Source organism: Galleria mellonella, unplaced genomic scaffold (genome assembly GCF_026898425.1).
Source record: "Galleria mellonella isolate WM207_F2 unplaced genomic scaffold, CSIRO_AGI_GalMel_v1 utg63, whole genome shotgun sequence".
Classification (NCBI taxonomy): Eukaryota; Metazoa; Arthropoda; class Insecta; order Lepidoptera; family Pyralidae; genus Galleria; species Galleria mellonella.
The window spans coordinates 13118146-13190234 of NW_026442130.1; the positions used below are offsets into that span (position 1 = coordinate 13118146).

At 34.6% G+C, this 72089-nt stretch overlaps 1 protein-coding gene across 4 annotated transcripts; it reads left to right on the top strand.

Annotated features, from left to right (window-relative positions):
- Positions 1 to 5888: 5888 nt before the first annotated feature.
- LOC113521656 (RNA polymerase II-associated protein 3-like) lies at positions 5889 to 16830 on the top strand. 4 transcript variants are annotated; one of them, XM_031909921.2, is made up of 10 exons: positions 5942 to 6033; positions 6144 to 6208; positions 6475 to 6588; positions 7248 to 7367; positions 9691 to 9818; positions 10918 to 11128; positions 12319 to 12528; positions 12960 to 13295; positions 13770 to 13965; positions 14534 to 16830. In XM_031909921.2, the coding sequence occupies exons 2-10, from the start codon at positions 6167 to 6169 to the stop codon at positions 14620 to 14622; spliced, it is 1446 nt and encodes a 481-aa protein (XP_031765781.1). In that variant the 5' UTR covers positions 5942 to 6033; positions 6144 to 6166; the 3' UTR covers positions 14623 to 16830. The 4 variants fall into 4 exon arrangements, with proteins under 4 accessions (XP_052755860.1, XP_052755861.1, XP_031765781.1 ...); XM_052899900.1 differs by lacking the exon at positions 6144 to 6208 and having other exon boundaries at positions 5889 to 6033; XM_052899901.1 differs by lacking the exon at positions 6144 to 6208 and having other exon boundaries at positions 5933 to 6033; positions 6470 to 6588.
- Positions 16831 to 72089: the final 55259 nt, after the last annotated feature.

Genomic DNA, 72089 nt, shown 5'->3' on the forward strand with positions numbered 1-72089 from the left:
AGAAAAGCGGACAACTTCCAGCAGCAGTATTCCCGAACCGATACGACAACATAATCTTCAAGAAAAGAGTATATTCCTTTTTAAAAGGCCGGCAGCACACCTGCAATGCCGCTGGTGTTGTGGGTGATCATGGGCGGCGGTAGTCACTTACCATCAGGTGAGCCGCATGCTCGTTTGCCCCCCTGTGTTGTAACAAAAAAAAATACATATAGTACAATAGTTTTTCATACAATTTTGCGTGATAAATAGTTCTTAGTGATTCCTTTATAACATCTATATTTATTTTGTCATATAATTTCTGCATCTTTTTAACACGTGAACAGTAATACATGTAATATATATAAAATAACAAAAAACAGAGCAATAAAATAAATTTTTATTACTGTATTATTTTATACTGTGATAAAAGTAAATCCGAATAATAATACTTCTTAATGTTTATATTGAAACTTCTTTGTGGCCATGATGTAAATTTAAGTCTGGCCACATATATATGTTGATATTATTTTTCTATACGGTTTTTGTTTCTATTCAAATGGTTGTCTTGTCTTGTATCTACACGTATTATATATATTGTTGTTCTAAAGAATATTATCTTTCACTGTGACCCTCCACAGTTTACACATTACATTTGGGTTGTCAAGTCTGTGAAGTTATAAAGTATTTACTTCTGACGTGAAGAATTACGTCTAATATTTTTTATATTACTAATAGCACAGATAATATAATACTATGCTAATAGTGATAAACAAGCTGACGGCCCACCTGATGAAGAGAGGTAACCGTCTCCTATAAACATGAACAGTGTCGTGGACATAGTATAATCAATCTATATAATAAAATCGTAACTGGTCGTTGTCTATATATGGAAGATATTTACAAAAGTCGATTGCTTGGGTACCTTTGTCCCATTCGTGTTTCAACCGTGAAGCAGTTGTGTTTGCATGGCTGTGTTTCGATTTGAAGTGTGCGATACGGCGTAAATTTACTGGGTACAGAGGAATAACACCTGAGTCCTCAGGAATGGCAACGCATGGGGGGTATCATGGGCGAAACAGTATACTCTGTTATGTCCATGGTACTGCTCGTGTCTATAGGCGACGGTTACCGCTTTCCATCAGGTGGGCCGTCAGATCGTTTGCCATTCTAAGTTGTACTCGTATAAGAAAAAATATATAAGAAAAAGTATTATAGGGGGCTTTATGAACACAATAGAGTGCAAAACAATAATTATTAGAACTTTTATCTGTTTATCTATACGTTGCACGCTAATCTCAGAAACGGCTTAACCGATTTAAGTGTGGTTTTCACTATTGCGTTACGGTTTGCTCAACTTAACATTTAGTGTTTGTTTTATTTCAATCGATTTATGAATAAATAAAGTTATATCAATCTAAAGAATCACATATAAAATACTAAATATATTTACTTTATTGCTCTGCTTTCAAATAAGCGATCAATTGCATTGGCTGAAACTTTTTATTATATACCTATACCATATATTGTTTTTCGAAAATTCTGTCTAGAAGTACGAAGTCGAGTAGGGTTGCTAGTATAAAATAGATTCATACGGTCATTAACGATATTTTTTCATTTTGATTAAATAAATGTACGGAACCATTTATAATTAATTCAATTTAGTATTGATATTCTGTCTGTCGATTCAATCTCGTGTATTCAGTTAAAATGCTTCTAATTATGTGCCTTCTACAGTGTTTTTACACATTTCTGTATAAACATCCGGATTTGCTGATATCATTCATCATTGCGATGATTTGACCGTTTTTATTGATTGTAATCGAAAATCAAAATTTAAAACGCAAATAATAGGCACAAATTATAATATAATATTATAAATTATAGAATATATTGTCAAATCGACACCATGTGGAGGTCCACATGGTTTCCCCTGGAAACCATCATGTTGAATTCCAGGTGTATTATTTTTTTTATCGATGAAAATAGAATGGTAACCCCGCCTGCGCTAACGGGATACGCTGGCGGAGCACCAGTGTAGGGTGATAGATGAGAATGAAAACAGGCCAGTTAGCCCATCATGATGAATTCATCAGGAATTAACCATGATAGTTTCCAGGGGGAACCGCGAGGAGATCGACCTGGTTGGGTATATTACTCAGGTGTTATTCTTCTGTACCCAGTAAATTCACGCCATATCCCACCCTTCAAACCGAATCACAGCCATGCAAACACAACTGCTTCACGGTTAAAACACGAATGGGACAAAGGTATCCAAGCAATCGTCTTTTGTACAAAGTATCCCTCTGGTTTTCATCCTACTTAATGGATGAAATGTCCTTCAGGTGAGGTACCTACTTGAGGAAACAATAATTAGTTTCCTTGACAGAACACAACCTTAAGATGATGTTAATCCATTCAGTATTCGGATGACGTCAGGATATTAAAAACCAAGTACCCAAATTAACTGCCTAAATCACATAAAATTAAGTTATTAAAATTGACAATTACACAACCCGACCGTGACCCGAAAAATAATAGAATCGAACTAAAAATACACGCAAACATTGAAATAACGTTACCAGATATGATTTCTCGTTTTCCCCAAATTAAAATTTTTTTTTCTTCAAATTAATACGATTTATTTCAGTTTTATCCAATCACAGATTTGTACTCATTTTGTCTACGTTACATTATGAAGTTACCTAACTACTAAGCAAGGGGGGAAAGGGATTGTTAGTAATGGGGCTATTAGACCCCATTACTAACAATCCCAGCAGTATACCCTCTCAGGTTGACCTCCACGCGGTTCCCCCTGGAAACCATTATGTTTAATTCTGGTCGAATTCATCATGGTGTGCCAACTGATCTGCATTCATTCTCATCTACCATCTTCCACTGGTGCCTCGTCGGTGTATACCGATAGCGCGGGCGGGGTTACCATTTTCACCCATTAAAAAAAAAACACTAAGCGATGCGAGTATGGAATTGTTAGAAATGCGGACTACCAGTGCCATTTCTAGCAATATACTGTCTATCAGGTCGACCTTCAACTGATACCCCCTGGAAAGCATCGTGCTGAATTCAGGTGTATTCATCACGATGGGCTAACTGACCTGCCTTTTCATTCCCATCTATCATCCCTTACAGGTGTCCAGTCAGCGTATATCGTCAACGCAGGCAGGGATATCATTTCATCATCATCCTATAATAAAAAAAAAACAAAGAAAAGGATTGTTAGTAATAAAGACAAGCGTCTCCAAGCTACTACTAACTAGCAGTATATCTTATCAGGTCGACTTACACTTTGTTCCTTTTGGATATCATCGTGATTAATTCTTGTAAAATTCATTACGATGCCCCAATTGACCTTCATCCTTATCTGGGATATGAAGATCTGAGATCGATTAATCAAAGAACCGAATTATTTATCAAAGAAAAAAAATATATAATTGATATAGAAAATTGAATCGATGCAGCGAATTGATATTTGGCTCTAGAAAATCGAGATTCTATTTTTTGTATTTATAAAAATCATAAAATTATTTAAAATTACTTATATGTACCTAAATATATACTAGAATAAATTTGAAAAAAAAATGTAAAAAAATAATATGATGTAGTTGTAAAAAAAAACTAAAATATGATAAAATATCAATTGGTATGGTACCCGTTTCATTTTTCACAATTAAATTATATTCATACAAACTCGAAAAAAAAATCGATTCTGAGAAATCGATCGTTCAAACACAAAATTAATTATAAAATCTATTTACCAGATTTTGGTCAGGATGATTCAGAAATCGATCTTTTTTGGAAAGAATCGTCAATGTACCTTACTCGCTCGCGTGGTCATCAAATCATTTTCATCTATTCAAAAAAAAAATACTCAAAATTTTGCCGTCACGATAATTTTTTACCTAAAATTGCGAAAAAATTACCCGATCTGGCAATGTTGCATCGGAAAGACATTAGCCTCAGAGTTTCTCACACACCAATGGCTAAATTGGCGCATTATACCCAAATTAACTGCTTATTATGGTTTGCTATAGCGTGATCTAGGAGTACATTAGTGATATATGGTATTATAATGAACAGTTTAGTTAATATAAATAGAATAAACCTGTAATTTCAACCTGTTTTGAAGCCCTTAAATTAATTTGTTTTTTTTTTTATTCTATTTTTATTGAAATAAATTGCAACACAGTCGTATGTAATTATCGGATTACGTTCCTGATTTGACCTTATGTACCTACTCTTAAGAAATATTAACTTTAGAAGTTTTTTTTTTAATGGTGCTATGCACCTACCTATGTTAATAATACATAATAATGGAACACCAGTTGAGGATGTAGCGATGAGGTTCAAGTCAATTAGTCCGTCGTGGAAAGTTTAAAAAGAATTAATTAACCAATACCGTTTCCAAGGTAACTGCAAAGAGGTTTTGTCAGGGTACAATCCTTCATAAATCGCAAATACTACCTTTAATCTTTTTCCAGTGGATTCTCCTTCCTGATGTATGGGCATGCGCCCCTCGAAAGTATGGCTGTCACTATCGTATCCCACATCGTCTCGCTTAAACATTTTATCCCTTCCCTAAACTCCTTTAAAAATCCTTAGAAAAATTCCAGTCACCACCCCGCTTGCTTAGTGTGACTTCTAGACATAGACTCTCCAATGAAAAGGACCAATAATATGTGATCCCCAGTACGAAAATGGAAAGGTCACACATGTTAAAAAACATTGGAGAAAGCCTATATCGTATTTTATAAGTGTATCGTAGTTTACATCTACTCATAAGTACATTGATATACTTCATAATCTAACCAAAACTTTATTTTTAAAACAATTTTTGTTATAAAAACCTGGTTATGTGTGATAAATACCTTTCCAACTAAATTGGGTATTTAACAGCACAATTTGTATAAAAAATTATAAACTTATTTTGGGAATGACAACGACATCGTATGCATGAAGTTGGAAGGAGGAGAATCAGTTAAATAGACTATTTCTAGATACACACTAAGATATTTTTTTTATTATTTATTCCTTATTGCATAATAAAAATTTATACAAGTAGCGAACTTAATGCCATTCTAGATTTTAAGTTAGATACTCAGGAACAAAATATGAAAAATAAATCCAATTTTTTTTTCTTAATAATACCTCCCTATCTACTACTGGAAAATATTTTTTAATTAATAAAAATAAGATTAGCATCTGAGCTATCAGTGCTGCTATGCAGTGATATATGCTGGTGGGCTATCAATAAATGATGACAAATGAGAATGAAACCAGTACAAATGACCCATTATGATGAATTTATCAAAAATTAAAAACGAAGGTTTTCACATGAGACTACGTGGAGCAATCTTTACGCAGTCTCGACACCTATATTGCTTTATATTGCTGACAACGGGAATTCTAGTCTTCGTTACTAATAATTCTTCCCTCCTACTTTGGGGAGAAAGAACATAAAGGAAAGCCAAATTTAAAATCGCTCGAGACTGAGGTGAATGGTTGCTTTTAAAATTATTTTCTTAGCATGGCATAATAGCACTATTCGTGTAAAAATTATACAATAATTTAAATGTTAAATTCAAGTTTTACATTTTAATATTCTTTAATACAAATCAGACAAAGCTGAATGATCGTTAGTCCTTTGCGTACAAGTAGTATTAAAAATGTATAGAGTGCAGTGTTGCTAGATTAAATATTTTTTCATAAATGTGATCAAAAAATTCTTACATAAAGAAACTAACTTAATTTTTTAACTTGAGCTAGGGTAAGGTTGTCTGTAACAATTTTTTTAGTAAACTATTCATTTATATTAGCTATTTGTTATAACATAAAATTTGGTTTCTGGATAAAATCTAAAGAAAATGGCACTGCAATTTCGGAGGAGAATGCTTTCTAATTTCGGGAGAAATAAAAAGTTTTATCTGGCAGTCCTGGTTAGAGCTATGGAACGTACAGGAAAATAATAAGAATTTTGACAAGTTTGACAACTGATATAATAAAATATTTCAAAATATCTCTAGGCTATCGATCTAACAGGTAAAGAAACTTATTATTCCTTCGAGAATACTGTGTTATAATGGATAAAGCTTTCGAAATACAAAAACAAGTGCGGGATAATGTTAAGACATTGGAAACATACTTGACAGATTTGCAAAATTGGGAAGCGGAGATGAAACGCAAAGAAGCCGCCCTCAACGGCGAATTTGAGCAGGTTTATCATATTTGCTCGTAATGCTATATCTATTATAATATACATTATCACTTACATTACTAGTTGTTGTGTATATTCTATGTAATTCCTTTGTCTATGTACCGTCTACGTAAAATAAAAAAAATTATCTATAGTCGATGTATTATATTAGATACTAAATTTTACGTTCATTTTGTATAAATACAAGAAATTGCTTACATATTTAAAATGGTAGAATGTTCTAGTAAATATATATATAAGTATGTTTTTGATTTGTTTGAGGTTAGGATCTACCACCTGTAAGAAGCAAGATAAAGAGAGACAAGCCAGTTGTAGTTAGCAAAAAGCCAGAGAAGAGGATATCATCATCTGATTATCAGTCTTGGGAGAAATTTGACGTAGTATGTATATTGCTATTAAGTTTTCTTAAACAATTTGGAATAGCAAGTTAACGGCTGATAGAAATTTGCAACCATCAACCAATGGTATCCACTATGTATTTTCATCCCTGAGGCCTGTGATGTTATAATTCTACACTCTATAACTTCACTGCTACATCCCATTCTTTAGACCAAACCAACTACACTAGCAAGCTGTTTAAGTCTCTTTAATTAATAAAAATAACTATTTTAATATTAATTAACTAGATCTTCATTGCTTGATTGAACATGCTTGATACTGTGTAACTTATGTTTTTTGTGTTGTATGTAAATTATGAGGTCTATGTAACTACCCTCATTGTTAAAAAAAGTCTTATATGTTGAACCCCATCTTTAGGTTAGGATAAGGTACACTGTGCTGTCAGAAACCAGATGTTAAACTGGTATACTATACTATAACTTATATACTAGTACACTCTGTTATGTCCACGATACTGCTCATGTCTATAGGCGACGGTTACCACTTTCCATCAGGTGGGCCGTCAGCTTGTTTGCCGTTCTAAGTTGTATAAAAAAAATATCTGACTGTAGACTTGGCCACTTATTTTGGTCTATTATTAGATAAACTTCTTTAATAACACAATTGGATGGTTATTTATTTTTTAAATTTTTATTTTAAGGATAAAGCATGTGAAGAGATAGATATGGCAGAGGTGGGTCCAGTGTCGCTCGATAGCAAAAAGAGTCAGGCAGCAAAACAGGAGAAGTTGAGAGAGGAAGCTCAGTATGAGAAGGAGAGGGTAAGTGATTATTTCATTATCTGTAGCATAGTTTTCTCACGTTTTTCTAGAATATATTTCGTGTATAGGATTTCATTTAAGGTTATTCAACTGTTGTGAATGTGATTATGTACCAACTTAGAAAAGGTGTCTAAAAATATATTTGAATTTAGAACAATCTCTAAATTCAAATATATTTTTAGACAGCTTCCAAATGAAGATTTGGAAAGGAAACCGTACCATAACTGTTAAATTTCTAGCTTTGACTTCCACGAGACTGGATTTGCCTAGTGTGGGGTCATAGTTATATTGTACTACAGGCTAATTTTGTTTAAGTAAATAAAGTTATTATATATATTCTTTTCAGTTCAACTGTTTTTTTTTACTGTACTACGCGATAACATCACTAATTCTAAACTGATTTTCATAATTCTTTATAGAATAAATAGGGTTTACTCCAGTATCCTTCACATTATCATTATGACGTGTAAAGCTGCCATTAATTGTCTACTGTTGGACATAAGCCTTCCCCATAAGGGGAGTTTGCCAGTAGTTCTCTCCGTGTATTCCCCCGGCATAGAATGGACCACATCTTCCTTTCTCGTGGGTGTCATAAGAGGCTATTTAGGGAACTTATGTTCGATGGATGGACATCAGCATCCCGCTTAAAACATCTCTAAAAGTCTAACTGCGGCTGCCAACCTGTCTACTAAGCGTGGCATTCTTCCTTGTGTAGCAAACAATTGTTACAAATCATGTCTAATTGTAAATGTGCACATAAAAATTCTGTATAATAGGGTTTTAAAAACAAACAATAAGCAAACCTTGAGTATGTATGTTGTTTACATAGCAACATTGATTAAACAGAATGCAGGTAACTCTTGATGTATGCCCCTTTGCCTCTAACGGACAAATTAAGCTGATCCATTGACTGTCGCAAGAGGCATGGAGTTCTTGAAAAGGGGGGTAAAGAGGTTTCTTCAGGGTCGGCAACGCACGCGTAATACCTCTGGTATTGCAGGTGTTCATAGGCTACGGTAACCACTTACCATCAGGTGGGCCGTATGCTTGTTTGCCACCACAGTGGTATAAAAAAAAGTTATTTAGTATTAGTAGTATTCGAGGGCCTCGAGGCTTTCTCTTAAAAGCCCTACCATTCTTTTACATAACAACCATTCTTTTCGGTCCTTTTAATTGACTAAAAGGAGAAAATTTTCAACTTGGTTATATATTTTTTTATGTTTATTAATTACCTCATAACTCTGTCATTTATAAATAAATTTGGAAAAATCGCTTTTTATCTGAAAAGTCATACTTTCTAATTGGTCTCGTAGATTTTTTTTTATCAAAATCGAGGGCGAGGGATGGGCAGCAGCATCTCTCTTAAAACGTCTCCAAAGCCTAACTGCGGTTGCCAATTCGCCTGCCAAGCGTGGCAACTACTAGCACAATCACTCAAGCGGGAGACTTACAGCAGTGGACAGTTAAAAGCTGGTTTGATGATAATGATGATATCTCCTTTTATGCAATTTGGAATAACACAAGCTGATAGCCCACTTTATGGAAACTTTATGGTAACACTCGCCTATACGCACGACCATTGCCATGGTCATTACAGAATATACTGTTTTACCTATACTCTTCATTCGTTGCCATTCCGATCACTAGAATTTATGTACCCGTTTCCTGTAATTTCACTACTATATCCCACACTTCAAACCGAAGCAAGCACAATTGTTTAGCAGTAGAAACAGGAGTGTGACAATGGTTTTTTTTATGTGTGACGAAGGAATGGAACTCCGTCTACGCTATCAGTATACGCTGGTAGGACACTAGTGAGTAATGATAGGGGAGGATGAAGTTAGGGCAGTTAGCTCATCATGACGAATTCATGAATTGACCAGAATGATTTCCAGGAGGAACCACGAGTAGGTCGATCTGACAGAGTATATAGTTAGGAATGTGGCTGATGCTCCCCAATGACAGATCTTTACAACCTGAGACAGAGGGGGGGAAAAGGATTGTTAGTAATGGAGACTGAAAATCCCATTGCTAGCAATATACCCAACCAGGTCGACCTCCTCACGGTTCTCTCTGGAAACTATCATGGTTAATTCCTGATGAATTCATCATGATGGGCTAACTGGCCTGTTTTCATTCTCATCTATCACCCTTCACTGGTGCTCCGCCAGCGTATCCCGTTAGCGCAGGCGGGGTTACCATACCATTTTCACCCATCAAAAAAAAAAACCTGGGACAGAGGAGAAGCAGATAAATTATGTAAAGTACATGTATAAAATCTTTTTCAAAATTTTACTGACATCCCAAATCTTACCTTTTCCAGGGCAATGCATTTGTGAGGCAGGATAAATTGGATGAAGCCATATCGTGTTACAGTAGAGCCATCGAATTAGTCAAAGATGATGCTATCTATTTTGCTAACAGAGGCTTGTGCTACCTCAAAAAAGACAGGTAATTTTTTTTACTATATTTATTTTATTTACTAACTATATCTCGCGGATCCTAATGCCTGAATTAGTACATACAGCACCCAGTGTGTTAACTTATGAATGTTTACAAATTTAATTCAAATCTGTTTAGTAGTTTTTTTTTATACAAGTTAGAATGGCAAACAAGCTGGCGGCCCACCTGATGGTAAGTGGTAACCGGCGTCTATAGACATGAGCAGTACCATGGACATAACAGAGTATACTGTTTCGCCCATGATACCCTCCATGAGTTGCAATTCCTGAGGACTCAGCTGTTATTCCTCTGTACCCAGTAAATTCACGCCATATTCCAGCCTTCAAACCGAAATACAGCCATGCAAACACAACTGCTTTACGGTTGAAACACGAATAGGACAGAGGTAACCAAGCAATCGACTTTTGTACAATGTCTCCCTCTGGTGTTTTCGCGTGAAATGGATGGTAGCAGTAGTGGCAACTACTGGCAAATGGCCCCAAGGGGAAAGTCTGTGTTCAGTAATGGACAGTTAATGACTGATATGATGATGATGATGATGATATCCAGTCAAGTCAGATTTGAAACGGTCACTGCTGGGAACCAGCATGGTTTTTTTTTAATAGATGATAATGGAATGGTAACCCCTCCTGCCCTATTGGTCTGCACTGGTGGAGCACCAGTAAGGGATGAAAGGTGAGGACGAAGGCAGGTCAAATTTAACAAGAACTAATCATGATGGTTTCCAGGGGGAACCACGTGGAAGTCGACTTAATAAAGTGTTATTGCTGGCAATGGGATAGCTGGATCTACCTGACCATTTCCATTTGCATTACTAACAATATTCTTTATTGCACATGTAAAATGCAATGCATTTATAAATATTGTGAGCAAGAGTGGACTTATCTCTGCCAGAGATCACTTTCAGTCAATCCGAATTTTTTATCAGTTCTTCACGATGAACTAACTAATCTGCTTTCATTATCACCTATTTTCTCTCACTGGTTGGGGTACCTATACCAATATCGTAGGCGTGTTTATAATTTCTATTAATTAATTTAATAAAATGTAGTTTTAATCTAAAAAAAAAATCTGCCCTTATTTGCAGTTTACACCAAGCTGAAACAGATTGTTCAGAGGCGATCCGCCTTGATCCGACATACGTGAAGGCATTCCAACGTCGCGCTACCGCCCGAGAGCGTCTCGGCTCTCTCAGAGCGGCGTCACAGGATCTGAACGAGGTGTTGAAGTTGGAACCACATAATCTAGCGGCCAAGAGACAGCTGGAGACGATCAAAATCAGGATGGGGACTAAAGGCGTAAGTATTTTAATCATTTATTATCAGGTGGGCCGTATGCTTGTTTACTTCCTTAGCGGTATAAAAAAAAAAGTATAATTGCATTTTCCACTAGCTCTATGCCCGCTACTTCGTACCCGTGGATTTCAGAAGTAGAAAAATATAACACTTCTAGATAGGGTACTGAGATGAAAAATACACCAGACTTGTAATTTCTTTAGAAAAGGAGTAAATAGCTATATTCAAAGTCGGTAACGCGTGCGTAATACCCCTGAAATTGTGGACGTTAGGGTACGGTAACTGCTTACCATCAAGTAGGTCGTATTCTTTGCCACCTCAGTAATATAAAAAAAAGTTAGACCAGAAACACAACTGTGAATACACATCCGATTCTGAAATGAAATGAATAAATTTTTTTAGAAAGTAGGTGATTTTAGGTGATAGATACATTCTGTCTCTGTGTCTACGTGCAAATTTTGAACAATATAAAAAATTTACAAATTTTTTAGTTATTTTATTTGGGATAACAACAGCTTTTTACAAAATCTGAATACGTATTACATTACATATACTACATGCTAGCCAAGTACTACATTATATTATATTTCCTTTCTATAGTCATATAATATATACATAATTTATTACAGTAAACAGAAGTGTGACCTCGTCTATGTGGCCTGAATATGTTTGTTTTATTTATTTATTTATTCTATATTGACTACATTACAAAAAAACAAATGTCTGGTACAAAAGGCGGACTTAATACTAAATATATATATACTATACCTGATCAATACATTAATATACTTGTATGTTTTAATTTAAGTTTGTATTTGTAAACTTCTGTTATGTGCGCCTAATAAATAAAATAAAATAAAATATTGCATTCTCTCCCAATCAGCCTTTTTTTTTTTTTTTTTTTACAACACAGGGGGCAAACGAGCATGCGGCTCACCTGATGGTAAGTGACTACCGCCGCCCATGGTCACCCACAACACCTACGGCATTGCAGGAGTGCTGCCGGCCTTTGGCAAATTGACTTTAATTGACTGGAATTAAAAGTATCCTATACCCTTCTCCACCCCATATAGTATGTGCCCCACCCCATATACATTTCATAGTGACTGGTTAAGCTGTTAAGGTGCTAAGAGGTCATAAATAAACTCCCTTCCAGAATTATAACATTACTAAGAGTTTTATTTTAATTTCAGTTAAAATCTAAATGCTCTCCATCATCAACGCCAACGATAGAGAACAATCCCATGATAAAACCCAAACCAAAGCTGCAGCCAAAAATAATTGAACTGCCTGACGAACCAGCCAAGACAGAACTGTCACCGTTGGACAAATGGAGGGAGGGAATCGGTGAAAGAATCACTGTTATTACACCAGTGAACAAACCACCCCATCTAAGATCTAAGGTAAACTTTGACGACCACTGTCCAGCAATGGTGAGCATGTTGCTTTGTGTAAATGAGGTCTCAGATTTAAAAATTATTTTTAAAGGTCAAATAAAAAAATTCTTCCCCATCAGTTGTCAGTTCTTCAAGCTAAGTGACTAAAAACCGAAGGGAAGAAAGGTTGAATGGCGACCCTGTACAAGCAAACGTAGTGTAGGACGACCCCCCCCCCCCAGTAGATAGAGCGAAGGCCTCAAATGCATTACAGGCAGTCAGTGGTTGCTGGTGGTTGGGGACCACTCTTAATGAAAGCCTATAGGGGAGGCCTATGTTCAGCAGTGGACGTTAATATCTAATATATAATAAATAAACAAATTAATACAGGATAATAATTATACTAAAGTGAAATAATATTATTTTCAAATGCAATAACCACCAGTTTTTTTTTACAGAGACCACTAAAATCTATCGCCATTCAAGAAATACCATTAAGCGAGTTATCTCCCAAAAGGCCAGCCACTCGAATGAAGATAATTGAAATAGAAAACAATTTAGAACGCGGGGATACAAATAATAATGATTCGAACAAAACTGGTGATGCGGAAATGGTGGATAATAAAGGTAAAGGAGATTCGAGTCCGGAATCTGTGAAGTTGATAACAGATATACGTGTCAACGAGAAACGGGACTGTGTAAAAAATATGACGCCGCCGCTGACCAGTGTCCAGTTCATGGCGGAATGGAAATATCTGAAAGGGAATGACGCCGCTAGAAGTGATTACTTGAGTGTAAGTATTTATTTATTTCATCATATTAGCCTTTAACTGTCCACTGCTGGACATAAGCCAGGGGAACTTCACCAGTAGTTGCCACGCTTGGCAGGCGGATTAGCAATTGCAGTTAGGCTTTGGAGATGTTTTAAGAGGGATGCTGCTGCCCATCCCTTGCTCTCCCTTAGTCGCCTCTTACGACACTCATGGGAAAGGAAGGGGTGGCCTATTCTATATCGGGATTAAACGGCATTTATTTATTTGATAGTCTTTAATATAGTAATAGTGCGATATTATTTATTCGATGAAAATGGAATGGTATAATCCCCATAGGGAACGGTCCTGAACCACCTGTGTCTATTATCTCCCTACAACACATTTAAGGTCATCATTCCTAGCTGGAGGTCGCCTGCACTGCATTTGCCCATACAGAGTTCACAAGTTATTCCTTATTGTATCAGACCCAATATAAAACAACCTTTTCTTTCACAGGTGATAGACCCATCAAAAATTCCTACGATCTTCGAGAACGCTCTAGAAAGCGACGTGCTGTCTGACGTGTTACGTATCCTGCATCAGTACACGGACAAGTTCAAAGAGAAGACAGTGTCTGCCTACCTCCGGGGGCTCTGCACCGTGAAGAGGTTCTCAGCGTTAGCCATGTTCCTATCCAGCAGTGACAAGCAAGGTGATTATCTGTTCTTTGTGATTTTTTTATGATTATTTTGTTTAGGCTACTATGCCATAGTGATATGTAATATATAGTATATATATATATATATATATATATATATATATATATATATATATATATATATATATATATATATATATATATATCATCATTATGAAATTTTCAGGTACTGGTACATAACTAATTTGATGTTTTGACATCAAATTATAATTAATATAATATGAATCTTTATTTAAAAAGAATTGAGAAATTATCTTAAAATTTGTCGTTTTTCTTATAAAAATATAATATTTTCACATTCTTATATCTTAACAGCTGTTAACTGTCCATTGCTGAACATAGGCCTTCCCATAAGGGGGGTATTGCCAGTATTTACCGTGCTTGGCAAGTGAATTGGCAACAGCAGTTAGGTTTTGGTGATATTTTTTGAGGGACACTGCTGCTTACCACTTGACTATTAAGTAAGACCTTAGTCGCCTCTGCTGACATCCACGGGAAAAGAAGGGATAGCTCATTCTATGCAAGGACCACACGGCAACTATATATATATTTTTTATTTCAGTCCTGACAAACCTGCTCCAACACTGCAAGACGGCTGAGAATGCCAGTGACGACGAAATACAAGATCTGAAAAACAAATATGAAATTTAAAGACTACTAGTGTTAGAATAGGTATGAAAATTGTAATTCCGTTACTACCTTCACATGGATGGTGATAGACACATATCCTTCACTAGTCACTAGTCCCAACTACTTACACTCCACTCCACAGGGGTAAATGGATTGTTAGGAATAGAGGTCTAACAGCCCAGTGCGTGAAATGTATCTAGGACCTGTCAAATCGACTTCCATGTGTGTACCCCTGGAAACCGTCGAAGTATATATAATTTTTTTATGAATTCGTCAGTGTGGATCCACTGATCTGCTTTCATCCTCACCTATCATCTCTCACTGGTGTCTCACCAGCGTATACCGGTGGCGCAGGCGGGGTCCCATTCCATTTCCTCTAATTCCCATTTTTATTCTCCTTAATTCTCCCCGTCGTATTCTTTTTAAGGGATTATTATGAAATGGTAATCCCGTCAGTTCTATCGGTATATCCTGTGGCACCAGCGAAGGATGATAGATGAAGTTTCACGAACGTCATGATGGTTTCCAGGGGGTACTGCGTGGCGGTTATCTTCACAGAGTTGCTAGTAGTTCGAATTACTAACAATCCCTTCCCCCCCCCCCCCACTCCCTTCGTGTTGCAAGTGTTCATGAGAGATTATGATCTAACTGAGCCTCCACAACAGTAAAACAATCTATGTTAATGTAATAATGGCCATAGGTTTACTAATTACTAGGTAGGTATAGGCGTGAATTTACTGGGCACAGAGGAATAACAACACATGGGGGGTATCATGGGCGAAACAGTATAGTCTGTTATGTCCATGGTACTGCTCATGTCTATAGGATAGGCGACGGTTACCACTTTTCATCAGGTGGGCCGTCAGCTTATTTGCCATTCTAAGTTATATAAAAAAAAACTAATTGTCTTCATAGAGCCACCAGAGATACGCTCCCAAAATATAGTATTATGTATTTTTAATAAATTCAAAATATGAACAACAATCTTATTAAAAGAAATATATCAAACGTTACTTACGACAAGTATTTGTTTTAATTCGCCATTATAATGGCGGATTTATACAAATCAGATTACTAGATATAATGAATGAATTTTCAGTTTTTTATTTTTTTTATTTTATTATAATTTAAATTTGTAATGTAACAAACAAAATTAATTTTATTATTTCATGAAAGACAAAACATTAAATGTTTGTTTATGTTTATAAGGCTTCAATACGAATAATTGTTATAATTTTATTACAGTAGAATCTCGATTATACGAATCGAATAAAACTAGGGCTATTCCGTATAATCGAAAATCCGGATAATCGATTTCAAAGTGAAGTCAAACAATAATTATATTTTAATATTTATTTTTAATTATGTAAAGGCCTTTACATAAGTCGTTTAGACAATACGATATAAAAAAAAATTACGAACTAATAAGATAATTTACCCTATTAATATATGATTCCATTTTCAAATCGAAAATTAGTGCCGTAGGAATAAGTCCGGATAATCGAATATTCGGATAATCGAGATTCAACTATATTACAGGGAAACTCATAATGTAGGCAAAAAATCACATGCATAACTATCTTATATATAAAAATCACGTGTCATCATGTTTATGATCGAACTCCTCCGAAACGGCTCGACCGATTTTTATGAAAATTTTATGTATAATTAGTAGGTATGAGAATAAGTCGTAAAGTATATTTCATACCGCTAGGTGATTAGGGTGTCCCTATCCGGAAAAAAATATGTGGCAGAACAACGTTTGCCAGGTCAACTAGTTATTTATATAAATGACAATCCAAATGGCTTATATAAACAGTAAGCTATTAGCTCAATTTTATTAAAAATGGCGGAATACAATAAATGAATTAATTTCACAGACTATTGCAATAGTAGGATATTTGAATTCACTCATTTGAGTCGATTAGTTTTCTTAAGTTGGCAATAGGGTCGATTCTGAGGCGCATTTTCTGAATTTGATTGTAAAATTAAAATTTACAATTTGTTATAACAATGATATGTTTATTCGAAGGATTGAAGTAAATGTTATTATAAATTTATTTTATAGTGATCGAATAAAACTGTTACATCTAATAAACTATCAAATTAAAATGTTCGTAACAGACTCGGCCCTATTGTAAAGTTTAGTGTAATTTTTTTATTGGTGCAAATTGAATTTCGTGTTTCTGTGATTATTTCTTTAAGTGTCAATAAATATTTTTTAATGAATATGGTTTGTTTTTTTACTATACGTAAATTAGTTTACTTCTCAAAGTGTAATATCTAAGGTAATGGTAATTTTTTTATGGGACCAGTCTATAAGTATATCCTTTCAGATAAAATAATATTTTTTCAAATCGGTTTGCAACTGACGGAGTTTTGAAGTGGCAAACATAAAAAATAACCTAAGATTCTCAAATCTTCTTTTTTAAGTTGCTTAAAAATAAAAATAATATTTATCTATTCCTCTTTTAAAAGAAAGTTATACAAAAAGTAATAGAAAGAGAGAGAGAAAAAAGTTCAGTTTTTACTACTCATGTAAAGTTGCACGCTGTATAATAATGATAACCTGTGGGTAGCATTTTATTGCTTTCTCTTTGTTTTACTAGGAGACTTTGTATAAAAGTCGATTGCTTGGGTACCTCTGTTCCATTCGTGTTTCTACCGTGAAGCAATTTTGTTTGCATGGCTGTGTTTCGGTTTGAAGGGAGGGATATGGCGTGAATTTACAGGGTACAGAGGAATAACACATGAGTCCTCAGAAATGGCAACGTATGGGCGAAACAGTATATTCTGTTATGTCCATAGTATTACTTATGTCTATAGGCGACGGTTACCACTTTCCATCAGGTGGGCCGTCAGCTTGTTTGCCATTCTAAGTTATATAAAAAAAACTGGTTGTTATCTTGCTGAAGTCCATATCAATGGTTATTTGCTTAGAATTATTTTGTTTAATTCCGCTACCATTAGTATGTGTGTGACTGCCAACACTCAAAGATTGACCACCATTATTACTACCAGAAGTTCTACAATCTTCCATATTAGCCCTCACTCTCCGACTGTTATTTCGTCCGCGCACGTTTGCGACACATGTTTCACATTTGGACGAAGCATTTTCAGGCAAATTATCAGATTGCTGCTCGAAGTCTAGTGTTAACCGTTCGGTATTCAAACTGCGAAATTTATTTTATACCTTTCTCTTTCTAACACATTAAATTTATATTTACATAATAAAATTGCAAAGTTAAATAATTTAAAATAGTTGGTCCCTAAACAAAAACAGACACGAAATACTATACTACTAATTTATATTTGTAAATCACCGTGTCTTGGTAATCTCTTATGGACTCCCGCGATACAGGTTCGCCTAGTCCGGGGTCCAATGTACTCGCTGTTGTAAATTTCTTGTATTTAATAAATAAATAAATAAAAATAAATACTAGATGAAGATAGAATCGAGTTTTGTATAGTTTTTATTGATTATTTTATAATTAAAGATAATTTGAAGTAAAATTTCTAAATCTTCGGACGGTTATATTTATATTTTACCTATATAGTTGTTTATAAAATATGCTGGTACTTGTTGTATATTTATATTATTTATTTATTTATTTATTTATTTAACTCTTTATTGCACCATAAATAAAAATATACAATGACAAGTGAATAATTCAAATGAAATACAGTAACATAAATACAGATTGAAATATACACATAAAGGTACAAAAGGCGGTCTTATCGCTAGGGCAATCTCTTACAGACAACCTTTAGTTAAGGGAGAACAGATAGAAAAGGGCAGGTGGCGCAAGAGTGAATCAACAATTTTCGTGCACAAAATACAAAACATGTAATGCACAAAAATATCAAATACATATAATTTATTACATATTATTATTCATTAATTATATTTAATTGTAAGTAAAAATCTTCTTTATCTTTTTTATTCTTATTCTCTTATTTTTTGTTAAAGATAGATTAATAATTTAAAAAAATATTGTATATATATACCTACTCTATGCTGACAGCTATCTTTTATGTTACTTTTACTCTGTGTTAAAAAAAGAAAATACCTAAAAATAAAACCAATGTGTTGTGCTTGTTTGCCATTCAATAATTATTGGATGATAATTATTAAACAATGTTTGCTACTCGGTACAAAAATTCTAAAAAACATTAAAAATATAAAATTCCAGACAATTTATCATATTGAAGACTAGGCAGCATGGTCTCCGACCTTAGCCTGTTTCACAACGGAACAAACGTACTAAAAAAAAAACTAATGTGTTGTACCACATTTAAATTAAAAAAAATATAGTAAAATCATAAATAATAGTAATAAAAGAACTGATAAAATTATAAAACATTTAATTCCACCCCTCAACATTTCTAACAGAGTAATTTGCAACAAAAAACGATACGCGACGAGTGAAAGAGGTTATTCACAAAATAAAATGGTTCACTCTCGACCACAAACGATTTCTCACGAGGGCCTTTCCTTTTAATATATAGGCCATTTTTGTGTGTACGTAATGAGATAGGATAAATTTGTTTAGGAGAATGTGAAGTTACATAGGTTTTTAATGCCCTCTTTTTAGCCACCGAATAGAAGACATTTATACAAAATGTAAGGCGTAAAAATTTATTTTCCCACGAAACTAGTTAAATTGAACATTTTTCTCAAAGAATAGGACGCGAAACGACGAATTGAGATTATTCGTACGTACGTCTGTCAGATGGTGATAGTATTTTAGCAACATGGGGTTCTTTAAAAGCGTATTAAGGCAACGCCAGCGTAACATCTATGGTGTTACAGACGTCCATAGGCTACGGTAACCCCGTTTATCATCAGACGGGCCGTATGCTTGTTAGCCACCATAATTGTATAAAAAATATTAATGCTATCGATTTAAAATTTGGCAGTGTTTGATAAATATTCGTAGCTCCCATATCATCATATCTGTCCACTGTTGAATGTAGGTCTCCCTATAGACTGCCATAAGGAACGGTTTTCTGCAATGTATTTGAGGTCGTCACTCCAAATAGTAGGGTTTTTTTTAATGGATGATAATGGAATGGTAACCCCACCTGCGCTTTCGGTATACACCGGCGGGGCACCAGTGAAGAATGATAGGTAAGGATGAAGCAGACCAGTTAGCCCATCGTGACGAATTCAACAAGAATTGTTCACGATGGTTTCCAGGGGGAACCACGTGGAAGTCGACCTAATAGGGCATATTGCTGGCAATGGGGTTGTCAAACTCCATTGCCAACAATCCCTTTCCTCCCAATAGTAGGGTGTTATCCTGTACTGCGTTTGCCTGTACGGGCTCGCCACTCGAGAACATTTCCCCACCGGTTGTCGGTTCTTCGAGCTACATGACCAGTCAACACATATTTCAATGGAAATAGATAATTGAAAAATATATATTTATTTTCTTCTTCATATAACCCATTTATTTGCTCTGCTAAAAATCTAGATGTCTTTTTGTAAATATGAAAATAGAATGGTAACCCCTCCTGCGCCTGACGGGGCACCAGTGAATGTTGATAGGTGAGGGTGACACCAGGTCAGTTATCTCGTTGTGACGGATTCAATCGGAATTAATCACGATGGTTTCCAGGGGGAGCCGCGTGGAGGTCGAATGGCGGCGCTAAAAGCAATCTCTTACAGACTACTTGGTATTGTATATTGCTATTAATTGCTATTATTATTTGCTTGCTATTATTATTATTATTTGCTATTATTATTAATATTGCTAGTAATTATTTACTAACAAATCCTCTTCTTCAGCGGGGCACCAATGTGAGGTGATAGGTGAGGATGAAGTCAGCTCATTTGGCCGATCGTGACGGATATACCAGGAAATAGGTATATTGCTATCGGGGAAGTTAGACTAATAACCCCTTTTTTTCCAAGGGAAAACGATATTTTATTAATAGGCGAAGAGGAATTGAATCCCCACCTACACTATCGGTATTACACTGATGGGGTACTAGTGAATAATGATAATAACTTCCCAGAACTTTTTTTATTATTATTACGGAGGCAAACAAGCAGACGGCCCACCTGATGAAAAACAGTTACCGTCGCTCATTAACACCTGCAACACGAGAGGAGTTGCTTGTGCGAAAAAAAAAATTACCTTATAGAAAGTATTTACTAAACAAGTTACCACGAAATAAAAAAAAAATACCTAACACTATGATTTACTTTTGCCATATGGTCCTGGCATAGATTAGACCACTCCTTCCTTTCCCGTAGGTGTCGTAAGAGGCGACTAAGACAAGGCCAGGGATGGGCAGCATCCCTCTTAAAACATCGTCAAAACCTAACTACGGTTACCAATCCGCCTGCCAAGCGTGGCAACTACTGGCAAAACCCCCATTAAGAGAAAGCTTATAATTCTTTACTCTTTATTGTACACAAAATATAATGTTAACCACAATTCATTTGAAACATAATGTACAAAGGCGAGCTTGTCTCTAATAAGAGATTTCTTATGTTCAGCAATGGATAGTTAAAGGCTGATTTGATGACAATGATGTTGTTTTTCTTTTATTTTTAAAGAGATAGGTACACAAATAGCATGGCACCTAATAAACTAAGTTCCAACAAATTACCAAATATATTCAATTCCTCGAGCAATCCATTAGAGAGCCTCGCTGTTAGCCTAAAAACTGGTAATTAAAGAAATCGTAAGCACCAATCAATTAGAGGAGTGTCGCTTTTGTGAGTCGTATCGGGGAATTGTCGGTTTTATTAGTTGGCCGTTTCAAATTAATGAGGTCACACTCCAATAGAAATGGTTGCCTATATATATTTTTTTTTTACAAGCAATTAAAAATCCAACTAATCTTGTAGGTAGGGGGGAAGGGATTGTTAGTAATGGGAGTTTAAGTCCCCATTGCTATCAATATACCCTATCAGGTCGACCTCCACGCGGTTCCCCCTGGAAACTATCGTGACCAATTTTATCGTTGAATTCGTCACAATAGGCTAACTGACCTGCTTTCTCATCCTCACTTATCACCGCTCACTGGTACCTAGTGTATACCGATAGCGCAGGCGGGGTAACCATGCCATTTTCACACATAAAAAAAGATCTTGTAGGTATTTAGGACTGTCGATTGCAGCTGCCCTGCGAGAAGCTGAAGACCGTGTAAAATGGAATAACATCATAAGAGAGGCAACAGACATCTTTCAAGGACACGACCTTCAGTAATGAAGAGGACGAAGAGAGAGGTATTTACACTGGTAGAAATCCGCAACTTTACTCGTAGGACTATAATAGAAAAAGCTGGGGGAAAAGGATTGTTAGCAATGGAGTTTGACAGCCCCATTGCTAGCAATATACCTTATTAAGTCGTCCTCCACGTGGTTCCCCCTAGAAACCATCGTGAACAATTCTTGTTGAATTCGTCACGATGGGCTAACTGACCTACTTCATCCTCACCTATCATTCTTTACTGGTACCTGGTCGGTGTATACCGATAGCGCGGGTGGGTCCATTATCATCCATTAAAAAAATATAATAAGCTGCGACAAAATCGCAGTTACCTGGTCTTCAAATTAGAATATCCTGTGGTACGAAGAATTAGGCAATGAACATGTAAAGAACTTTGTAAATTTAAAATTCAATTTAGTAGTATATAGTACCGGGCCTTGTTCAATGACAGTATTAATTTATAATGAACTACTATCGTACATAAAAAAGGCGGTTAAGTAAGCAACGTTTTCGGGTTCAACGGGTTTCGTACAAAATCATTTATTAAATCATTTAGTTATTTTTTTAGGTGAAATAACAATAAATTTACGGTTTTCGGATTTTTCTTTTACTTATGGTACATGGTCTTGCTTCTTGCCAAACTTCATGATTCTAGGTCAACGGGAAGTACCCTATAGGTTTTGATTCCCTTTGCTAATATCAAAATGTGAACATAAACGGCCATATCTTTTGATTGCGTCTATTTAGGAGCTTGATTTTTTTACTGCTTTAAGAGATTGCAGATCAGATCTGCAATCTCTATATGTGATATTAATTTCAACTTGATACCTCCTCGTTTTCCTAAGAAAAAGGGTCTTGACAGACGGACGGACGGACGTTCAACGAAGATTTCAATTCAACAACACTAGTTCAGTAAAATATTAAAAAAAGAACCCACTAAATGTTTTATGAACACGATAAATTCATAAAAGAAACGCAACAAAAACAGCAAATTCTACTTGACGGTCTGTAGCAAACAAAAAACGAGGCAATATTGCCTTAGAATTGCACAAATTAATCTGCGAAAGCGACAGAAAACAGACGAGCCTTATAATGAGAACATTAACTGGACACTTGCCTTTAAAATATCTGCTACACAAAATGGGACTCTTATTGTCTACCTTGCAGAGCTAGGAACAAAATGTTTCAAGGCAATTCACTAACGAGTACGCAGTGGAATCTTTTACGTACAAATGGCTTTTATCTGCGACTTTATTCGGATGATCGAAATATGTTCATTGGCGGGGATAAAAACTATTCTAAGTCCTTCATTATCCTATACAGTTTCGTAAGACCCAATATATATTAAATTTGTTTAAAACTCGCCATTCCAGCTTAGACTTAAAACGTCTCCTAAACTGGATCTAACAGCACCATTGCTAACAATATACCCTATCAGAATGATCTCCATGCAGTTCCCTTTAGAAACCATCGTGATTAATTATTGTGGATTTAATTTTTTTTTTTGATGGGTGAAAATGGTATGGTAACGGTAACCCCGCCTGCGCTAACGTGTAATCAGTGGACGGATAATGGCTAAAATGATGGTGACGATAAAGATTTTTTGCATTGAAATTTTCCTAAGCCATATTTTATACCACTCTAATGGTGAAAAACAAATAGCAACTTAATATTAGATTAATGTATTAGATACATCTATAACCTTCGAAAGTATGACCACATATCTAGTTATCGCAGTCAACTCAAATGGCTTCCTATCAGGCTACGGAGAAATGTCCACATTCTTACTGTTCTTTTCAATATCCTTTTTAATCCAACATGTCCACATTACCTTCAGGAAAGATTCAAATTTCGCGAAATTGATGTTCGCCTGAGATGCAGTAATGACTTCATTATAGATTTGCCTTGTTTTAATACTCAAAGCTATGCCATGTCATTTACTGTACATGCTGCACGTCTCTGGAATTCACTTCCTAATAACTTAAAGATGGCACAGTCGCTGAAATCTTTTAAAGCAGGTATCATAAAATTTTATTTTGAAAATCCCACTTCATTGAGCCAATTGTGAATATATGTATTTATTATGTATACATGTATGTGTATGTAGGAGTGTATATATGTATGTGTATGTATGTATATATATGTATATATATATATGTATATGTATGTGTGTATATATGTATGTGTATGTGTATAAATTTTTATTTATTAATGTTATATTATCATTAATTTACTTTTATTATTTACATATGTAGGTATATAGAGCTGTTTTTATTGTGTTATATATTCAATTTTTTTTTTTTACTGGGTATTATTTAGTTTATCTTTAATTGTACGGTTATTACCCTTATACATTCTACAGTTTTCTTTCAGCTTCTCAAAGGTTGACTGTAAGAGATCCCTTTATGGGATAAGTCCGCCATTGTATACTAAATCATTTACTAGTATTTAATCTGAGTTATGTACAATAAAGATTTTTACAATACAATACAATAATATATTTTTTTTTCGGGCAAAATTATTTAGTCTATTACTAGTCTAATACATATTCTTAGATACAAGTAACTAAACACGAGTAAAGGAAACATTACTAGAGAAACATAATTCTTGCGTCTCACATCGATAAATGGAGGAGACATCTTTTCAACGGATGTTTTCGGCCGTCTAATTGATTTTGTCCCTTCATTAACTTAAGTATGGCTTTGCGAGCTACGTTATAACTGTCTTTCAGGAAAAACTCTATTCTATTAAGGGAAGGGAGAGGAGCGTTCTGGCAGAATTGTGTGGTTTACGGATAATGCGGTGGGAGGGGAGTGTGAAGTGTTGGTAATTTAATATGACTAGGCATTATCACAGTGCCTCCTTTGTAATTCGACGGAAGCACTATATTGAATATGTAGATTACTAAATTATTTATTATTATCTCTAAAGGCAGGCAATTTATATCTTCAAATTTAGGTTGTAGGTTCATTGCCAATTTGGAGTTTAATATCCTCGATGACATGTGAGTACGTTGAGTGTTATTTTCACCACGATAAGTGTACGGTAACAATCAGCAATGTATATATGGTAAACCAGATGGTAAACCAGACAGGCTTTAACCTAGAGCTCAATAGATTATATAAAACATTAACGGTTACGTCTTTCCATTAATCTTGTCGTCAGATTATTTAGTATTGCAATTAGCATAAAAGATTATAAACTAAATCAATCAGTTATTTATTCACATACCTACAATGTTTGCATATATATATATAGTATACTCTATTATGTTCATGGTACTGCTCATGTCTATAGGCAACGGTTACCACTTTACATCAGGTGGGCCGTCAGCTTGTTTGCCATTCTTTCCATTTAAAATTATCAGTTTTTCTACAATATTATGTATGTATTATACATATAAACCTTCCTGTTGAATCATTCAATCTATTAAAAAAACCGCTTTAAAATCCGTTGCGTAGTTTTAACGATTTAAGCATACATAGGGACGGACAGACAGCGACAGAGGTGAAAATGGTATGGTAACCCCGCCTGCGCCAACGGGATACGCTGGCGGAGCGCCAGTGAAGGGTGATAGATGAGAATGAAAACAGGCCAGTTAGCCCATCATGATGAATTCATCAGGAATTAACCATTATAGTTTCCAGGGAGAACCGCGAAGAGGTCGACCTCGTTGGGTATATTGCTAGCAATGGGATTCTCAGTCTCCATTACTAACAATCACTGTCCCCCCGATCACTATATGTTACCCACCTCTAGTGAGTAAGTACCTAATGATTGCGATGTTTATTTTACCTATTTTCTCTTTAACAATTGTCGACTACCATAATCTGCAGAATTTAATTTAGGAAAACCCTGTTATTGGCCATCCTACTCTGTTACAAAATATTTATTAATTTTATTTGTAAAGCGCTGTTGTTGGTTTTTTTTTTAAATAAATAAACGTGAATCAAACAGCACTATTATACTGTGTCTTAACTGTATTATAGAAAACAATGGATTGGAGCGGGAAAAATAAGACAACATTATCTGATAGGTCACCATTGTAAGGGAATCAATTAAGGCTCGACACGGACGGTCAATAATGAATGCTGCAAGAATGTGCCGCCGAGATGAGAATTTCATTTATTAACGAACCAAGAATGTTTATTATACTGGTTTATCAAAGACGCCATTCAAGATGCGAATGGAAAACAAGCCGACGGCCCACTCGGTGACGAGTGGTATCCGACGGCTGTAAACAAACCAGAATTATTATTATGATCTCCATGATGTTTGCCCTTGTTGAATTTATTTTCCAACGTTTTCACATTTTGTGCATTACTCAGTAATTAGTGTATAATAATAGCTCTTGTCACGCCATCTAGTGGGGAGTCGTAGTACAATGTGTTTGCACGTACAGGTTTACTAATCAAGAACCTTTCTTAAATGCATTATAGATAGTTAATGGATGTAGGTTACTCAGGACTGTTCTCTATGACAGTCTATGAGCGAGGCCTATGTTCAGCAGTGGACGGATAACGGCTTAATGCAAGCTTTAAACTTCAAGTACTTTAATGAACGAAATATTATGCAATCCCATGCACACACTCGCACACATGCATTTATCTAAATACACACGCATGCACTCGGACACGCGCGCGTATGCGCGAGCCACACACACACACACACACACACACACACATGCGCGCGCGCCCGCGCGCGCGCTTAAATACACACACACACACGCACACACGCACGCACGCATGCACGCACGCACGTACGCACATGCACACGCACACGCACACGCACACTCACACGCACACGCACACTCACACGCACACATGCACACACGCATAACATAAATCCACAAATCGTTTACACAAAAAAATCTGTAAAAAAATCTAGGTTATTCATTTCTTGTATTCATAATTTTCATTATTAAATATCTCGCCCGTAAATAATACTCGAAACTACGAACAAGTCTTATCGTAAAGTCCCAAGAGAAAAACGACAAATCAAAATATTTTTTAATAAATCAAACGCTATTCCCGTAGCGGTAAGAATACCTGTTTATTCATTTGGAAAATGAAAATGCTCCGCGGGACGGTTCGCCGTAAACTTTACTAATTAATAATTCGTTACCGCCAATGGTAATGGCACTTTAATGGCTCTAGGTGTTCAGTTATAGAGTTTAAATAATATGTACAGATAATTTATAGATGAACAATTGATAGGAAAATAAAGTATACCTATATAATTAGCAAAGGGAGTGGGTATACCCTACCTCTGACCCAATTGTGTTTTAGTTGTGCTTGTGTGCAGTATTTGTTTGTTTGTGTAAGCTCATATTCATATTTGAAGCGAACGGTGTTGCCAGTCGAGATTTTTTGTTTTTGTACAAAAATGTCAAAAAATTCCCCAGACTGACTTCGTGCAATTTTTTATTTTTATAAAAACGTCAGTAAAATGTAACTCGAAACTGACAAGACTGTTAATTTTTACTGTGTTAGTTCTCATTATGTTTTGTTTCGTACTATGTGAATAGCAAAAAAAGAAAAAGGAAAATTGACTGCCAAAATTATTCGAATTTCTCCACGTTTATTTCAGTTTCCCCCAAAAATTTCTCGAACAAACTCATTTTTCCAAAATTTAAACTGCTCTCACTGAACACAGGCCTCGCCCACAAGAGGTGTTTTGTCAGTAGCTGCCACGCTTGGCAGCCGACTTAGAAACCGCAGTTAGGCTTTGATGATTTTCTTGACAGAACTTGAAAAGTTTGAAAAAGTTTTTTGACAATATTTAGCATGTTTTGTTGGTAATTTAAACACACGAGGGGCTCTGCGGGCGACACACTACAATTTGTGGTATTTATTTATTTATTTATAGGATCACCCACATAAGATACAGATCAAACTTCAAAGTTCTCTTCTCAATCTTTTACCATCTCAATTATCAACCTTTGGAATGCATGGTTTGCATGGCTGTGTTTCGGTTTGAAGGGTAGGATATGGCAGTGAATTTACAGGGCACATAGGAATAACACCTGAGTTTTCAGGAATGGCAACGTATGGGGGATATCATGGGTGAAACAGTATACTCTGTTATGTCCATGGTACTGTTTATGTCTATAGGCGACGGTTACCACTTTCCATCAGGTGGGCCGTCAGCTCGTTTGCCATTCTAAGTTATATAAAAAAATAAGTTTCATTGCCGACATTTCGACGGCAATTACGCCATGTCGTGGTACAATTTGTTTGCATTTTTCCGACGCATTAAATCCCGATAGTGTATTTAAAATATGTGTCAACATATTTACAATTTTAAATGAACTACTGCAGGGATTGAACCTTCGAATTCCCAGATCAAAGCTAAAAGTTTAACTGTGAGAACTGTTATTCCAAAGGTACATTAGGGCTGGCATGTCTATTAGACACAAAAGTACCTTAATCCCTAAAGATATTAATAAATAATATAATAAAGAGGAAAAACCTGGTAACTACCATTTTTTCGTATTTTAAATAAACCGCAATTGCAGCGTTCATTATTGAAACTCACGTCCGTTCAACGACTGAATTTGTCATATCCAATATTGTGGAATAAAGCCGACCGAAATAATTATAACCAATTTTATTTAAACGTCGACCAAAAAGATTAATATTTGATCAATATAAAAGCCACGTAACTAGCTTTTACACGTGAAACTGTCCGCTTAATTGGAATATTTTCATTAATCGGGATATAAAGTTACCAATGTTCATCTCCATCCCATATAGAATATGTATACCAAATTTCATAGAAATTGATTAAGCCGTTGAGGCGCTATGAGGTAAATAATCAAATATATGTGTGTAGGTTTATTTATATTTATTTATGTTTTAATGTTATTTTATTATTTATGTATTATTACTTATAATATTTCTTTTTTCACATTTACCTATAATATGAATGTACTGGCATCTGCCAGTACATTCATATTATAGGTAAATGTGTATAGGTATTATAGCTTTATACTTTTAATGAATATTATTTTTCAATTATATTCTTGTCACATTTCATTTTCAATAAACTTTCAAAAAGAATATTTGATTATAAATGATTATTTATTGGTAATCATTATACTGGTAGAAAACAAAATATACATAGTTGAAAATAGAACATACTTATTTGTTTAAGTCAATTAAAAACCGTGTTCTAAATTCAAATTTTTTCATGGTACGAAACATTTCATTATTTTTCCGCGTATGTGTACTTCACGATCGAAGTAGCTTTTTTGCGGAGTAAAATGATGAATGAATGAATGATTTATGAATGAATGAAGATTTAAATTTGTCTGCGGAGAAAATGTACTTTACTCAGACGCCGAATACTAAAATGTAGTGGAATGGTTACTGTGAGAAAAACAAATCCTTGGATAGATTGATGACGTATGAATTGTACGTGGTAAGTATCCATTCTGTTGACAATGAGAGGGATTTACCATAATTACTCCCGCCATGACACGTGATAATTTTCAAGTGGAGCCATAAATCCCCTTTAAAACTTATGAGATGTAGATACTATGTTATGGAAAGAGCTATGCAATATCATTTTTATGCTTTATTTTTTATTAATTTTTATTAACGTAACGCGAACAATTTGCGAACGATTACTAATTGTCAAAACATTTTATTACCACTATTGCTCCCTAATCGCTACTAGGGTATATAAATTTTTCATTGTTATGAAATATAGTAGCAAAAAAATATAACTAAACTAAACCAATGAATTAGACTACCTTAGAGTAACTTTATACTAGTTACATCCTGCAGCTTCGCTTAATTGAATCAGTATATAAAGTATTCCACGTTTACGTTACTTCATCTCAGTGTGAATCAAATTTAAGCCAAATATATTCAATAGTTTTTACGTGAGAGAGTAACAATAATTCATTTACCCAAAATGAGGACTATGAATTAGTTATGCTTTATTCTAGATTAAATAATATATATATATATATATATATATATATATATATATATATATATATATATATATATATATATATATATATATATATATATATATATATATATATATATATATATATATATAAAATCCTATTAGCGAAGCAACCGTGGTAATAAAGTTTTTTGACAGCAATCGTCCGCAAATTGTTCGCGTAATGTTTGTTACAGGGAATCAACCTCTCGCAGCAATCTACTCTGTGTCCAGTGTATGTAAGTCAATAGCCAAGCTCCATAAATTGTGAGATAGAATTGTTTTTCTAATATTATGTTACCGTACAGATAAGATGTGTTCAGAGATAAAAAAATTGTTCCAACACTTACATTTTGTTTCGAAGTCACGGCGCGAAACAAAGTCTGGTGATATTATGAAACGGTGATTGTTTTTAATGTAGTAAGTATCAGTTTCGTGATCCTTAATCATGAGCGGCTCTGATGCGGTTTACTGCGCGCCTAAGTCGTTGAGCGTGAGCTGTAGATGCTCACGGCGTTGTCACAGATAAGAAAAACAGCGTTCGGAACTCTTTTGGGTATAAACGGCTGGGTTTCGTAGTTTACCTCTACGTTTGCCGTTTGCCGTATTCATTGACTGTGTTTGTAAGCCGTCGTATTCATACAATGCAGTGATTTTTTATTTGATACTGTTGATAGGGATGAGATGACGATATTGTTAGTAACAGAGGTGGGTTTATTGCTAGCAATGGGCATGCTTTGTCAGGTCGACCTTTTCCTCCTTAAAAGTTTCCTCGAAATTTTAAGCTCATATAAACTAATGAACGATCTTTTATTAGAGCGTCTGAACCGATTTTGATAATTCTTTTCAGAATTTCTCATGCTAATTACGTCGTTGATTGTGTGTTGATGTTAAACGAACATTTTATATCTAAATCAAATTTAATTTGATGATGATGGTATCAACTATTAACTGACCACTGCTGAACACAGGACTCTCCTTGGGGGGTTTTGCCAGTGGTTGCCAGACTTGGCAGGTGGATCAGCAAACAATAATGAACTGAGAGGAAAAGGAAGGGGTGCCCATTCTATGCCGGGACCACATGGTCTAACAGGTAGTCAATATAAAATATATTTTATATTTTGTTATTGGGTTAATATTTTTTTATAACACTGTAAAGCTAGCGAGTAAACTTTGGAGATTTCATTTTTAAATCCGCTTGCGCCAGACTCAATCGCGTCTCTCGACGATTGTTGTGGTTAAGGATATGGTAACTACCAATAAAATCTTTTTACGTAATAACTTCTTTTTTTTATTTAAGCAAACAAACAAGCATACAGCCTGTCTAATGGTAAACGGCAGGCATCCCTAGGCTACAGTAACCATTTACCATCAGACGGGCTATATGCATGTTTGTTTGTTTAAGTAATATAATACTATACTAGTACAGATACATCATCTTGAATAAACAAGTGAATAGCTCTAAGTCGGTTTATTCTTAGGCTTAATTTTTAGTTGTTCATATATGCGTTAGACGACGCTACTTTCTTAGCCGCTCGCCAGCTCAAGCTAATAAATTAATTTACCGATGTCTACTAATTGCGTAAGCAACTTATAGATGACGTAAATCTCTGTGGCGTCTGTGCGACTGAGTGTCAAGTGACTGAGAGTCTAGTTTCTGAGTGTCTAGTGACAGTGTTTCTGGTGTCTGAGTGTCAGATACTAGACACTCAGACACTAGACACTCAGACACTAGACACTCAGACACTAGACACTCAGACACTAGACACTCAGACACTAGACACTCAGACACTAGACACTCAGACACTAGACACTCAGACACTAGACACTCAGATACTAGACACTCAGACACTTAGACACTAGACACTCGGACACTAGACACTCAGACACTAGACACTAGACACTAGACACTAGGCACTAGACACTCAGACACTAGATACTAGACACTCAGACACTTAGACACTCAGACACTAGACACTCAGACACTAGACACTCAGACACTAGACACTCAGACACTAGACACTCAGACACTAGACACTCAGACACTAGACACTCAGACACTAGACATTCAGACCCTGTACCCTAGACACTAGACACTCAGACACTAGACACTCAGACAGTAGACACTCAGACACTAGACACTCAGACACTTACACACTAGACACTCAGACACTAGACACTCAGACACTAGACACTCAGACACTAGACACTAGACACTAGACACTCAGACACTAGACGCTCAGACACTAGACACTCAGACACTTAGACACTAAACACTCGGACATAGACACTAGACACTAGACACTAGACACTAGACACTAGACACTCAGATACTAGACACTCAGACACTAGACACTAGACACTAGACACTCAGACACTAGACGCTCAGACACTAGACACTCAGACACTTAGACACTAAACACTCGGACATAGACACTAGACACTAGACACTAGACACTAGACACTAGACACTAGACACTAGACACTCAGATACTAGACACTCAGATACTAGACACTCAGATACTAGACACTCAGATACTAGACACTCAGACACTAGACACTAGACACTAGACACTAGACACTAGACACTAGACACTCAGATACTAGACACTCAGACACTAGACACTAGACACTAGACACTCAGACACTAGACGCTCAGACACTAGACACTCAGACACTTAGACACTAAACACTCGGACATAGACACTAGACACTAGACACTAGACACTAGACACTAGACACTAGACACTAGACACTCAGATACTAGACACTCAGATACTAGACACTCAGATACTAGACACTCAGACACTAGACACTCGGACACTAGACACTAGATACTCAGACACTAAACACTAGACACTAGACACTCATACACTAGACACTCGGACACTAGACACTCGGACACTAGACACTCGGACACTAGACACTCAGACACTCAGGCTCTAGACACTGAGACATTAGACACTCAGAAACTAGACACTAGACACTAGACACTCGGACACTAGACACTAGACACTCAGACACTAGACACTCAGATACTGTACACTCAGTCACACAGACACTAGACACTCAGATTATCGATCAGAATCAGAGTGGAACGTCCATTCTGATTCGATTGACCAACCGACGATCTGAGAACTACCTTGTTTTTTTTCTTCGGCTTTTCAAAGAAATGCTCAATACTGTTGTTAGCCCGCTTCAATGAAAAATTTTTCTTGCTTTTCAACAGAGTATTATCTTGCCGCTCATCATCACTTATGTTGGGATAATAATAATTTTTCAATGTATATTCCACTGTGTCTTTGTTTATAGAAAGCTGAAACAAATGAGAATGAGATGAACACACAACACAACACGTTATTGAATGATATAATTATTGCAGAGTGAGAACAAATTAGACTACATCATAAGACAATGCTTTTAAAGATTATTTGGCAACTAAAATTAAATTGATCTAAATTACAAAACATCGCAACTTTAAGTGTTCAAAATTAACCGTTTTACATTGACAATTGTAGTTTTTTTATAAAAAAGAAAATTTATAAACAATTGAAATAAAATAAAAAATACATACAATACATCAAGTCAACAGACGTCAATTTTAATTTACAATTAATATAATTAATAAATAATACCTATATACAACAAGAACCAGATTAGTAAGTTTTACATGAAAGAGTAACAAACATTTATTCATCCATCCATCATTACAAACCTACAAATTTATTATATTAACAGGATTCTTATGCCAGATACCAAGTTATACTTCACGGCACTGCCTTTCACTGGCTTTTATTCAATTTCAGGGCTCAATAGTGCGCGTTGGGCCGTTTATTTGCTTAAATTATCATTTTAAACAAATGGTATTTTTATATAGAGTATAGTATAGTATAATAGTATAATATCCAAATACACATTGGATGTGGATGGAACCGTAGATAAAGCCGTCCCATCCTTGTCGTTCAACCCTACTGGAGATTTCGAATTGAAATATAAAAATATGAAGTGTTAACTTAGAAAAATAGTTTCACGATTACCACAACTTCTTTTATGCTGGATAGGAACATGGCTAACGCTGAGAACCTCTTCACGGTGCAGATATATCTGTTTATCTGATCAAATATTTTTATACAAAATTATAAATAATCTTATTGATTCACCTTTTCTGTTGAATAATGTTAATATAAGGTGTCCCCGGGTAAATTCTAGAAATAATAAATTATTTTGCACACCTATTTCACACACGAATTACATGATTAATACTTATCTTATAAGAGCTTGCAATTGTTATAATCAGCAGTTCCTCTCTTTAGATGTATTCAGAGAAGATTTAAATTTATATAAAAAACACGTTAGAGAGGAGCTTCTGGCAAACTCCGTTTGATTGGATAGGAAAAAAATCATGTTAAAATTGTTATTGATATATTTGTTTTCTTTTTTTTTATTGTTAAGTATATGTATGTGTATGTGTGTATGTGTGTGAGTGTGTATGTGTGTGTGTGTCTGTGTGTGTGTGTGTGTGTGTATGTACATACTATTATATATATTTTTATGTTCATCAATATCATATATAATATCAATAATCATCTGCTCTCGATTATTTGGTTTAGTTTATTGTGGAAACTTTACTGATTTGTGTTATGGTTATGTATACTATTTTATATGTTTTAGATATTGTATGTTTCCCTTTCAAAGTAAAATAAAATAAAATAAAATATATATTTATTGGTTATTTTTTTGTTTATTTATACCTATCGGTGTTTTTAATTGTATAGAATTCAATTCAATTCCAGGAAATTGAATTGAATTCAATAAAATATCCTATGAAATTATTGTTGGCAACGGAGACTACTATTTCTATTAGTTTTCCTTGCATAAATAATATTTATGAAAGTGCATTAAACAGAATATGTATGTATAGATTTTTATATAAAAAACTAACTTTGCTAGGTGGCTATTGTCACTTATTGGTTTCACAGAATAACTAGTGTACTTTTTTATTTTTTCTGGTCTGATCTTAAGATTTCATATGTTCTAGTTGTTAAGCCGTCACATAATGTGTAAGATCTATGTGTATACTTGAATCGTGCTATATGTATCGAATCAGAATAAATAAATTACATATAAAAAAAAAAATACAAATCTGAGAAACCAAAGTGAGGTTTCTCTGCCTACCTCGTGAAGGACATTAAGACAGATAGTTGTTGAAAACTTCTCTCTCATTATAGCACCGTAATAAGGAAGTGCTAAGCTTGTTCGTGTACTGATACAACAATGAACTTATTTATCATTCGACTACAATGCAATGTCATGACAGTGTTAAAGTATAATTTACATTAAGAAACTGATTAAGATTTAAAGCTTTAAAAAGAGCAACAGCTGATTGACTCGACCGTTCTTCTTAGCTAAAGTTGCATTCCGAATAGGTGGTAGAATCATTAAACCAGATTTATGAATGTATTTTCAACACATTAAATTTATCCACAGTTTTATATGTAAACATGCATTATTTGTACGGAACTAAAGTTACTTAGCGATCGAGTTTAGATATTTTTTTAAAAGAATATTTATTTATTTATAGGATCACCAACAGCGAAAGATTACAATACAATACAATACACAAGTGGATTATGGCTAACTGTTCATACATTTAGAAGCAATCACAGCGTGTTTTGTGTTTAAGAAACATTAAAATAAAATAAAATAATTAAATGTTATATAATGAATAAAAATATTAGTAATATACACATATGATTACATTATTTTAATTAAATTTAAATTAAATTATAAATAAATGAAACACAGTGGCGAGGTACATCAACTTTTTAATTTAGACATGAACACAGAGTCAAAGTAAATATTAATTTCAGGCTTGATTTTCACAATATCATTTATACAGGCGCGATAAGTTATAGTTCTATGAAATTAATTTTTTCGTGTAAATGTATTTTTATAAAGTATTGTTGAGTAACTGTAACTCGCGTGTTAATTCAAGATCATTCAACTTTCTTTTTTTTATACAACTTAGAATGGCAAACAAGCTGACGGGCCACCTGATGGAAAGTGGTAATCGTCGCCTATATACATGAGCAGTACCATGGACATAACAGAGTATACTGTTTCGCCCATGATACCCCCCATGCGTTGCCATTCCTGAGGACTCAGGTGTTATTCCTCTGTACCCAGTAAATTCACACCATATCCCACCCTTCAAATCGAAACACAGCCATGCAAACACAACTTTGCTTTACGGTTGAAACACGAATGGGATAGAGGTACCCAAGCAATCGACTTTTGTACAAAGTCTCCCTCTGGTCACCTACATAATATAAGCTCAAAAAGGATTTGGCAGTGGTATGAATGTAATAAATTCTAATTAATTTTTTAAATTTTCAAGTGTAATTAGTTTAATTATTATTAATAAATAGAATTTCATAATAATACTTAAACAAAACTTGTTTTTTTTATTCTTTGAACATTAATTGCGTAATGTAAGTACGTCTTTAGCACCCGACCACAGTAACATCATTAAAAGTGCATTAGTGCATTATCTTGCTCTCCAGATCACCCCGGTTGTGTTGTTGTATCTAATGTTCTCGGATAACTAAACTTAATAAGTCATCTCACCATAAAGCGATGGAAAACTTGAACTACGAGTAGATGGTGGTTTTTGTTTTTTTTTAATGGATGATAATGGAATGGTATCCCCACCCGCGCCATCGGTATACACCGGCGGGGCACCAGTGAGGAATGATAGGTGGGGATAAAGCAGGTCAGTTAGCCCATCGTGGCGAATTCAACAAGAATTGTTCTCGATGGTTTCCAGGGGGAACCACGTGGAGATCGACCTAATAAGGTATATTGCCAGCAACGAGGCTGTCAAACTCCATTGCTAACAATCCTTTTCTGCCCACTAGATGGTGGTTGTATGTTTGTATTTTACTATCGAATGTATATATATAGCAACTTACGAACGTACTTATGAAAAGACTAGTGAAGGATATCTGTGTATCACATCTATGTGAAGGTAGTAACATAGTAGTGACAGAGGAATAACACCTGAGTCCTCAGGCATGGCAACACATGGGGGGTATCATGGGCGAAACACTATACTCTGTTATGTCCATGGTACTGCTCATGTCTATGGGTGACGTTATGTCAGGCGACGGTTATCACTTTCCATCAGGTGGGCCGTCAGCTTGTTTGCCATTCTAAGTTGTATAAAAAAAAAGTAACGGAATTACAATTTTCATACCTATTCTAACACTAGTAGTCTTTAAATTTCATATTTGTTTTTCAGATCTTGAATTTCGTCGTCACTGGCATTCTCAGCTGTCTTGCAGTGTTGGAGCAGGTTTGTCAGGACTGGAATAAAAAATATATATACGAGGTCTGTCCGGAAAGTTCGTATAAAAGTGTTCTGGAATGCGAGAAAGAGGAGTGGGGAGGCCAGGTAAGCGCAGGACCCCTTCCTTATGTCCCTAACAATGCTTCAGTTCTGGTCTGACCGCCGTGCGGTGCGAACTGGCTTGTCACGCCATCTGTGAAGTTACCTCTTAACGAAACCCCGTCGGCATGGAGCCCGCTTCCGTTGAAGAGCAGCGCGTCGTAATCAAGTTTCTCTCGAAACTCGGCAAGAATGGCCGTGAAATTTTTGCCGATCTCAGAACAGTTTATGGGGATGATGCTGTGAAGGAACCAACCGTCCACAAGTGGCTAAAAAGATTCAGAGAGGGCCGAGAAAGCGTTCAAGATGACCCACGTTCAGGACGTCCTTCCACTTCACATTCCGACGAAAACGTGGAAAGAATTCGAACTTGTGTTAATGGGGACCGTCGTTTAACGGTCAGACAGTCGTGTGGCACGAGTTCGTCCAGAATTGGCGCGAGAGGGGCGTTGGATTCTTCACCACGACAATGCCCCTGCCCACACCTCTCTTGTTGTCCGTGAGTTTTTGAGTAAAAATTCCATTACGGTGACCGAACACCCCCCTATTCGCCGGATTTGGCCCCGTGTGACTTCTTCTTGTTCCCAAAAACCAAATTGGTACTTCGGGGGCGGCATTTGGGGGACATAAATGAGATAAAAAAAGCTACGACGGGGCAGCTGAGAAACCTACAACCAGAGGACTTTCAAGGAGCCTTCTCACAGTGGAAACGGCGTTGGCACAAGTGCATTATGTCACAGGGGGAGTACTTTGAAGGGGATAAAATTGATTTACCTGAATAATTGTAAAATAAAATTTTTAAAAAACTTTTATACGTACTTTCCGGACAAACCTCGTATAGTTGCCGTGTGGTCCTTGCATAGAGTGGGCCACCCATTCCTTTGGCGTGAGTGTCTTAAGTGGCGACTAAGAGAACTATCTACTAAGAGAAATATCTAGCTGCGATTACCAGCCCGTCTACCGAGCGTGGCAACGACTAGCAAAAACTCCTATTATGGGAAAGTCTTGTGTTCAGCAGTGAACAATTAACGGCCGATGTGATGACGATGTGAATGAAATGATTGATTAATCAATTGCAATATTAGTAAGAATATTATTTCATCAATCGAGCAAGTAAATGTAATGACTTCGAGTTTTTATTCCAATTATTTGCTACAGTGGTTTTGTTAAAAATATTATTATATATATTTATCTATTTACTTATTTACGTATTTATTTATTTATTTATTCATAATTTGTGTTTCTTTATTGTATTAACATTATTTTTACTGGTACCTTTCCTGCACTAGATTACCCAAATTATTTGAGTTGGCTGGAAGAAATCTCTTTCAAAGATAAGCCCTCCCTTGCTAACAAGTTGTTAAACTAATCGCTACATGTATTGTTCAAGGGCAGTAAAGAATATATATATAAATATTTTAATATCGTCGTGTGAAAATAAAAGAAAAAAATAATAGATATTCTATCGTCTGTATGTGACATTGGTAGTAAATATTAGGAGAGCAGGTGGGCGAAGATCTAGACAAAGACTCCTTAGGGCATCTAGACCCTTTCTATTTAATCAGTAAATTGAATAAACAGAGGTACGACTACATCTGATACGATAGGTTAGTTGAAAGTTGAGAAATATTAAATATATATATAGGAGAAATTGAAATCGTAGAGCAGTTTTAAATTAAAATACGTAAAAATTTATATAAAAAAAAAATAACTCACCTTGTATGAAACGTTAATTAATATTCCTTTCTTATCAACGTTTGCTGGAAGAGAAGTTACAGAGTTAAGCTCGCCTGTTGTACATTTTAGTTTAATATAAATGATAACAATGTAATTTTTTTTGTGTACAATAAAGATAGATAGATAGATACTCTTTATTGTTTCCTCCAAAAGATTACAATAGTAAACTTATTATAAATATAAAAAATTAAAAGAAATAATCACAATGAGAAAACAATGGGCGACCTTATCGCTAAAATCAATCTCTTCCAGGCAACCTTTGGATGGAGAGGAGTAATTATAAATATAAATAAATAAACATATTTTTTTTATAATCATAGCATGGTAATTATTAGCAAAATCCCCCTTTTTATAATGAAGATTATCTCCAGCAGTGGATAGTTAACGGCTTATTCAATACAATACAATGTTATAAATTATATGTAATAGAATTTGCTGTGTATACCTCGCCGAAAACCAGTAGGCCTTTCGCGCGGAGGGTGTAATATTAACGTAGTAGTACATTTATATCGGCAGGTTTTATAAAGTGATGCCTTTTATGATTCATATATAGCGATGTTTATAACTCTCCCCCCTCCCCCTACTTTTACTGGTAAACTGAACATTTTACCTAAAACTAAGACTGCGTTTAACTCTCAATTTACTGTCCAAATAAAAAAAAAATACTCTGTTATGTCCATGATACTGCTCATGTCTATAGGCGACGGTTACCACTTTCCATCAGGTGGGTCGTCAGCTTGTTTGCCATTCTAAGCTGTATAAAAAAAATCTTCGTTGGTGAAGATAAGATTTTCGAAAATAATATATAGTATATGAAATAAATTTAAAAATGTAAAATTAAGACATTTTTTGAGCAACATCCTATTTCCAACGTGACCGAATACCTAAGTACCAATATTAAATTATGACATTATATCTAAGAACAAGAAATTACACAGAATTAAATTACATAAAATTGTCAATTCATAACAGGCTAGTGTACAGAAACTGTTATACGGCCGTATTACCCTACCAAATTCAGATACAACCTGCTTGCATACTATCTACATAAACTGTGTTAAGTATATAATCTAGTAATGTAATATTTGTCATTGACAAATAATTGACATATCAAATATTTTTTATAACACTAGCTTGCTATGAATTGAGAAAAATCACAACTGATACTGTATCTTTCGCCTTTTTTTTACTAATTATGCTTGCATAAGAAGAAAGGAGGCATGAATTATAGCTTTTATTTTATCATTCCTTCTATATAATTCCTTGTTCTTGGCATATTATTATTTATTTATTTTTAATTGTATTAAGTGTGACAATTCGAATTTTAAAACTTGTAGTCATCATTATTGACATGTAGTTACCATTATATTGACATATACCGTAATTAATTTATGTTATTTTTATTTTATACTTGTAGTATAAAATAAAAATAACATAAATTAATGATGAATGAATGAATAATGTTGTTATTATCATTGTTATTATTTATTTTGTTAATTTAAAAATTGTAATGTAAATATTGACTTGACATTGTATGATAAAAACTGTAACATTGGTTAATAAAGAAATATGAATGGGTTACTCGTAGATAATGCTTTCAACAGGTGAAGGAATTTTTAAAATCGGCTGCGTATATTTGAGTTTATACATTACAAACAAACAATCAAATCTATTATATGTATATACACTTAGGTCCTCTAATTTATAAAATCCGTTTTGTTAGTTTTTTAAATTAGTATTATGACATACATTAGTATAAAATATTATAACATAGACATTTGGATTTCTTTAGCCTATAATTTTAGTACTTCGTGGTAATCAATTGTTTTATAGTGAAAAAAAAAGGTACCCAAAATAGAATTATAAATTTAAAAACGAAATTTCATGGAATTCTAAAATAAATATAATAAACGAAAACAAATAAAAAGACGCTGCGATAATGTTTTCCCGCGATTTTTGCTATTAAATTTCATTTAAACTTAAAATGTAGATTTGTTTCCTTTTTATTTTTTAATTACCGGGAATTTTGAGATTTCGTTCATTATTCTATTTATGGTCAGTATATAATTAACACTTTGTTCTATATGACAGGGTAAGCGGAATGGTTTGTATAATTATTATTTTAAATAAAACACAAATTAATTTGTGTTTTATTATTATTATGTGGAACGTCCATGTGTAATCTCTAAGAAAAAAGGAATTATATATAATTTACATATGATTTACAGTTTTTATTTTATCGTTCCTTCTATAGAAGGAACGATAAAATAAAAACTGTAAATCATATGGTTGCCTATGGTTGTTTCTTTTTATACAAATATAATTAGTAAAACGAGGACAAAAGATACAGTATCAATTGTTTTTTTTTTGTCAATTCATAGCAAGCTAGTGTATGACAGTGTTATACGGCCGTATAACCCTACCAAATTCAGATACAACCTGCTTGCATACTTTATACATAAACTGTGTCGAATATATAATCTAGTAATGTACAATTTGTTATTGACAAATAATTGACATATCAATTAAACATTTCTTAAACACTAACTAGCCAGATATGAATTGAGAAAAATATATTTTATTATGTATATAATATCATAAATAAAAAGTATCATAAATTTATTAATTATTAAAAAATAATTTAGACTCCTTTATAGAGTTACCATTCTGCGTTTGTTTCATAAATTTTAAGATTCGTTCCCGTGATCTGAGTATCAGAATATCTTTTGATTTTTCCGCAAGAAAACTTTTTATTTGAGCAAAAGATTTGCTCATTAAACGAGCTCTAAGCAAAAATAAGGTGCAGAAGCGACGCGGTATTGTACCAACGACTTTGTCATGAGATGTAGCGATCTGGGTTTACTTCGTTAGCTGCTATTTTTAGTGTGATAGACGTAAAATGAAACTCTGCTTTTATGATATTATTATATTTCACAGTTCCATTCGCTTTCTCGTTCCAAACACGACTGTCCTTTCTAGAAGGATACCGTCATTTTTATATTCACTGATTACTACCACAGAGTCGTTGAATGACTAGTACTTATTTTGTAAATACATTAATTATTATGAAAATAAATTGATATATATATATATATATATATATATATATAATATATCAATTCATAATATGCACTATTTTAACACATGATTACAGTAAATATGAAAATAAAAATATTTGAATTATGATTATGATTTAATAATTAATTAATTAGGAATATACGAATTAAACAATTATCAAAGGAAGACTTTGTACACGAGTCATTTGCTTGGACACTTTTGTCCCATTCTTGTTTCTGCCGTGAAGCAGTTATGTTTGCATGACTGTGTATCATGGGCAAAACAGTATACTCTGTTATGTCCATGGTACTGCTCATATCTATAGGCGACGGTTACCAATTTCCATCAGGTGGGCCGTCAGCTTGTTAGCCATTTTAAGTTGTATAAAAAAAGCAATGATTCGATATAGGTACCCAAAAGAATCACTAACAAAATGCTAGTTCATATCAGACTAGTTTATTTACCTAAGCTTTCACAAAAATATAAAACATATTTTATCATTCCGCATTAACTTTTCGGTTAGATATGATAAAAATGTTATTTGAATTTTTATTGGATTAACTCACTCGCATTATTATATTAGAGAATATTAAATTTAATAGTGTTTTTGTTCAATCACAGAATAGAATACGAAAAGAGAAAAAAAAAAAAAAACTATTAATTGGAATTTGACATAATCAAAGTCTAATTTATATATTTTTTTTCTTTTTCTTTTGGGTTTTGTAATTGTCTCATCTATCCATATGTAGTATAATATCGTATCATTCATGGCACTTCACAAAAAGATTTTTTAAACTGGTAACTGTGGATATATTATATATATATATATATATATATATATATATATATATATATATATATATATATATATATATATATATATATATATATATATATATATATATATATATATATATATATATATATATATATATCACATTTTGTCGGATTTATTTTATTAATATTAACATTCAAAAGCTCCTAGGATTATTTATTCAAAAGCTTTTATTTGATCTTCCTTATTTTATTCGACTTTGTGCATTATCGTTGGTTACATTATTAATATTATTTTAATAGATTTTTTTTTTAAGTTTTATTAAATTTTATTATCATGTGATATTTATGTTATCATATATATTCGTGATGTTTTAATAAGCATAAGTGATGTCAGTACCGTTCTGATAACTATATATTTGATTTCTTTGGATTAGATGTGGGTAATATATGGCGATATCTATGTATTGTAGTTACATAGATAAAAAAAACAAAAGTGACTGACATAGCCCGATGGATAAACAAGCTGAAGTGGCAATGAATGAGAATTGCCGACTGATGAGGAAGAAAGGTTCTTGAGTAGCGACCACGTACAGACAAACGCAGTGTAGAACGACTGCCCACTAGATGGAGACGACCTCACATGTAATGCAGGGAGTCAGTGGACGCAAGTGGTTTATGATCGTTCCTTATGGTAGTTTATGGGGGAGGCCTATGTTACCAGTTACCAGAGGGAGACTGTACAAAAGTCAATTGCTTGGGTACCTCTGTCCCATTCGTGTTTCAACCGTGAAGCAGTTGTGTTTGCATGGCTGTGTTTCGGTTTGAAGGGTGGGATATGGCGTGAATTTACTGGGTACAGAGGAATAACACCTGAGTCCTTAGGAATGGCAACGCATGGGGGGTATCATGGGCGAAACAGTATACTCTGTTATGTCCATGGTACTGCTCATGTCTATAGGCGACGGTTACCACTTTCCATCAGGTGGGCCGTCAGCTTGTTTGCCAAGCTAAGTTGCATAAAAAACAAACATAACTAAACCTATTTCGATATCATTCATACCAGTTGGATAGATTTTTGTACAAAGTGTCCCCTCTCGTCTATCCATTACAAACAAACAATCAAATCTTTCCTGTTTTTAGATTATATTTATCCATTGTTTCTATGACCTTGTTTGTATCTTATTTATTTGGGACAATTTTTATAGGCGAAACAATGAAACTGAGATCTGGAAAGTCTATTCTGCTTTGTCAGAGCTGATTGTAGGCAGGGCCTTTATTATGATTGCAGGTTTATGTTTCACCATCGATTTGATGTAATTCTATATTTAGGTCTGCTGTATAATAAAATCTTAGATTATATAGATATAGCATTAAGTTTCAAAAACGGATCAACTTTTTTTTTTATAAGCAAATTGTCGAATTAGCTGACTCGTTTTTTTATAAGTGTTCCATGTACTAACGCACACAATGTATCTTGTCGTATCTATATTTATTTATTTAATGAATATAATAAGTTTTTACGCGTTAAAAAGATAAAATAAAATAAAATTATTAATGTAAAAGTTAAAAAAGAGACCACTCATAACTATTTATCACGCAAAATTGTATGGAAAAGTTGAGGCGTTTTGAAGCATTTGTATGGAGACTCTCTATCTATATATATAATCTAAGATTTCAATATTATACATTGGGTAATCAATATTCAATATATAAAAGCACCTATAAATATCGTTGTTTTTCTTGTCTTGGACTGAACGACGAGGCAAACACTTGAGGCGTAAACGACAGTGGGAAAAGAAAGAAACGCCTGCCCGATTAGGGATTTTGCTGTAATAACTAGTGTTAACGCGTGGATCTGCTTGCACTGGGCAGTAGGAAATGTCTGTATGATTTACTACTAAATACTTTGATTTAATAATTTCTAGCTTTTATCTACGACTTCTTAACAAACGGGGTAAAAAGTAGCCCTTTTCCATCTCGTATAATATGTGTACCATCATATTAGTCTTTAACAGTCCACTGCTGAACATAAGTCTCTCCCTTGAAGGGTTTTAAGAGGGCCAGTAATTGCCACGCCTGGCAGGTGAATTGGCAACCGCAGTTAGGCTTTGGGGATGTTTTTAAGAGATATGCTGCTACCCATCCCTCGTCCTCCCTTAGTCCCCTCTTACGACACCCACGGGAATGGTTGGGGTGGCCTATTCTATGCCGGGACCACACGGCTATTATCGTATAGTGATATTCTTTTTCATTTTCATTGTGAAATGTATAAAATTTTACAAACAGTGACTTTTACAATGAATATTGTATATAATTGACCAATGACCAATTCGGTTGTATTTTTTTTATGTATGCTACCTCATGAGCCGGTTTGGAAAATCCTATATAAATTTTATCAAAATCGCTTCGGCATTTTAGTTTTTAGATCAAAATAATTGGTTTTGTAATAACTGAAGTCGATTTTTTTTGGGACACAAACTTAATTATTCTGGACTTTTTATCATTCGATGCTCCATCTAGATATGTAAGAACAATGTCCACATATGTCCGTACCATACTTTAGGGAAGCCATTCGTGGAAGGAACCGTCTTTGAAACCGCAGTGTACGCGACCAATTCGTTTCTAGGAAGCAAGGATAAATTCTCTTTAAGAACAGCTGTGTATCTTATAAATAAATATCTGCCATAAATTTGTATGTCTGTGCGTATAATTTTATATGTATAATAAGTATGTATTTAAAAAAAGCGTTAAGTATGAAATCTAGAGGCAACTGATTCTACAATTTTTACTTATATTATTTTATGTTTTTTTTAACACAGGGGGCAAACGAGCATGCGGCTCACCTGATGGTAAGTGACTTCCGCCGTCCATGATCACCCGCAACACCAGAGGTATTGCAAGTGTGTTTCCAGCCTTTTGACAAGGATTAAGCTCTTTTAAAGGTTATGATGTCGTATCGGTTCGGAAATACTGCTGCTGGAAGTTGATTCCAAAAAGTGGTTAGTGCTGTGAAAGTGAGTTTTTTTTTTAATGGGTGATAATGGTGTGGTAACCCCGTCTGCGCTGTTGGTATACACTGGCGGGGCACCAGTGATAGATGTCTGATGAGAATAAAAACAGGCCAGTTAAACACACATGATGAATTCATCAGGAATTAACTATGATAGTTTCCAGGGGGAACCGCGAGGCGGTCGACTTGGTTGGGTATATTGCTAGCAATGAGATTCTTAGTCTCCATTACTAACAATCCCTTTCCCCCCAAAGAATAGCTGTATTTGAAACCTAATGTAAGTTTTATTAAAATCAATTGAATACTGTATACGAAACTTCGCGAGCGAAGTCACGGCACAAAACGTAACTAGACCAATAAGGTTTTTGTCCATTGTTTCATATTGAATTACTCAAGCATTTGCACTTATCTCAGTTAATTGAAGCGACTAATTTAAACCGTATCCAATTAGTAATAGAGTCCACTATAGAAGTTCTGAGACGTTCGAAACAATATGCACTGTACATATGTATAATGTATGAATCATATACAGTAATTCGCCATTCTTCACTCCACGCTGGTCCGGGCGTATAAGCACGAATAACTAGAAATCCGGTTATCCTATATCCGGATGAGACCGGATAAAACAAATACGCTCATGTCTTCTATTTATTACCGGGGCATGTACAAATATAACCTATTTTGCGTCTCTGTTTGTTACCGGGACATTGTTATGTTACTCTTTTCGTTTATTTCTTGTTAGATACATTCCGCGTCTTTGTTTATGTACATTACAAGAAAACCAATCTTACTTTTTAATTTAATATACCGACTTCAAAAAAGGAGGGAGATTTTGTACAAAAATCTTTTGCTTGGATACAGTGAAGCAGTTGTGTTTGCATGGCTGTGTTTCGGTTTGAAGGGTGGGATATGGCGTGAATTTACAGGGTACAGAGGAATAACATCTGAGTTCTCAGGAATGGCAACGTATGGGGGGTATCATGGGCGAAACAGTATACTCTGTTATGTCCATGGTACTGCTCATGTCTATAGGCGACGGTTACCAATTTCCATCAGGTGGACCGTCAGCTTGTTTGCCATTCTATTTTATATATATTATTCCAGATTATCAAAATAATGCTCACATTTCCAAGCATGTTTGAGAAAAATACATTACTTTATATGTAATTTACAAGTGCAATAAAGAATATATATTAAATTTGTTCAGTAGTTTTCGCGTGAAAGAGTAACAAACATCCATCTCTTCCGTCCTAACAAACTTTCGCATTTATAATATTAATAGGATTTATAATTTTAATAGGATTATACAATCTTTTGCAAGAGTTGACAGTAAATTCCGACGTTGCCACACTTCGGCAGCTTCATTTTGGACGTTCTTAATTCAAAAAGTGTCCTGTAAGACATTAGCTAGTGTACTGTAATCCCATATTTCCTGTACACAGCTTAATTTGTTTATAATCTCCCAGGGACGGTTTGCACAAACATTTAGTGGCGACTTAGCTAAATGGCGTGAGTCGCCCCTTGAACTTTATTCAGTTATCGCCCCCTTTTGCACTTGGATAATGTTCGGTGATAATTATCTTATCTTAAACTAGTGATCTATCCCGGCTTGACACGAATAAATGGATAGATAGAAAGGTAAATTAGTATTTTATATTTAGCTTTAATGGCCGTGCGATCCATGCATAGAATAGGCCACTCCGTCCTTTCCTGTAGATGTCGTAAGAGGCGACTAAAGGAGGACGAGGGACGGCCAACAGCGCCCTCTTAAAACATCTCTAAAGCCTGACTGTGGTTGCCAATCCGCCTACCAAGCGTTCAGCAGTGGATACACTGCCACGAATAATTTTACTATTTATTTATTTATTACTTTATTGTACACACTAATTATAAATAAAAGTATGACAGAGTTAATCAAATATACAAAGGCGAGCTTAACGCTAAAAGAGTTCTCTTCCAGCAACACCCAAAGTGGAAAGGAGCATCAATGTCAGCGGGTAGAGCGGTGTACAATATTGTGATAATTTTCAAACCAAGGCAAGGCATTAGAGTAATTAGTAATTCGATCTAAACCACTAACAATGAAAACAAAGTCCACTCCACTTACTGTCTCTTCCACTCCCTTAACAGTGGCGAAAGGGATTGTTAGTAATAGAGACTAAAAATCCCATTGCTAGCAATATACCGAATCAGGTCGACCTCCTAGTAGTTCCCCCTGGAAACTAACATGGTTAACTCCTGATCAATTCATCATAATGGGCTAACTGGCCTGTTTTCATTCTCACCTATTACCCTTCACTGGTGCTCCGCCAGCGTATCCTGTTAGCGCAGGCGGGGTTACCATTCTATTTTCATCCACCAAAAAAAAAAAACTCCCTTAACAGTAGGTAATAATAGTCGGAAGAAATTTGTAGTCGAATGAGTAAAAATAGTAGACGAATTATTTGAAAATCATTCGAATAATCCAAATTTATTCCTCACTCGAATAATTAGTACTCAGATAGTGATGCCGTGCATCGCTACTTTTCAGCTTCAAGCGTAAACATACAGTTTTATCAATACGCAGAATATAAAGTTATTAATGAAAACAGCGTTACTGGTATTCAATGTTGTTATTCATATCGGATGAATTAACGGGCCTTAAACCCATCTGCTCACCCCCACACAGTTATAATGTCGTGAATTGCGTACGTATACATACATAGAACCTCATACAACAGCCGTTATACTCAATCCAACCTTCCCCTTCTTAGAAGTATATTCTTAACCGATTTCCGGCACCGATTTTCCGGGTGAAAAGAACTTGTCTAAGCAATTAACTGGGTAAACACAAGCAGAGTGGAATGTAATATGGGGGGCGCTAGGAAGTTATCTATACTGTGTAACTGCGTAGAAATATACTTCGTTATAAGTGACTGTTTTTATTAATATCGATATTTTTTATTGCGTTTTTTTCTTCACAACAAAGTTAATTTAATTGTGAACACACACACGCGCGCGCGCACACACACACACGCACACACAACCGCACGCGCGTGCGTGCGTGAATGTGTGTGTGCGCATTTATACACACAAATATGCACGCACACGCGTTCAAGCTCACACGGGAACACGCACTTGAACACACACATACACACACACACACAAATTGAATAAAGAAATAAAATTGCAAGGTATGGAGGTATCGTAACATCAAATTCCTCAAGAATGGTATCGTATCTGAAGTACATTGAGTATCACAGAGTATTCTGGACTATTGGCGCTGTTCATATTTATAGGCGACGGTTACCGCTTTCCGTCAGATTGTTTGCCATTCTAAGATTAAAAAAAAAAGAAAAAAAAGTGAATTTATTTGAATGGAACAGCTGATTTTATTTTGTCCTCACCTACCATCCCTTAACGATACATTGCCAATTTAAACTAATAGCATAAGCAGGATTGCCGTTAAATTTCAAAGCATAAATTATTACAGATAAAATTTCTATGAGACCAACCTGAAAGTATATCCTTTATTCCGATAAAAAAAAAATCCAAATCGGTTTATAAATAACGGAGTTGTAACAATGGTAATTAACAGAAACAAAATGCAACCGAATTAAGGACATTGTCCTTTTTTTTAACCCAAAACATAAGAAGTATTAACTGCAACATGACTAACTTTATGACTCTTCTTGTACGATCAAATATTGATTGGGATGTATTAATACTTACCGAGTGTTGGCTTCAGTCTGCATCTTATATTCCTGATTTGGATGAATACAATCACATTGCAACAACGTCTCATAAAACTCAGAACGAAGGTGTAGTTATTTATTATAAAAAGATATATAACGTCAGGATTGAGGAGCCGGAGTTAAATGATGCTAATTGTTTATTGATAAAATTGTGTTCAGAAATCTGCATCATTGGTATATATCGCCCACCTAGCCAATATAATACAATTAATTTTATAAACTCAGTTGATCTAATATTGAGTAACCTAAATAATTTTAAAAATATTATTTTATGTGGCGATATAAATATTGACATAGCAGACTGTTCCTCAGATAAACGTTCTAATGATTATCTCAATCTGTTGGCTAGCCACTGTATGTTGCCTGCTCATAATTTACCTACACGTGGTCATGCATGTCTGGATCACATTATGATCAAAACAAAATTGGAACCTATTTGTACTGTAGCTGAAACTTCTATAACTGATCACGAAAGTGTAGGAATCTTTCTTGATATCAATAATAAAATAGATTATTCAAAACAGCCAAATAAAACCATTGATTTTGTTGGATTGGATCGAGCGGTGCAAGGTTTAAATTTCGATCCCATATTTAAATGCTCTGATGTTAATGTGGCAGCGGCACTCCTTAATTCCTGTTTAAATAGAGTTGTTGAGGAAAACACCAAAATTGTTACAGTTTCTAGAAGAAAAAAATATACAAACCCTGGATAACCATTGGTCTATTGCGATGCATGAGAAATAGAGATAATTTACACAAAAAAGTAAGAAAAGACCCAGATAATGAAATACTTAAAACAATTTATAAAAGATACAGAAATTTCTGTAACTCTATTTTAAAAAAACAAAAAAGAAAATATGAAAGCCATGAAATTGAAAATGCAAAACATAATAAAAGAAAACTGTGGGAAATTATTAGATCTGTGGGTGGATCTGCAATAAATATTGACTATTCGCTTGGACTTATAAAACCTGACAATCCAAAAAAGAGTGTTGATGATGTTAATATTTTTTATGCAAACGTGGGGAAGCGATTAGCTGAAAAAATCGATTTGAATATATCTAACATTAGTCATAGCTCTGGTTATGCAGGACCGACAAAATCATTTGTTTTGCTCAATACTGATGAGAAAGAGATTGAACAACTTATCTTGGGCTTGAAAAATAGTTGCTCAGCAGGAATAGATCAAATATCTGGTACAATTGTTAAGCGATATATGCATGCAATTATTCCTCCCTTAACTTATATTTGTAATCTCGCAATTGCTTCAGGTGTATTTCCTTTAGTTTTTAAAATTGCTCTTATTAAACCAGTACATAAGAGTGGTGATCGTGACTGTGTGGATAATTTCAGACCTATCTCAATTCTCCCTACCTTATCCAAAGTTCTGGAAAGGCTGTTGAATAAAAGACTAATCCATTTTCTAGAAAAAAACTTTCTCCTATCTTCGTCTCAGTTTGGATTTCGCTCTGGAAGGTCAACAGATGAAGCTGTACATGAACTAACTAATTCAGTTGTTACTAACCTTGATGAAGGAAAGAAATGTCTTACGATATTTCTTGACTTGGCACGGGCATTTGATACCGTTTCTATTCCTTTACTTGTAGAGAAACTTGAAAGAATTGGTATACGAGGTCTTCCTTTGAAGCTTTTTAAGGATTATTTATCAAACAGGAAGCAACGGGTAAAGATTGATGATTGGATTAGTGATGAAATTGATATATGTTTTGGTGTTCCACAGGGGAGTATACTTGGGCCTACGCTATTTCTCGTATATATTAATGAATTGTGTGAAATCCAGCTTAAAAATGGTCGTATACTTACCTTTGCTGATGACACGGCTCTCTTCTTCAGCGGTGATGATTGGGAAAGTGTTTTCCAAAGTGCGCAACAAGGTTTTGATAAGGTATGTGCCTGGCTTCATAGTAATATTCTGACTCTCAATGTCACTAAAAGTAAATATATAGCTTTTGGTTTCAGGAAAAACCTCTTACCTCCATTGTCTTTTACTATAGTTGCCCATTCCTGCCAGAACTTAAGCTCTGTCGTTTGCCAATGTCCGTCCCTTCAAAGAACAGCTACTATCAGGTACCTTGGTGTAGTTATAGATCAAACATTAAACTTCAGAGCTCATATTGATATCTTGGTATCTAAACTTCGCAAACTTATTTACATCTTTAAGAACTTAAGGCATGTGGCTAATCGCCGTGTTATTAAAATGGTATACTTTGCGTTATGCCAGTCTTTGATTCAGTACTGTATTTCTTCTTGGGGAGGTGCTGCTAGGACTCATCTTCTGGAGGCCGAAAAAGCACAGAGATTGATATTAAAAGTTGCAGGTGCACTCCCATCTCGCTATTCTACTACAGAATTATATAAGAAATGGGACGTGCTAACAGTCAGGCAAACATTTATAATATCAACAGTACTAAAAAAACATTCACAGATGTTGTTTGATCCAAATTTGAAGAGGCATAAACGTCGTAAAAATTCTGTTTGTTCTACTAAAGCATTTAAAAAATGCTTCTCAAAAAATTTTTATTGTTTTCTAAGTAGTTACTTATATAATAAAATCAACGCTCAGTTGTCAATCTACCGACATCATAGGTACGCTTGTAAAAAGCTCATATCCAATTGGTTAAAATCACTTGACTATGATGCTACAGAGGCCTTACTTATCCCACAGATGTGAGAAAATAACTAACTACCTTAATTTTTATATGAATGCGTACAAACACAAATACACACAGCGAGAGACACGCACATACACACACACACACACGCGCGCGCGCGCGTACACACCCACGCACACACACGAACGCGCACACACACACACACACACACACACACACACACACACACACACACAACTTCCAGATTAAATTATAATTAAATATCTCTTTCTATTTTTTATTGTATTACAAGTGCTTAGTAAGTAACCCCGCGGAGTGAGGCCCTGGTGACCTGTAATACAGGTATTCTTATACCTATCTCAGGCACCAGTCTCTCACAATTATATTTATAATTTGTTTAAAATAAGCATTGTATTTCACTGTAATGAATTGTGAAGAGAAATAAATCTGTTTATTATTATTATTATTATATTTTAAATCGGTTGAGAAGAAGGTATATTTATGTCTTGCACCGGCATATTGCAATTTAAGGTTATAATTTGCGTTAAATATCTGGAAATACGTACACATACTCGAAAGACATTACCTTCTTTTCCACACTCGGCCAAAATTAACTAAGCCTTTACTAAACAAAACGATTAATATCAATAGATTGCTTCTCTATACGCATTGATGTTAAAAAAACTTAAGATTCACATTGGCGTACGAAAAGTAAGAGATTTGATTTTATAGAAAGAAGAGAAAAAATATTGATTAACTATACAAAAGAATAAAAAAAAATACTATATTTAAATAGAAATAATATTAATATATAAATGTCATTATCACTAAATATTGAGTGATTGAAAAATTAAGTAACATTTAAATATACGGTCTTAAAACCAATGAGCCTCCAAATCAGCTTAGGCTATTTAAAATAAAAGAAGAATTAATAATAAAAATAATAATAATTAATTTTAAATACGAAACTGCCCCGAATTTTAATTAAACGTAACAGATATTATGTTTTTTTATTTTTTATTTTAAGAATATTTACGCATATTTAACAACAAACATCACTCAATGTTGATAAATGAGCCTTAAATTTATTTAAATGCACTCTATTTTCAGTGCTTTATTATACTAGAGGGAGACTTTGTACAAAAGTCGTTTGATTGGCTACCTCTGTCCCATTCGTGTTTCAACCGTAAAGCAGTTGTGTTTGCATGGCTGTGTTTCGGTTTGAAGGGATGGGATATGGCGTGAATTTACAGGGTACAGAGAAATAAACCTGTGTCCTCAGGAATGGCAACGAATGGGGGGTATCATGGGCGAAACAGTAAACTCTGTTATGTCCATGGTACTGCTCATGTCTATAGGCGACGGTTACCAATTTCCATCGGGTAGGCCGTCAGCTTGTTTGCCATTCTAAGTTGTATAAAAAAAAAATCTAATTGTGCATCTAGACTTTTTCTATATCAATTCTTTTCCAAGACAAAAGAGTCTATATCAAAAGATGTCAAACCCGAGATGTCGTTTGAAATACTCCGACGTTCCCTCTTCGAGACAGGGACGTCGCTCCCATCCCACCCATCCCAAGTTATTGCAAATAAACAGAACAATAACCCGAACTATAAATGTTGTTACAACGGACCGGAGAACTTGTTTCGGAGAGAAAAATTTAATAAACAGAGATTGTATGTCCTGTTTTGATAGGGCCGCTTTAATTGAAGGTGAGCACAGGATATTCGTATTTGTTTAGGTGGATCTTGGGTGTAGTGCTTATTAAAATAATACACTTATGTTGAGAACTGGTTACATATTTTATTAAACCTACTGATAGCGTTCTATTCTATTTTAGTTTAATGAAGGGTGGAAACAAATTCAAGTTCTAATCATCTTTATTTAAAACATATTTATCATTTATACCAAAGGGAGACTTTGTACAAAAGTGCTTTGCTTGGGCTACTCTGTCTCATTCGTGTTTCTACTGCGAAGGAGTTGTGTTTGCATGGCTGTGTTTCGATTTGAAGGGTGGGATGTGGTAGTGAATTTACACGGTACAGAGGAATAACACCTAAGTCCTCAGGAATGGCAACGCATGGGGAGTATCATGGGCGAAACAGTATACTCTGTTATGTCCATGGTACTACTCATGTCTATAGGTGACGGTTATCACTTTCCATCAGATGGGCCGTCAGCTTGTTTGGCATTCTAAGTTGCATAAAAAAAAGGTAGAGAATAAAGGAGGAAGGTGAAGTGAGAACATAGAATAGCAGTATTTGATCCTGGAAACCATAAACAAATTTCGTCTACAATAGACAATTGCGGAGTTAATGCGATTCGAAATTTGAATTTTACTCATGTCCCCCTTTTGTTCGACGGTCCCATTTAAATATTCGTTGGTTCGGAACTGTAGGTACGAATCGTTAAATTGGCGTATAATTCACTTCCAACGCAGATGAAACATACGATTTTGTGATTGAAAAGGGAAGACTTCTGTACCGCAATGAGGCTGCGAGGCTTGTAATTCAATACACAGTCATTTCCCATTAAACGCTTTCACGGAAACCATGCTGCCGATACGTCTACAATTTATCATAGACGAAAATTTTGTTAATATTATAAATGTGATTGCCAGTTTTCAAATTTAAATCATCTTTATTCAAATATACTTTAGTTTACAAACACTTTTAAATAGATATAAAAAAAAAAAATATTTACATCTGTGAGCCAGTATGTACAAAAAGTAGCCAGCTTTCTAGCATACTGATACCTAAATATAAAACTGCATTGTAAATTATAAATAAATTAAAGTTCGACTGAAGGAAACTCTCTTTTAATAAAGGATAAGTCCACCATTGTACTCATTCTTTTCTTAAAAACTCTGTATCCTATAATTTAAAACTTTACTGTAAAATAAACTGTACCGTACTGCACTTTACAATAAAGTGTTACCAACAAATAAATAAATAAATAAATCTAAATCACATACTTTATATTACACTTTAAAGATAGGTAATAATAAATAGTAAAAAAAATTTGAAACAAAGTATAGCTTATATCTGCAGTTGAGTTACTAACGCAGTAATGCAAAAGGCTGAAAGTTTAGTATGGAATTTTACTCAAAGAGCAAAACACTGATTTTCAGTTATAAACACGGGGATGAGTCCGAAATGTAAACAAGAAAAACATTGGTATGAGAAAGAGATAAAAATTAAATTAACACTTTGCTGTCCGGTAACGGAGTCTAGACGCGTCATTGCACTAGCGTGTAGGTACGTCCTCCTACCACGACAGGCAACACCGTTTGGATTACAAAGCATTCATAACCGAAAAATACTTTAAAAGTATTTTTTTATGCAACTTAGAATGGCGTGGGTGTGTGGGTGCGTGCGTGGGTGTATAAGTGTGTTTGATAATTGCCTTGTACCATTTTAACGGCTTAACCGATTACTGTGAAATTTGGTTCACAGGTACTATTTGGGATGTAAAAGGATATAGGATGCTTTTAATTCCAGCCAATGAACATATCCCGATTATGAGAACAAAGTTTCCAGTAAGCGATTTTAATGATGAATTTAGCCAGGGCTCTGCAAAATTCCCCTAAAAGTTCTTAACACTAACTCGCATTACTTTAGACTTTTTAATAATCCACTGACTCGTACTCTGTACTGGGGTACTTTTGTACCCCAATTGCTTCATAATACGAGCTTCCACTTTTTTTTTAAAGTTTGTAGTATCAATAAAGAAATGGATATATTTAATAGTAGCAGCAGTTATAAAAGAAAAACTATCGCAAATTATTCATTCGGTGATTTTAACGACGATTAGCTTGTGTTTGCAAACTTATTATCTAGAGTCAGACTAACTAACTAATTTAATTTTCGTTAACTGTATGTGGTTGCCGTGTGGTCCCGGCATAGAATAGGCCACTCCTTTCTTTACCGTAGGTGTCATAAGAGGCGACTAAAGGAGGGCGAGGAATGGGCGTCCCTCTTAGGTCCCGGTAGTTAGCTGCCACGGAAAGTTATAGCAGATATAAAACCAATTAAGGTACATATGGTAATTGGTTCGACAGAATATTTCGCCTTTACCATAATTTCTCAATTTGCCCTTGAGTAATGTTCCCTTTTTTCCCGTGGGTGTCGTAAGTATCGTCTGAGGGCAGCAGCGTCCCTTTTAAAACATCTCTAAAGCCTAACTGCGGTTGCCAACCCGCCTGCCAAGCCTGGCAACTACTGGCAAAACCCCCAAGGGGGAAGTTTATGTCCAGCACTGGACAGTTAAAGTCTGATATGTTGATGATGATATGTGGTAGCTTTTAATTAGCTTATTGTTGACATATTATATTTAATTATTAAGTAATTACAGCTGTAAGCTTCTTTCAAAAATAATAATAAAATAAAATATAGCATTATAGGTTTGAAAGCAAGTTTGTTTCTTTGTTACCTATTGATGCCTTAATGATTCAATTAATCAATATTAAATTTGATGTATACATTAGGATGGACTATTTTTTATCAAAGCCAATCACCAGAGGGAGACTTTGTACAAAAGTCGATTGCTTGGGTACCTCTGTCCCATTCGTGTTTCAACCGTGAAGCAGTTGTGTTTGCATGACTGTGTTACTGGCTACAGAGGAATAACACCTGAGTCCTCAGAAATGGCTACGCATGGGAAGTATCATGGGCGAAACAGTCCATCAGGTGGGCCGTCAGCTTGTATGCCATTCTAAGTTATATATAAAAAAAAAATTCCAGTCACGCGGACAAAGTCGCAAATAAAAGCTAGTAACATAAAAACTACTACATGGGGACTACAGTACAGCACAGTAGGGGTTCTTCAAAACGGGTGTATGAAGGTTTCTCCAAGGTCAGAACAGCGTACGTGTCACCATGGTGTAGGCGTTCATAGGCTATAGTGCCCGTTTACGATCAGATGGTTTTTTTATGGGTGAAAATGGAATGCTAACCCCGCCTGCGCTTACGGGATACGCTGGCGGAGCACCAGTGAAGGGTAAATGAAAACAGGCCAGTTAGCCCATCATGATGAATTCATCAGGAATTAACTATTATAGTTTTCAGGGGAAACCGCGTGGAGGTCGACCTGATAGGGTGTATTGCTGGCAATGGGTCAGTTTGTCAATGGCCTATTACTAACAATCCCTTCCCCCCCGATGAGACAAGCTGTGTGCCCAGTTGTCACTTACGTGGTATAAAAAAAAAATAAACAAAAGAAAAAATAAATTAAATTTACTTTCGAGGGTTAGGAGTTCGATCCTCGGGCAATACAAATATTTGTATTCAAATGTACATTGTTTGTATTGACCTAAGATATTGAGTGCAATATAGAATCTTATCATTCTCTCAGAGAACTGTGAAATTTTTACTAAGGAAACATGATTTGAAAAAGGACAAAATACTCGAATCTTCCATACCTATTTTTTTTATGCAACTTAGAATGGCAAACAAGCTGACGGCCCACCTGATTGAAAGTGGTAACCGTCGCCTATAGACATGAGCAGTACCATGGATATAACAAAGTATACTGTTTCGCCCATGATACCTCCCATGCGTTACCATTCCTGAGGACTCAGGCGTTATTCCTCTGTACCCTGTAAATTCACGCCATATCCCACCCTTCAAACTTAAACACAGGCATGTAAACACAATTGCTTTACGGCTGAAACACGAATGGGACAGAGGTACCCAATCAAACGACTTTTGTACAAAGTCTCCCTCTGGTGAAAGTGATAGTCATTTTATTCGCTCATATTTTTTTTTGTTGTACACTTAACTTCTATTTGAAAAAGAGTAACACCTGTTTCTTGCCTATTCTTCTCAGCTGAAATTGTATTCCGAAGTGGGCGATAGAAACACAAAAAAAAGACTCTTAAAAATGCTCATTATTAAATTTACTTGAATAAAAGTTATTTCTTTTACAAACTATCTATAAACACACAAACATGTTTACAAACTTTCACCTTTATAATATTATTGTTTTAATAATAAATTTTGTAACACAGCAATGTTAAATATAAAATTTCCATTAACTTTACCCAAAAATTCTTACGTTAAATTTATATTGCTAATGTCGAAACACGAGTTTAGGATTCCATCCATTATTGTATGGCTCGAGGCATTACAAAGGTGGTATATCAAGGACACGTCGTGTATGGGAACGTATCTTGCTATTTTCATGATGGTATCTGACGTAAAGTTCAGGGTTAAATATTTATATGTCTTTGATGCGAGTACTTGAGAACTAGACGAGGAATTCGACTGAATAATAATTGTTATCTATCTAATTTGTTGGCGTGATCGACTTGATTTTTTTTATTTTTATCTTTACCTTTTCTTTTATAGCATTGAGGTGGCAAACAAGCATACGACCTACCTGATGGTAAGCGGTTACTATCGCCTATAAACATGAGCAGTACCATGCACATAACAAAGTATACTATTTCGCCCATGTTAACCCCCTCATGTTGCCATTCCTGAGGATTCAGGTGTTACTCCTCTGTACCCTGTAAATTCACTGCCATATCCCACCCTTCAGACCGAAACACAACTGCTTCACGGTAGAAACACGAATGGGACAGAGGTGCCCAAGCAAACGACTTTTGTACAAAGTCTCCCTCTGGTGAAAGAGGATATTTGAATAAATAAAAAAAAAGTAATGGATAAGAATAGAATGATAACCCCGCCCGCGCTATTAGTATACGCTGGCGGAGTACCAGAGAGACATGATAGATGAGGATGAAAGCAGGCCAGTTTTTTTTTTTTGATGGGTGAAAATGGTATGGTAACCCCGCCTGCGCTAACGGGATACGCTGGCGGAGCACTAGTGAAGGGTGATAGATGAGAATGAAAACGGGCCAGTTAGCCCATCATGATGAATTCATCAGGAATTAACCATGATAGTTTCCAGGGACAACCGCGAGGAGGTCGACCTGGTTGGGTATATTGCTAGCAATGGGATTCTCAGTCTCCATTACTAACAATCCCAAGTAAGCCAGTTTGCCCATCGTGATGAATTCCAGAAGAATTAACCATGATAATTTCGAGGAATAACTGCGTGAAGATCAGCTTGAAAGGATATTTTGTTAGTAATGAGTCTGTTATACTAATAATCCCTCCCTCTCATAGACTTAATTACCAATGATTACATAAATCAATGCCCATTATTTCATTACAAAAAACAACTAACTTTTACCCAAAACTAACTGAGTTATGTTGTTTGACCATGTTAAATAGTGGCCTATGTTTTTCTCCATTAAATAATGGATAAAAATATGTATTAGTATAATATAATATAGTATAAATTAATGCCCATTATTTCATTACATAAAACAATTACATAAAAATAACTTTTACCCATAACTAACTAACTGAGGTATGTAACTGAGTTATGTTGTTTGACCATGTTAAGTAGTAGCCTATGTTTTTTTCCATTATATATGAAACATGTATACCAAATTTCATGACAGTTAGGCGGGTCGTTAAGGCCACAAAAGGTAATAAACAAATTGATTATATGGTAAATATGGTATTTATATATTTATTTAGTTATTGATGTAGGCGTAAAAATAGTGTATAAAAATTATATAAATGCACTATATTGGAACAAATATTCCTGGCGCATATCTCTGATCTCATCTCTTCCAAACATAATCATCAAAATTGACGCTGATTTAGGAATAATATCATCATATAGTCATAAAATAATTAAATAGAGTTCCATAAAAAAACCGACTTCACTTGTGACAAACTCATTTATTTTGATTTAAAAACTAAACTGTTGAATCGATTTTGATAAAATTTCTATTCCAATCTGTAAGTGTATCCTTTCAGATAAAAAAAAAAGAATATTCCAAATCGACTTACAATTAATGGAGTTTTGAAGTAACAAACATAAAGAAACAACCGAATTGAAAACTTTTTTTTGACGTCGGTATTTCCTACAACATAATGATCAATTAAGACGACGAATTAAGAACTTTGTCTTTTTGAAAATTTTTAAATATTTAAAATTTAATACTTAAAAATGTGAAAAAATATTACCACCCTAGAACCAAAACTTAAGGTGAACAAGTAAATAAGAAAAAAAAAGACGAACAATAAAGCTAGCGACGAGGTATTCAGGACACAAAGTGGGGGGCACGGAATGCTGGGCGCGCAAGCAATTAAACTTACACCTACATGTTTGCGAGAAATTGCTAAGGGGAAACTATAGCCTGCGAGAAATATGTGGATACGTGGCATCGATGTGCGAGAAAACCCTAGATTCACACTTTTCTACAAAAGTTTAGAAACTGAAGTGAAATAACAATAAATTTATTAAAAAGTTAAAAAAAAAACCCAACGTGAAAAAGAGAGAATCTTAAAATGGCTAAACAGACCCTCATAATTATAGCTAAAAACCATTTCGATCACATCAGTTTTCAAACAAAAAAAAAACATCATAATCGGTCCATTCGTTAGGAGCTGCGATGCCACGGACAGACACATTAACACGTTAAACTTAAAACATGCCTTTTTTGCGTCGGAGGTTAAAAAAAAATTATATAGAATTTTTCTAGAATGATCCTCCCTCTGCCTATGTAACGTGTCATAACTCTTTAACCCCTCCTCGTTCCTAAACTTTCGTAACACTCAAGTGACCATTTTTAACTAAAAGCCACAACGCTAACGAAGACTGACAATTAAAATAAAATAAAAATGACGTACATACTGTCAAGGAATTCCCTATAAAATATACATATATGAAAATGGTTTCCAACTTTGGATATTTCAATTCCCTAGCTTTTTATAATATTTAAATAAAAAAAGAATGTTACCTAACGCGTTCTTCGAACACTCTCTCCGCTAATGTAACGCATTGTAACGTTTTACAAGCCCCCCTCCCCCTCCTCGCAAATTGCATTACGTAATAATTAAACGCCTCCTAATTATTGATTCGAAATTAGAACATATTTTAAATTAACCCAATTTACAGTGCCTTTCTTTTTCTCTGACTGTATATCTTAATTTTTTTTATATCAATGATACACAATGGAAACTAAGTGATTTTAAAACTACTTAGCCATAATTACTATTCCTTTATTTCGCGCCAATTCGACCGAAAACTGTTTTTGTTCTTTTTTTTTTAAATGACAAGGAATGAGTATCAAAATAGCCCTTTTAACACACTAGAAAAGTTTATACAATAATGGACTGATTCTTTGGATTTACAGAGAGAGTATACGTGGCGATGACAATGGCAACACCATTGTCGTCGCCACGTGTGTCGCCGGCATAGAATAGGCCACCTCTTCCTTTCCCGTGGGTATCGTAAGAGGCGACTAAGGGAACGCAAGGAATGGGCAGCAACGTTCTTCTTAAAACATCTCTAAAAGCCTATCTGTGGAAGGCAAACCGCCTGCTAACAGTGGCAGCTACTGGCAAAACTCACTTTATTGGGAAGGCTTATGTCCAGCAGTGGACAAGTTAACGCCTGAAACAAATATAAATAATAATATAATATTTTTTTTTATACAACTTAGAATGGCAAACAAGCTGACGGCCCATCTGATGGAAAGTGGTAACCGTCGCCTATACTCGTAGACATGAGTAGTACCATGAACATAACAGAATATACTGTTTCGCCCATGATACCCCCATGCGTTGCCATTCCTGAGGACTCAGGTGTTATTCCTCTGTACTCAGTAAATTCACGCCATATCCTACCCTTCAAACTGAAAAACAGCCATGCAAACCCAACTGCTTCACGGTTGAAACACGAATGGGACAGAGGTATCCAAGCAATCGACTTTTGTACAAAGTCTCCCTCTGGTAAAATAGTATAATCTGGTAAAATTCCGTTACGAATTATATAGCTATTAATAATTTATTATATATCGTATTATTTATGCACCACATATGTTATGTTTTATATACAAACCCTATAGATACTTTCCCCATTCGGATTCACAAGGTTGACTAGAAGAAATCCCTTTCAGGGATAAGTCTATCTGTGTATATTTTTGTTATAACCTAATATCTATACAATAAGTGAATTATAAAAGCATATAAATAAATAAATAAATAAATAAATGTAGAAGAAAATACTTAATAGGCGTATTTGTTTTTAAGTTCAATGGATATTTTGTGTCTTTCTGTATTAGAGAGTTAAGGAATGAAACTTTTTGTTATTGATTCGTTGTTTATTTATATGGACCTTACATTAAGACTAGAAAGTTCGCTCCCTAAGTCATAATAATGCCTAGAGATTCGATTGTCTCAACGCTTTCGCAAAAGCTTTGGCAAAACCAAATTTTTTATTCATGATTTGATATACAAAATAGCTATATCGGTTGATCCTACTAATATTAAAAAAATACAAAAAAACTGCCATTAACTGTCCACTGTTGAACATAAGCTTCCCCCTTTTTATGTGCCTCTATGGTATGATATGGTGTCTTATGGTAAAAAGGCAACCAACTAAGCATTAAGCTGCAGAGTACCTTAGCACTGATTTTCTTCTAAAAAGAATGAAAAATAACTTCGAACTCTTAACAATAAAGCATGTGCGTGTGCGTGTACATGTGCGTGTGCGTGTGCGAGCGTGCGTGCGTGCGTGCGTGTGTGCGTGCGTGTGTGTGTGCGAGCGTGCGTGAGTGCGCGCGTGCGTGCGTGCGTGCGTGCGTGCGTGAGTGCGTGCAAGTGTGTGTGCGTGCGTGCGTGCGTGCGTGCGTGCGTGCGTGCGTGCACTATATTTTTTTATTCTTTCTTTTCAAATTGTTTTATGTAGAAGGACATTTATGTGATTGGCTCTTTGACTATAAGGGACTTTGACAACAAGTTTACTGCTCCCGGTATTGTACCAGTATTGAACTATCTACCTTTGTTATATTCTGAGCTGCAAGCACAAATAAACTATGTACAGTTCACTTATGTTAGGGATGTCGCTTTGATTAAATTATTATTTGTAACCTACAATATGTAGTCAGTATTCAAGTTGTGATTGAGAAGTCTGACTGTACCTTAATATAATATTACGTAAAATAGACAATGATGATGCACTAGATGGTGTGACGACCTGAAATGCATTTTTTTTTATGGATGATAATGAAATAGTAACTCCACCCGCGCTGTTGGAACCATCGTGAACAAGAATTGTTCACTATGGTTTCTAGGGGGAACCACGTGAAGGTCGACCTGGTTAGGTTAGCAATGGGGCTGTCAAACTCCATTGCTAACAATCCCTTTTCCCCCACCTAAAATGCGTTGCAGTGGATGCAGGTGTCTCAGGACCGTTCTTTATGGCAGTCTATTAGGGAGGCTTATGTCCAGCTGTGGACCGTTAATGGCTAAATGGATGAATGATGATGATGAGGCTATGATGGACAGTCAAAGATTTGGTGTAGGAGTGGGAGTTGTGGATAGGTAATTCCAATGTATGATGTTTAGGACAATGCACACGGGTATCGGGGATTCGAAAGGTAAATATCTCTCGAAGGTATCTGGGGCCGAAGGGTAAAACAAAATCTTATACAGCAACAGTATTTATATTCATCATTATCACAATACCATATTCTTTGCATCTTTTTATTGTATACAAACTAATTTTATTTATTAAATAATTAAATATAGATACGTCAAGATACATTGTGTTCGTAAGTATATAGAACACTGATAAAAAAAAAAACGAGTCAGCTAATTATCAAATAAAATATCAAATAAAAAGTTGAACCATTTTAAGACTCAATGATCTATCTATATAATCAAAGATTTTATTATACAGCAGACCTAAATATAATCAAATCGATGGTGAAACATAAACCTGCAATCATAATAAAGGGCCTGCCTACAATCAGCTCTGACAAAGCAGAATAGACTTTCCAGATCTCAGTTTCATTGTTTCGCCTATAAATATTGTCCCAAATAAATAAGATACAAACAAAGTAATAGAAACAATGGATAAATATAATCTAAAAACAGGAAAGATTTGATTGCTTGTAATGGATAGACGAGAGGGGAGACTGTACAAAAGTCGTTTGCTTGGGCACCTCTGTCCTATTCGTGTTTCTACCGTGAAACAGTTGTATTCGAATGGCTGTGTTTCGGTTTGAAGGGTGTGATATAACAGTGAATTTACAGGGTACAGAGATAAATCTTAGTCTTCAAGAATGGCAACGCATGGGGGGTATCATGGGCGAAACAGTATACTCTGTTATGTCCATGGTACTGCTCATGTCTATAGGCGACGGTTACCACTTTTAGTCAGATGGGCCGTCAGCTTGTTTGCCATTCTAAGTTTTATCTACCTATTACGAGCATATATTTCATAATAATGATATATATATATATATATATATATATATATATATATATATATACGGACAGAGGTACCCAAACAAACGACTTTTGTACAAAGTCTTCCTCTGGTTCTTTTAATTAACTTGCTTTATTTCGATATTAGATATTGGATAACCGATATTCTATATATTCGTTATTACAACAATATTTACAGATTGTAGTTTTTTCTTAATACCACTGAGGTGGCAAACAAGCATACGGCCCACCTGATAGTAAGCGGTTACCGTAGCCTATGAACGCCTGCAATACCAGCGGTATTACGCGCAGGTCGCTGACCCTGAAGAAACCTCTTTTCCCCTCTTTTGAAGAACCCCATGCTGTAGTCTGTTGGGGAAACCTCGGCAGGGAGCTCATTCCATAACCTGAGTTTTGTATCTATATATTGTAGTTGGAATATATAAATATTCCTATATATTACCCAAGCCTAGTATTCTGTTTTTACTTATTCCAAACTGTATAAAAAAAGTTACTCTATTCTCTCTACCTACCCATACAAAATTTGGTATGAAGATAAATGTTTTTTTTTTTGTTGGATGAAAATGGATTGGTAACCCCGCCTGCGCTAACAGGATACGCTGGCGGAGCACCAGTGAAGGGTGATCGATGAGAATGAAAACAGTTAGCCTATCATGATGAATTCATCAGGAATTAATCATGATAGTTTCCAGGGGGAACCGCGTGGAGGTCGACCTGGTTAGGTATATTGCTAGCAATGGGATTTTTAGTCTCCATTACTAACAATCCCTTTCCCCCCTGAAGATAAATGTTGTGACTACATTTTTACCAAACGTTATTATTTAATATTACCCGTATCGTGTGCTGATAATTTTACAGCTATAGATAATAATATAGAAACAAAAATATATATCTATCATATCGAATGACCCCAACGATATCCGGCCGAAGAAAAAAAAAGATATAAGGGAGGAATTACATCAATCCAATTTAAGGAACGACTCACATTACGCACATTCCAAGATTATTGCGTGGTGCAAGTTTTAAGAGAGAGCGTATCGATTATATAGGGAAAAAAATATATTATTAAAATGTTGCTAGTGTTATAAATGTGAAAGTTGTTGATGATGATAGATGAATGTTTGTTACTCCATTCAAATTCTTTCAACAGTTATTACTTGAAATAACTACTGAACAAATTTCAATGGAATTTAGTATTCACATAGGTTATTGCTATAAATAAAACATACTCTAAATAAAGATTCACGTGAGTAAATTTTATTTTATTTTTTTCTTTATTTAAAGCATATAATATTTTGATTTTATGGAAGCTTGTAAATGAGAGAGTCTAAACAATATTTGATTTTAAATTTCGGCCTAAAACAAGTTAATGTTTTTGAACATTGCATTTTTAAAACATCGTTTATTAATTATTAGCTAACATGTTATATACCGCCGTGTCTGCCCCAGCATAGAATGGGTACCCCTTCCTTTCCCATGGCTGTCATAAGAGGCGACTAAGGGAGGGTAAGGGATAAGCAGCAGCGTCCCGCCTAAAATATCTCTAAAAGTCTAACTGCGGTTGCCAACCTGCCTGCCAAATGTGGCAACTACTGGAAAAACTCCCTTTATGGGGAAGGCTTATGTCCAGCAGTGGACAGTTAACGCCTGAAATAATAATAAATAATATATACTGCGGCGTCGCCCATGTGAATTAGTACATAAAGTATTTTATATGTCAAGTTAGAATATAACCTACTCGGGTACGAAATTTCACTCAAATCTTTTCAGTAATTTTTGCGTGAGAGAGAAACGAACATACATTTAAAATAGTAGTAAGAAGATAAAGGTCCATTATTACATGAAATTAAATATTTCATATGGATTTATATTCTAAAATTATTATAGAGTTTTAATTAAGTTTAGCTTTGCTAATCAATCATAAGTACTAAGAATAATATAATACGATTCAATTTTCTATTCTCATATTTCTCCCACAATAATTACCTTTGTTCAAATGATATGTTGAAACAGAAATGCAGTTTAATTACAATATGAAACTTTGCTGGAAAATAATAGCATATCTTACAATTAGATTCATTTATACTTCGTGCTTTGAATTTCGAAAAAAATATATCCACCGAAATGTAAAATAGAATTGAAAATATATTTTTCCAAATCTTATTATAGTCAATAAGTGGAAATCATAGAAAAGGACTTTTAAATTGATATTCTTTATTATAGTAAAAAATAATAAATAGGTATCATATTTAACAGTGGAAACAAGCATTTAACATGGAAAAAGTGGGAAAATTAAATATACAGCATCAAGCGGCAAAACCGTATCAACGTTTAGTTAGCTAAGTTGACATTTGGCTGACTCATTTTGACACATATTTTGTTTTGAATTAAACCGAGCCCTTTTTTAGTGTTGCAAGTAATTATATTAAAAATTTCCCAGACCAAGTCCGTTTTCTAATTTGGAAATATTTTTGTCTGATATTATATATACATGTGTTCTTTGTTCCAAATTAATATACACGTATTAATTAAAATTGTGGTCATTTTAAATGTCTTTAAAACGCGAAACATCAGTTTGTACTTAGATAAAGTCAAATCAAAGTAATAAATAATGATAAGTATAAGCACGAATATACTAAAATATAATAATACTCTCTATTTACTTTGTTATTTTGAAAATATATGTTAAGTAAAGTACATAAGTTTTTACTTTTCAACTAACCATACAATGTAATGTCTCCGTACACGGATTAGTAAATTTACAATATGGTAACCCCATTTACGCACACACGGGTTAAAAAGTTGACCTATTTTGGTAAAGCATTTATAGATACACTTTATCTGTATAATGTAGAGCGACAAAGCATATATAAAAGATACAGAAGATAGCACCTTGAATAGTAATAAATGTAAGAATTTGCCAGTCACTCAATTATTGGAATATAATTTACAGATTTAAATAATATTTCGATATTTTTTTGCAATGATATAGTAAATTGCCTAGTATCCATCTTACTGATCCAAAATAAAATTATTTATTATTTTTGTCTATTTTATAAATATATTTTCTATACATTTCTCCCTCTGAATAAATCTTCATTATATAAAGGGAAATTTCTTGATTGACTTGTCAATGCATAGCAAAAAGTAGCGAGTAATAGTTTTTTGAGATCCTTATGGGAATAGTTCTATGCAACGACGAAACCATTAGAGGAAAATCCTTTTCAGCATCAACGGTAACAAATCAGTAATTTTGCTGTGAATTAGTATATTATTAAGACTATTAGTTTTTGTCGTCATGATGGCTTTGTTCCTTTTTCAAATCCTAATAAATATATATATATATATATATATATGTATATATATATCACCTGTCACGATGTTCATTATCGTTGATGTTCTAAAATTAAGACAATCGACTTTAGTATAATTTTATGTATTTACTAACTAAAAAAACTATTTTATCTCTATTAGTACGTATAATACGTAACATAATATATCGGTCTTATTCAGTCTGTATTAGCTGAACTCAAATCAGAAATTTTTTAACATCTCTGTAAAATTATTGATACCTAATAAGTTCTCTCTTTTCGCAAGTACACAAAATCTTATCTGAGAAGTCAATTCAGGGTACAATATGGCTGACACACATAAAGAAGATGAAAGCCTTTATAATTTAAAAATACAGACATTTGTCCGGATCATCTAGCATAATAATAATATATTAATATTTGCTTTAAGACAGTAGACTCTCTTTTCTAACATACATTACCTCTGTCAATCAAGCCCGGATTCACTGTTCTTTTAAACATAACTACATAACAGACAATTTCATATATAATTCGTCCATGACTTTCACTCCATACCCGAAATAATCGACATTTGTCTTTTACGTCTAAATAAATAGACGTTTCCTATCTTGCACCAATCCACAAACCGAAGGCACCCGGAATAAAAATGAAATGTTGGGCAGTAAAAAGTAAGATCGCTGACAATTGTCCGCCTGTCAGTATAAGGGACAGGCGAAATTGAGACCTCTTAATTTCTGGAAAGCGAAAAGACGAATACTGGGCTCTACATGCTGCATTAGGATCGAAATAGGAAATTAAAGACTTATTCTGGAAGGAATTGGGTCAGCTGAGACGAGACGGGATTTGTTTAACAAGAACAATTTAGCACTGAAAGCTATTTTTATATCCACTCTTTATACGCATATACTGTGTACTTCAATATATGGGTGACATAGTATAGTCTGTTATGTCCATAGCATAGTTCATTTCTATAGGCGACGGTTACTAATTTTAATCAAGTTTTGTTTTTCATTTATTTTTAATTTTGGCTTATCAAGAGCTACATCTGTAGTATAGATTTATATACATATGAGATGTGGACACTAACCCAGAAAGAGATAATCTTAAAACCTTTGAAATGTGGTGTTGGAAAAGAATAGAGAAAATTAGTTGGGGACATCGAATTGGTAATGAAGGGCTCCTATTTAGGGTTAAGGAAAAGAGACAAATTATAAAATGTATTGACATCAGAAGGGAGAAAATATTGAGACACTTGACACGATATGATTAACTTATGAACATTATATAAGAAAGAAAAATAAAGAAATAAGTGGAAAGGGAGACCAGGGCATAGGCATAAAAGGCAGATCAAGGATAAAGTTGTTGTCGTGTAGAGTCAAAAGACTAAGAGATTCGCTAAAAATTGTAGTGAGTGGCAAGAGCTCAATCGACAAGAGCTTTTAAGTAAAAAATATAATGTTAACTGTCCACTGCTGAACATAATTCTCCCCTATCAGAGGAATTTTGCTAATAGTTGCCTCGTTTGGCAGGCGGATTGACAACCGTAGTTAGGCTCTGGTGATATTTTAAGAGGAACGTTGTTGCTCATCCCTCGATCATTAGGTTTCCTTAGTCACCTCTTAAGACAGTCACAACAAGGGGAGAGGTTGGCCATTCTATGCCAGTACGGAAAAAAATATTTTATCAATATTAAATTTATTAAACAACTATTTAAAAACAAATACAACATACATTAACACGTTCACGCCGGGGCCGACTTTAATGTTTTTGCTGCGAGGCGGCGCTCTAATTGATGCTACGCTTCATGATCGAATACGTACCACCGGTGGTACGCGCCGCCAGAAAAGACAGTCTAGTGCGGGCCACCGGTGGTACGCGCCGCCAGATAAGACAATCTAGTGCGTACCGTCGGTGGTACGCGCCGTCCAATGAGACAGTCTAGCGCGGGCCACCGGTGGTCCGCGCCGGCGTGAACGCGTTAAAATATACTTTTGTAACTATATTTCAATTATATACATTAATGAAGATTATTTGAAACGTGTGAAATAAATTTTAAACTGTATTCAATAATAACCATAATAAATACAAAGCATAGTAAGGTTTTATGATCGACTAATGATCCAGCCAAGAGTCACACAGGCGGGTAGAATTATCATAAATAATATAGCTAAGTCCTATAATAATGCAGCTTACTATAGGTGAAAGAATTTTTAAAATCAATTTATAAATTATAATTACAAATAATCAAATCTGTTCATATCTATAGATGATAATAAGTATTTTTAATTATATTATTTTTTTTTTATTATGGCAACGCATGGGGGGTATCATGAGCGAAATAGTATACTCTGTCATGTCCATGGTACTGCTCATGTCTATAGGCGACGGTTACCACTTTCCATCAGGTGGGCCGTCAGCTTGTTTGCCATTCTAAGTTGTATAAAAAAAATAAAATATTATCATTATTGAGCTGTAACAAATTAGAGAATGCTTAAAATAGGAGGTTCGGATATTATCAGAACGAATCCTAGTCTAAATTTCTGAATTTTTAATTAAAAATGATTATGTATCGCTCTATATTTCGGGGAGTACGTAAAGCTATCGTCTTAGTAAGCCACGTCTAAGGCTTTCATGTAAAACAAAAGCGGTCTAGAATTTGACACCAGAGGGCGATATTATATGATTCGTCAGTTTATTTGTCATTACGACTTATATAGACAAATTTAAACAAATACGGATATATATAGAATAGATTGTAGCAGAAGATTTAGAATCTGATAAAGATTAACACAAGATTTCACTGTTATATCAGGTTGCTTCTCCATTTCAGAGGAGGAGCGCTTTAGTTCACTCGTTCGACACTGTCGCGTCTAATGGATTGTGAGTGGAAGTGCTCGCGTGAACGAATCTGCCTGTTTTAGTAGAACCAGTTCAAGTCATAGGCGTTAGGATTTACTAGGTGGATGTAATCAGTAATCGAAAATAAAACTTTTCTCTTTTTATATGAACAGTAAAATAAATAAAGTTGATAATTTAAAAGAGATTGTAAACAAGTACTATTTAAATAAAAATTATTATGAATTTAAATTATATAAAACTATGTAAGATATTTGAAAATGAGAGAAATTGATAAGTGTTATTTTTACGAGCAGGAATACAAATAGATACTTGTGTAAAAATAGACAACAGGGAAATGAATTTGTTTGTCGAAAAACTATATTTGTCATTTCCAATAATTGTTCCGAATTCTTTCGACAGTAAGCCTAATATTTTTAAAGTATATTAATTTTTTGAAATAACTTTGACTGTGATGGTGTGAAAATCAATAATGATTATTATAATGACATTTATGGATACTTAGGAAGAAACACAATAACGACGAGTGCTTAAGATGAATGTAACAGAAAATCGCACCAGAGATAAATAGGATAAGATTTAAAATAACAAACCATTTAACAAACTTATTTAAACTGCACTTATCCATGTTATAAAGAGAAAAATAAATTGTATGGATATATACATTTATTATATTTATTTTCTGATGATTTTAAACAATTCTAGGGGACTGTATATAACATTTAAATTATTGGCCATTTATACCTAATAGTATGAACCAACCTTTAATTTGGTAAGTGTTGTTTTACAAAATCTGTTCGCTTTTTGTTCGATGGTAGTCTGACAAATTATTTTGCAAAAAAAGTTTGTTAAAAAAACATCACCTTAAATATTTAAAATCAGAAATGTACACAGATACTCGAAATTTAAATAAAATATAAAATACGTAGGAAACGCTTTGAATTTAAATTTTAAGTGTTACCATAATACCTAAGCATAATACGCTTACCGCTTCTCGCTGCGCCCTCACTCTAGATTTGCACTTCATCTACCGTAAAAATTCAAAGGTAACTCTTAACGCTTTCCACTAAAGTATATTTTAGTTTGGCAATTTTATTCGCTAATACCTCCGTATTTGAAGTACATATAAAATTATACTTAACACTAGATGCAAAGGTTTATATATGCATTTTAAAAAGGCGAATAGATTTCAATATAATTTTATTTTAAATTGCAAGTCTTATAGAAACTACGGGCAGGTTCTCCTTCGCAAAGAAATAGCGTTTTCCAATTTGACAAAAATTATGAAAAAATTAATTATTAACTTAGTTTGGTATAGTAGTCTAATTAGTAGTATTAGTCTATCATGCACGGGCTTTTAAATGACCATGTTTTTTATACAATTTTGAATGGCAAACAAACTGACGGCCCACCTGATGGAAAGT

Excerpts from the sequence above, each read along its gene's own strand:
- LOC113521656 (XM_026907261.3), top strand. The coding sequence starts at position 6,074 with ATGGATAAAGCTTTCGAAATACAAAAACAAGTGCGGGATAATGTTAAG. Across the intron at positions 6,209-6,474 it reads TCAACGGCGAATTTGAGCAG|GATCTACCACCTGTAAGAAG; the intron begins GTTTATCATATT and ends GTTTGAGGTTAG. Across the intron at positions 11,129-12,318 it reads TCAGGATGGGGACTAAAGGC|TTAAAATCTAAATGCTCTCC; the intron begins GTAAGTATTTTA and ends TTTTAATTTCAG.